Raw genomic sequence first — 72,089 nt, forward strand, 5'->3', positions numbered from 1 at the left:
ACCCACACACCCCTGAGCACTATGGACAACTTAGCACAGCCAATTCATCTAAGTTGCACATTTTTGAACTGTGGGAGGAAACCGGAGCACCTGAAAGAAACCCATGCAGACACAGGAAGGATGTGCAAACTTCACACAGACAGTAACCTGAGGCTGGAATTAACCGCATGTCCCTAGCACTGTGAGGTAGCAGAGCTAACCACTGAGCCACCATGCCGTCCTGTTCAATATATCACATCAGTTGTATGACACTTTTACTATAAATTCTGTGCCCTATGTTCCTGCCCCACTAGTTACCTGATGAAGGAGCAGGTCTCTGAAGGATTGTAGTTCCAAATAAACCTGTTGAACTATAACCTGATGTTATGGGATTTTTAATTCATTAAATGGTTACAGCACAGAAAGAGGCCATTCAGTCTATTATGTCCATGCTGACCAACTATCTCCTAATGTAAAGCGATCATTTGGAATCATCATATTGCCCTCACAGACATCCTTAATAAATGTATGCAGGTGTGCCACATTCAATGTGACATAGGATATACAACACAGAAAGAGTCCATGTGGCCAATCAAATCTATGTGGGCATTGACCTAGTTGTACCCAACGTCTTAGCAACGAAAATCTAACTGATGTGCTTTAGTCTAATAAGTATTTTGGATCTTTACTTCAAAATTGGAAGGGTCAGTAAGTATTCTGCTTACATAATATTCATAAGCAGATCTTCAGCTGGACCGCCAAGGGTGAAAAATCATGATAAGTGCATCATCATCTTGTGCAACAGTTCTGTATGAGTAATACTTACCAACCTTTTGAATTTTAAAGGACTGAAGCAAAGATCCAAAATACTCATTAGACTGAAGTGCATCATAACAAAGTTCGGACAGACCTGAAACACTCAGTTAGATTGCTCACGGAAAATAGCTCTGATAACAACTTTTAAAAAAAAGAGTACCCTCCCGAAAGATGGGAGGAACAGATCTTGTTGCATTCTTGTTTTGATGGTTCCCTCTTCAGCAGCTTTGCATGAATCTGCACGGATTTAAGAACACAGCCCCTGAATCTACAACACAACTTTAACAAGTCTCCTGCAGGCTCTGCATCAGTTGAAAATGCTCCTCAAATAACACAGCTAATCAAAACCTGAAGGCCTGCCAAGTCTCTGTACCTTCTACACTCTCTGTTTAGTGGTGATTTTTATCCCACTAGTCATTTACACTGTCCAGTGACGAAGCCACTAACCTTTCAATGAACCATGGTAAATTGAGGAGCTTTCCCATCAAACCAGTTCCATGTCCTCACTTTTGAGATCCTTTGCACTTTCTATCAGTCAGTGAATAAACAAAGTACAATTGACTGAACTCACATGCAATATGCACAGCTGTTTCTCAATCTTTGACCACATTTAATCATGTTTGGGGAGGTGGTGTAGTGGGGTGAGCACCATAGTGGTAATGTCACGGGGCTGATAACCGAGTAACTCAGGTAAATATCCTGGAGGGCCAGAGTTTGAATCCCATGTGGCAACCAGTCAGTCAACTAATTAATAAAACAAACAACTGCGGGTTCTGGAGATCTGAAATAAAACAGAAAGTGGTGGAGAATTCACTGGGTCAGGGTTCAGAAGGCATTTACCAGGATGTTGCCAGGTATGGAGAGCTTGAGTTATAAGAAAAGGCTGAGACTTTTTCATTGGAGTGTAGGAGGTTGAGAAGTGACCTGATGGGCATTTACAAAATAATGGGAGGTATAGATAGAGTTAATGGTCTTTTCCTTAGGATGGGAGATTTCAAGACTGGGACCCACATTTTTAAGATGAGAGGAGGGAAATTTTAAAAAGACGTGAGGGGCAATGTTTAACACGGAGGATGGTTAGTGTGTGGATGGTTAGTGTGTGGAATGAAATTCCTGAGGAAGTGGTGGATGTGGGTACAATTACAAATTTTAATACACATTTGGATGGATACAGGGATAGGAAAGGTTTGGAGGGATATGGGCCAGGAGCAGGAAGGTGGGACTGGTTTAGTTTGGGATTATGGTCGGCATAGACTAGTTGGACTGAAGGGTCTGTTTCCGTGCTATGACTCTGGAAAAACAGACGTAACACTTTGAGTCCAGTATCCATTTGTCAAAATTGAAAGTTGCTGAAAAATAGTATTTACGCTGATGATAGGAGTGGGGTTAAGATTGCTTGTGGATGCTTGTGGGTGTGGGGGAGGGACTGAGACGAATAGATGGAGGTAGTGCCCAGACTAATTATTGGTTTGAGTATGGAACTGTCAGCAATTGCTTAAAAATCCACTTGGTTTACTAATGTCCTCGAAACTTTAATTCAGAAAGTTCAGAAAAACAATCTGCCGTCATAGCCTGATCTGGCCTGTATGTGACTCCAAACCCACAACAATGTGTTTGGCTCATAACTGTCCACTCAAAAGGCCAGGGAAGCTGCTCTCTTCAAGAGTAATTATGGCAACAAATGCATAAGTACCCACCTTGTTAGCAACTACCACTTCCCCTGAAAGAATACCAAAATTCAACTCAAGAAGGCTTGACACCATCCAAGATTAAGCAGACCACTTGATTGGCACCACATCCACAAGCATTCACTCCCTCCACCACCAACACTCAGTAGCAGCGGTGCTTACTATCCACAAGATGCACTGCAGAAATTCACCAACGATCAATAGACCCACGACCACTTCCAACTAGAAGGACAAAGGTAGCAGATGCATACATCTACAAGTTCCGCTCCAAACCACCCTGACTGTAAATATATCGCTATTCCTTTACTGTCAATGGGTTAAAATCATGGATCTCCCTCCCTCATGGCCTATAGCATATGGATTGTAGCATTTCAAGAAAGCAGCTCACCCCATCTTCTCAAGGACAATTAGAGACAGGCAATAAATGCTGGGCCAGCCAAGGGCACCCACATCCATGAGAGAACAGCAAAAAAATGAGAACAATATGTGACAGAATCAGTCTCCTATCCTCTTTTCTTTCCCCTTATAATTCCTCATTTATTAATTTTTTTAATTTCAAAAATATATATCATTCATATATATATATATATATAAGCCAGTTCAGTTCTCTACAGTAGCATAAGAAGGAAAAGAAGGAATTTCTTATTTGTGCAAGATTATACTTGCATTTACATGTTCTAAGGCACCAGGAGAGTCTGATAACCGAACCGACTCCCATTTAACTTCAGCAGGAAGATCTCAGACTTTCCCCACTGCACCTTGGCGGCAGCTGCCCCAAGATTTACTGCATCCCTCAGCATGTAGTCCTGGACCTTAGAATACGCTAGCCTGCAACACTCAGTCAAGGTCAACTCCTTGCTATGGAAGACCCACAAGTTTCAGGCAAAGCAGAAAGTGTCCTTTATCGAGTTGCTGGTCCTCCAGGTAGAGTTGATGTTTGTCTTGGTATAAGTCCCAGGGAACGGACTGTAGGGCACAGATTCCTCATTTATGAAATGGTTAAGGGGTGGGGGCAGTGGAGGGGGGAGGGAACCCATGATGGATGTTTAGTGAGTTCATCAGCCATGCAGTTTGATCCTTATAACTTACAGATAAAATGATAGGCCATGCCCTGGGGATTTTCAGAGGCTTTTCAAGTGCTGGAGTTGTTGCCTGCTAAAAACTGCAGGTATAATTAAAGAAAAAAGTCAGCACTGACAATGTTGTTGGACAAAGGACATCTTAGCTTGCCCAAGAATCTCCCATGCATTCAATTAAGCCATATGTAAAGAGATGGTTAGAAGTGTGAGTGACTACTGAAAAACATAATATGGAGAGGATGGCCGTTTCCAATATTCTGTACCAGTATTGGCATCTGACCTACACAGATACGTTCTGGGCAAGATTGGATTTGAAATGCCAGCAAGTGGTTGTTGAATGTCTCCATTGAAACATATTAGCCAAACAACACCCTTGCTGTTATTCAACTCTATGATTTGGAATGAAAGTTTCAACTCCAGACAAACTTTACAAGGATGTTGCCTGAACTCAATGGTCTGAGTTATAAGGAGAGGTTGGACAAGCTAGGACTTTTTTTCTTTAGAGTGTAGGTCCACTGAGAGTGAGCCTTATAGAAGTGTATGAGATCATGAGAGGCACGGATAAGGTGAACACACTCAGTCTTTTTCCCAGGGTTGGGGAATCGAGGACTAGAGGACATCAGTTTAAGGCTAAACGGGAAACAATAAAAGGGAACTTGAGGGGCAACGTTTTTTACACAGAGGGTGGTACACATAAGGAATGAGCTGCCAGTGGAAGTGGTTGAGGCGTTTACATTGACAACATTTAAAAAGCATTTGGACAAATATTTGGATAAGAAAGGTTTAGAAGGATATGGGCAAGTGCAGGGAACTGGTGTTAGCACGAACAGGAGTTTTGGTCGGCATGGACCAGTTTGGGCCAAATGGGCTGTCTCCATGCTGTAGGACCCGATGACTCTGTGACTCCAGTGGAATGTCCATCTTGATTTTGCGCAGAATGTCAGAAATATTTCCTTGCTTCGTGTCTATTCCAGATGGTCAGGATTATGATGACGCTGTGGCATTATGAGGTCATTTGGTCCTGTTTTTTTTTGTTTGAATTGAGGTTTTAAAGCAGAGGTGCTGAGTTGGCTAGTGGAGATCCATAAAGCAAACAGCCTTGTGGGTTTTTGGTTTTAACTTTGAACAATAAATGCAGCCCAGATGGGTGTGGCCAGCTCTCAAGGACCAGGATTTCTAGTTTTTTTAAAAACGTTTTCAGCTTTATCTTTAAACAGTTGCTGTTGGAGTATCAACAGGGCAGAAGCTGCTGGATTTTTGAAGGAGTAAAAGCTATCTTCTCTCTCTCTTGGTTACAGCTAGAAGCTGGGATTTCTCTCTACTCAGTTACCTGGGAGACAAATCTATTTTTTCTGAATTTGCCTTTTTGCCAAGCGGAGTGTGTTTATGGGATGAACTAGAGGGCATAGGTTTAGGGTGAGAGGGGAAAGATATAAAAGAGACCTAAGGAGCAGCTTTTTCACGCAGAGGGTGGTACGTGTATGGAATGAGCTGCCAGAGGAAGTGGTGGAGGCTGGTACAATTGCAGCATTTAAGAGGCATTTGGATGAGTATATGAATAAGAAGGGTTTGGAGGCCGGGTGCTGGCAGGTGGGACTAGATTGGGTTGGGATATCTGGTCGGCATGGACAGGTTGGACCAAAGGGTCTGTTTCCATGCTGTACACCTCTATGACCCTATGACTCTATAACAGTTATTATTCAGTTAAGTTTTCCAATAGAGTTAACTTATTCTAAGTTCTTCATTCTTTAGTTATATTTTAAATATTTATTTTAAATAAATTGTGTTTTGCTGAAGGTCAAGTAATTTGATCATTCGATTGCATCTGGAACACAGCACCTGACATTTACTTTTAATATTAGATGTTAGGGTCTAAGCTGCTTCTTAAAATGTTTTAAGGGGGTCTGGTCTGGTCTGGAAAGCAGGAATATATAGATGGGAGGAAATCATTCAACCTTTTCAGTTCGTTGCACAATTCAGCTCGGCAATGCTGATCTGCGTCTTGCTTGCACGCTCTTGTTAAAGGGTTAATGATGTGAACTGGTGAAATTAAAGACTGGGAATGCTGGTAGAGAGGGAACAATTAAGATGAGCGTGTATTGCTTATGAAGTATTGACTTTTTTTTGCTGGATCTAAGCGCATTGTGCTAACTATGAGTTCTGTTACCAATTTGTATTTAGATTCCTCCGTGTCTAGATGCTTTATTGCCCATGTTCTGCTTTTCTGAACATGCCAAAAAAATTGAAGCTAATATGTTTTTGTTTAGTTTTCATGCTCTCAGAAATGTTTTCTTGGACAAGTTGAAGCTGTTCCATTTCTTTATGAAAAGCAAGGCTCAAATTTGTGAAGGTCAATGCTAATATGAGATCACAAAAACAGTAAATTGGAATCTGGGGATCCATGAGGTTGAGAGTCAACCAAGTCTAGCAAAAGGACATGACTTCAATCATGTCAATTAGCAATAACTTCAAGCATTATGCTACAGTTTATGCAACACATACATTATACATTAGGATTGTGCAAAGTGAGCGTCAGTACTTTCTAAACTTTTTCCCACTGTGACCCTATTTTGAGGCATGAAAATTGTCAAGATCCCTCAGCAGGAACTGTGAGTGGAGGTGGGGAGGGGAGCTATCAGGTCGAGAGAGTGGTAAGTGTGGAAGTGGAAACCTCTGTTGCAGTGGGAGTGCATCAGACAGAGCTCCATGGTGTCATTATTGCTAGGGCTCGCAACCCTAAAATTTCAGCTCGTGACCCCCCACTTAGGGTGCGGACCCCCATTTTTGGGAAGCCTAATATAAATGCCCACATAAAATCGCCTGGAATGTACTGGAAAGTATTTCTGAAAAGCCATTAAGAGTGACCTAGAAATACTGTTCCGCAATTGTTAATCTGTATCAAATGAGATAAATAGCACAACAAAGGCCCTTTGGCCCATTGAGTCTATGCTGAATAATCTGTACTAATCCCACTTTGATAATGATGGTAATGGTAATCACTCCTATAATCAAACAGTACGTCTCAGTCTGTCTCAGAGACATCACAGGGATCAATTTTCACAGGTCTTTCTTTATTCATCATAAACAGCTTCCGAGATATATGTAGTGCAAAGGGTTAATATAAAATTTGTAAATAGATAGTCTGCATTATCAACGATGTAACATTGTATGACAAAATACTCCACTGAGAGATAGTTCCATGAGAAGCCTCGTGCGATATCTTATGTGGAACATAGAACACAATACAGGCTGGCACGGTGGCTCAGTGGTTAGCACTGCTGCCTCACAGTACCAGGGACCTGGGTTCAATCCCACCCTCGGGCAACTGTCTGTGTGGAGTTTGCACATTCTCTGTGTCTCTATGGGGCTTGCTCTGGTATCCTCTTAAGGTCCAACAATGTGCAGGTTAGATGTATTCATCAGGGGAAATGTAAAGTGTTAGCAGAATGGGTCTGGGTGGGTTACTCTTCAGAGGGTTGGTGTGGACTTGCTGGGCCCAATGGCCTGATTCCACACTGTGGGGATTCTAGTATGGCACAGGAATGGCTCTTTGGCCCACAATGTTTGCCAAGCATGATGCCAAATTAAATAATCCCTTCTGCTTGCCCTTAGTCTGTATCCCTCCATTCTTGGAATATTCATGTGCTTATTTAAATATCCCGATCGTATCTGCCTTTGGCAGCATGTTCCAGACTCTAACCACTCTCTGTGTATAAAAATGGATCCCTCACATTTTCTTTGAACTTCCCCCCTCACCTTAAACGCATGCCCCCTAGTAGTAGATGTTTCAATATCTTGTACTCTACATCATGAGAAGAACATTTCATGAAAGCTAAGGTTTGCCCGCAGCCTAGTCTTCTACAGTCTCTATCAATTCGTAACCAAAGACGTAATCTAAAATAAGGGTGTCAGTAATGCTGACAGAAAAGAGCTGCATAATCCTTACTACTTAACTGAGTTTACAGCAGCCAGTTCAAGGATGTTCACATTACTTCCTGTGCAAATTCTGAACAACAATTTGGCTTCACGTTATACACATACACATGCACATACACACACAGACACAGATACAGACACTTGCACACAGGCAGACACAGACACTTGCACACACCACACAGACAGAGAGACAGACACAGATACAGACACTCACACACAACATACACACAAAAATACAAACACTCGCACACAACACACACACATACAGACAGATGCAGATATAGACACACACACAGGCAGACACAGACACTCACACGTAACACACACACACACACAGGCAGACACAGATACAAACATTTGCACACAACACACACAGATAGACAGACACAAATATAGACGCTTGTACGCAGGCAGACAGACACTCGAACGCAACACACACGCACACACCCCACCCTCCCCCCCCCCCACCCACACCCCGCCCTCCCCCCCACACAAACACACACACACACACCCCGCCCTCCCCCCCACCCACACACACACACACACACACACACACACAACTGTACGCATTAACTGAGGCTCTTAATAGCCTCTTACTCTCAGGCTCTGTGGAAGTTTAATCTTTATCTATAAACACAAGTTTGACAAGATTTAAGATTGTCCTTAATTTTCTGTGTGTAATCAATAAAAGTAAAATAAACAAGCAACCTCAGGAATGCAGGCTATTGACTGATTCAAATGCAAATGAAATGCATGGAAAGCTAAAGGAGAAGTGAATGGGGGTAGGGTAGACTTATAATTAAAGAAGTTTCGTTCAGGAAAGCATCGATAGGCTTTGTCGGGGATTTGCAAATGCAAAGTCAAGGTGTCGGAAGAAGCACAGTACCTTCTAAACAGCCCACCTCATCACATACAGCACGAGGGAGGAGATGGCCTAGTGGTGTTACAGTTGGACAGTTAACCCAAAGACCCACATAATGTTCTGGGGACCTGGGTTCAAATCCTACTATAGCCGGTGGTAGAATTTGAATCTAATCAAAATCTGAGTAATGATGACCACGAACCATAGCCAGGTAAAAACCCATCTGGTTCACTAATGTCCTTTAGGGAGAGAGTCTGCCACGCTGTTTGGCTTTGCTGTGCATCATAAACTGGCCATCCAGCCAACTGAGCTAACCAGCCCTATGAGAAGTAGCACACACTTTGACTGTTAATGAGCAGGATCTTTCAAATTGTACCCATGGGATATACTTTGTGATATCACATTAAGAGAGAACATGCTAATGAGCATATAACCAGGATATAGAGCATGTGTCCAGCAGCCATTAATTAGTTTCACAACACAATATGTAACATGAGGGAGTTATGACGGTGCTTTTTTCAACTAATCATAGTTGCTGAGCCTTTATACTGAATTTGTCCACTGAGGAAACCTGTAATATATCTGCAAAATAACATAACCTACATTTAATTTTACCAGTCCTGGTGTGAGATTGCTAAGGTTGTTTCAAACAAGCATAGAAACACAGCAGTGTACGATTTCTAAAATAATTAAATCCATTTAATTAAGCACAATCATTCTAATTTTTTTATGTGAAGTAGAACAAGGGAGTAACATAGACAACCTAAATGCCACAGCATCGAGATATTAATTGCAATAAGTCTGACAAGCTGAGTGTGAACTTTCGTCAGAAATTTTCCTTAAAATACCCTTGAGATTAATCATGCCAAAACAATGGGAGTTTTGAATTCCCTAACCATTATTTAGTAATTTCTGAGCCTGAAGCAGAAAAAGAGAGAGGAAAATAGTCTGTGGAAAAATGTAAGCTACTGGGGCTTTAAGTTGTAGCTATACTATTTAGATAACCTACTAATGGCCTGGCATTTCGATATTAAAATGTTAAGATTATAAACTGCAAGTGCTGGCTTTATTTAATTTTCTGTTATTACACATAATCCAAGAAACTCATTTACAAAATTGGCTGCTCTTTCTTAAAATAAAGCAAAGTTTCTGTGAACTGGTGAATTTTCTCCAGCCTTTAATTAATTTAAATTGACTGTGTTCGTAAAAGGTTAGCAAAACACCCAGGACACATCCTATACATTTCTTCAGTCTTCTCTTCATCACCAGCTTACCAGATTCTCCAGAAGACTTTATTAAACAGCCTTGACATAAGCTTTCATTCCCATTTGCTTGTGTGCTTATAGTGGGAAAGGAAGTTGACTGACAGTCCAAAGTCTTTGAATCTTGTTCTTCTGCACTATGCTGCCAAGTACACTTTAAAATGGAATTTACTTCTACAAAGGGATTCTGTACAAGAACTCTTTAGGATTCCCATGTGTTTTGAGAACTCACGAGTTTCATAGAAAATACTCAAATGCCAAAAGATTGGCCTTGCTTGTTCAGATGGAAGAGGGTGACCTGGGTCATGGAAGGATAGTTCTCAGTGCTGTTTTAAGTTCAGAGAACTTTTGGAAGAGCAGTGCTGAAAGTACAAAGTCAATCAAACACTTGCAGTGACCAACACCGAGTTCAGGGAATACAACTGGAAACCAAATGTCACAATAATGAGTCCTGAAAAGGACCACTGAACCCGAAATGTTAACTGTAATTTCTCTCCACAGATCCTGCTAGACCTGCTGAGTTTTTCCAGCAATTCTTGTGTTTGTTTCTGTTCTTGACTTCCAGCATCTGCAGTTATTGTGGTTTTTCCTATTGCAATATTCAGTGTGTCAGAGAATATACACCCTTTAAAACATTCTTTGAAACCCAAATTGTTGACTAAGCTTTCGGTCATCTGAGCTGATCTAACCTTATGAAGGGCTTTCCTGATGAAGGACTTTTGCCCGAATCGTCGATTTTCCTGCTCCTTGGATGCTGCCTGACCTGCTGTGCTTTTCCAGCACCACTCTGATCTAATCTTAACCTCATATCACTCAATAGTTGTTCAGGACATTGGTGAGAGCACATCTGGTCTCATAGGATCCCGATAGTGTGGAAGCAGGCCATTCAGCCCATCAAGTCCACACCAACCCTCCAAACAGCATCCCAACCAGACCCATCCCATTACTGTAATCCTTGCATTTCCCATGGATAATCCAACTAACCTACACACCCCTAGACAGTGGGTAATTTAGCATGGCCAATTCACTTAATCTGCACAATATTGAATCGTGGGAGGAAACCGGAGCACCCGAAGGAATCCCATGCTGACGTGGAGAGAATGTGCAAGTTCCATTAAGAAACGGATAGAATCAAACCTGGGTCCCCTGGCACTGTGAGGTAACAGTGCTAACCACTGAGGTATTATGCCGAGAACTTCAGTGCTTATTTAAGAAAGGATATAACTGCATTTGCAGCAAATAGGGTTGAGTCAACTGCTTCAAGTCACGTAGGAGTTACAGGGAAAGGTTGGACAGATAGCTCCTGTATCTGTTGGAGTTGAGAAGAATGAGAAACAGATAAGATCCTAGTGGGACCTGACAAGGTGGATGTTCAAAGGATGTTTCTCCTTATGAAAGAGACTAGAACTAGGATATTTTTCTCCGTGTTACTCTTCCCTAGAGAGTCAGGGAAGCAAGATAATTGAATTTTTTTAAGGGTGAGTTTGAGCGATGTTTGACTAATAAGAGAACTTATGGGTATTAAAGGTAGATAAGAAAATAGAGTTGAGACCACCATCAAATCAACATGAGCTTACCAAATAACAGAACAGATTTGAAGGACCAGATAGCTTATTCCTATGTCTAGTGGCATATTCATAGATTTGTTTCCCAGGGTCAAATTCAGATTGATAACACTCTTGTGAAGTATTTTGGAATATTTTATCATGTTAACGATGCTATGTAAATGCAAATTGTTGTTGCTATCTCCACAGACACATGAAAAGTGATTACTGAGGTATATCTCATTATTGAAAACGCCTTGATACTTAAAGCCTCTTGAATCTATGGACGAAATGCAAAACTGAATCAGATTATTGGCTAAGACAGTCAGAGTTAATACTGTGTCTGTGTTATATGACTCTACTAAGTTTACTGGTCCCTCAATTAACCTTTGCACTGACACGAAGAAGGCACAATATGGAAAATATCTACTTAGACCAGCCTTGTCATGTCTGAAGAAGAGCCATAATGGACTAGAAATGTTAGCTCTATTTCCCTGTCCACAGATATGCCCAGACCTACTGAATCTCTCCAACACTTTTTTTTTAACCCTGCCCTATCCACCTCTCCCAACTACTCCGAGTCACATGGTACAAAGATTTTACCCAAAATAAACCTTTGTTGAATTCTATGATAGGGCAGCATGGTGGCTCAGTGGTTAGCACTGCTGCCTCACGGGACCAGGGTTCGATTCCAACCTTGGGCGACTGTCTGTGTGGAGTTTGGACATTCTCCCTGTGTCTGCGTGGGTTTCTCTGGGTGCTCTGGTTTGCTCTCACAGTCCACAAAGATGTGCAAGTTAGGTGAATTGGCCATGTTAAATTGTCCATAGCGTTAGGTGCATTAGTCAGGGGTAAATGTAGGGTCGGGGAATGGGTCTGGGTGGGTTACTCTTCGGAGGGTCGGTGAGGACTTGTTGGCTGAAGGGCCTGTTTCCATACTGTAGGGAATATATTCTAATCTAATCTTAAAATAGCTGATAGCCTATTATGGCATGTAAGGAATCCATACAATTTATTTATATAAACATAATATTTTTAAATGTCTTCCTTTGGCAATTTTTCACAAAACTAACGTGGAAGGTAAGTTAAACGAAATATCAAGAGTTTTTATTTGATAAGACATTAAAATGTTAACACCATATACCTGTATAATGTAAGTATTTTAAGTGCTTGTAATAATTTTAAGATTTGAGGATTGCTTTGCCTCATAAATCATTCTTTGAAAGAACAGCTCCCAGAGAGATAGAGAGGAAAACTTCAAGTGCTTGCTTTTATTGCTCTGTTCTTTGCGTTTAGGAGTTTGGACTCATGTTGAGATTGTACAGGACATTAATGAGACCTCTTCTAGAATCCAGTTCTGGTCACTCTGTTATAGGAAGGATACTATTAAGCTGGAGAGGGTTCAGACGAGATTTACCAGAATGTTGCCGGGTATGGAAGGTTTCAGTTGTAAATAGAGGCTGTTTAGACTGGGACTTTTTCATTGAAGCTCAGGAGGTTGGGAGGTGAGCTTATTGTAGTTTATGAAACAATGAGGAGCATAGAAAGAGTTAATGGTCGTTGTATTTTTCCTAGGATAGGGGAGCATTTTTAAGGTGAGAGGAGGGAGATTTAAAAAGGACGTGAGAGACAAATGTTTTACACAGAGGGTGGTTTGTGTTTGGAATTAACTGCCTGAAGGAGTTGTGGATGTAGATACAATTGCGACGTTTAAAAGACATTTAGATAAGGACATGAAAAAGGAAGATTTGGAGGGATATGGCAGGTGGGACTAGTTTAGTTTGGGATTATGTTTGATATTGGCTGGTTGGACTCCCCCTAGTCTTGAAATCCCCCATCCTAGGAAAAATACAACCACCATTAACTCTATCTACATCCCTCATTGTTTCCATGCTGTATGACTCTATGAGAAAGGTCAATGCAATGATGGCATTTATTTTGAAAGGACTTGAATATTAAAGTAGGGATGTACTTCTGAGGCTCTATAAAGAGCCTCAGAAATGTCAGACCACATTTGAGATATTGCTCAAAGTGTTGTGCACCATATCTCAGGAAGGACGTACTGGCCCTCGAGCATGTCCAGAAGAGATTCACAAGATTAGTCCCAGGAATGAAAAGGAACGTTTGAGGACTCTGGGTTTGTGTTTGATGGAGTTTAGAAGGATGATGGGGGATCTAATTGAAATATACAGAATACAGAATGGCCTGGACAGAGTGGATGTTGGGAAGATGTTTCCATTAGTAGGAGAGACTAGGACCCGAGCGCACAGCCTGACAGAAAAGGGAAGACCTTATAGAAGGGAGAGAAGGAGAAATTTCTTCAGCCAGAAAGTGGCGAATTCTATGGAATTCGCTGCCACAGAAGGCTGTGGAGGTCAGGTTATTGCGTATATTTAAGGTGGAGAGGGATAGGTTCTTGAGTATCAAGGGGATCAAGGGTTGCTGGGGGAAAGTGGGAGGATGGGGTTGAGAAGCCTATCAGCTAGGATTGAATGGTGGAGCAGACCGAATGGGCTAAATGGCCTAATTTCTGCTCCTGTCTCTTATGGTCTTTATGACTCTACACAGTGCAGAATGTGGGGCTATATGTGAGTGCCAGGCGTCTCTGGTAATTGGCTCACTGGTAATTGGATCAGGGTTTCAAGGTCAGGATGTGACTCAGCTTGCAAAACCCAAGTTGGTGAACTTGTGCATATGTTCCACAACCAAATAATGGGTTTCCAAATCATTCACTTCTAATGGAAGGCAAACAAAATGTGACTTTTAAATCTGATAAATCCACACATAAACCACATGGAAAACAATGCAGAAAAACAGGTCAATCTGAGAGTAAGAACCAATAACTACAGCATGAAAAACGATGGCAACTTCCCCATTATAAAATGTGGGGAACATATTCAAACATTGCATCTTTTTTGAGCAACTCAGGAACTTGAGGAATCTACTTTCTTTCTCCATGGCAATGTCTTGATCAATCAGAGTCAACTTGCCAGTTGATCAGGACCTGACCTTCCTGTCATAGAAATTATTGTGACCATTTGAAGAGTTGGCATTCTTGCATGTGTCCTGATGTATGCCGGATGACAGACTTCAGCAACATTTCCCTCTTACTCTGTAAGATTCCTAAATCTATTAGTGACACCTAGTGATGGAGAAAGAAGACTGCATTCAGCTTCGGCAGGAAAATGGGAGGAGAGTCTGCCAACTAATCCATAGATGCCCACACAAAATTAAGTGTGAACATTTTAAACTTGACTTAGATAAAGTTTTGTTAAGCAAATATATTAAGAGATTGCCAAAGGCAAGTATATGGAGTTAGGCACAAAATGATGGAACAGCCTTGAGGGGCTGAGTGCTCCTTTTAAGATTCCGATTTTAAATTTCCTTTTATTCAGTCATGTGATGTGGGTATTGTGGGCCAACGTTTATTGCCGGCCCCCAACTGCCCCAGAGGATAGGTAAATGTTAAACACATCGCTGTGGGTCTGGAGTCATCACACCAGGTAAGGATAGCTGTTCCCTTCCTTTCACGACATTAATGAACCAGATGGGCTATCTCTCACCACACTGAGAGAATCAAGAGTGGTCATCATTAAACTCTTAATTGCAGATACTTATTGAATTCTGTTTCTACTCTCTGCCATGGCAGGATTCAAATACGGGAGCCCAGTACATTACCTGGATCACTGGATTAATAGTCCAGCAATAATACCACTAGGCCGTTGTCTTTCTAACACCTATGTGTGTGTGTGATATGACATATATGATATATGGATATATATATATATATATATATATACACACACACATCTGCTTTGAGATGCGTAGACATTGGCAAATAAACCATATCATAATAGAGGTATTATAAGATATATATATTGTATATATCTTATAATGCCTTTATTATGATATGCTTTAATGGCCAATGTCTACACATCACAAAGCAGACGCCATGCTTTGTTACAGATTAAAATGTTAGTCCTTTTTTGGTGGGTGCTTCCAAAGGCTGAAGTTTATAAAAACATTCTCTACTATATGCTTTTAAGACTCAACTTACTTAAATGTGACAATAGCCAAGATTTTGCAGGCAATCGCACAATGGCATGGGCTACCACTGACTTTAAAGGCAGCTGCTTCGCAACGGTCGAGCATGCTCTGTGAGTTCTGGTTCCCATCCCCAAGGTAACGCAAGGAACAGTGATGTCATCGAGCAGGCTAAGCCACCAATTAAAATGATGCATTTTCACAGGCAGCAAAACCAGGAAGTATCAAATAGCTTTCATCATTCCAATTTTAAAACACTTTTGACAGACAGCAAATAAAATACTGTGAAATACCACGGTGTTAAGTTACAAGTTAACTATCATAAACATGCTTTTATTTCATTAAAATTTCTATTTTTCTTTAATCACAGAATGGATTAATCCACCTGGTTCATGACTGTCCTTCAGGGAAGGAAACTGCCATCCTTACCTGATCTGGGCCTACATGTGACTCCAGACCCACAGCAATGCGGTTCACTCTTAACTGCCCTCTGGGCAATTAGGAATGGGCAATAAATGCTCGCCTAGCGATCCTGTGATTGAATATAAATAAAACTTGATATTACACAAACATAAAATTAATTTTTTACAGGTTTCTTAAAACATACTTAAAAATCAAGTCACACCTCATTCAACAAAATGTAACACTTTCAAACATAGCACTAGGGTGGTGAGTTTAACCTGAGAGTCACCGCACTTCAGACAAAGGGGGGGGTTGGGTTTATGACTGATAGCACCAACGGTTCTGAGAAAAAATGGCACAGATAATCACGCTGTACTTCCAATGGATTTCTTTTTTGTCACTTCGGCTGTTTCCCTTCAAATGGGTGTCCCTACCATAAGCACAGAGATCACAGTCAATTTTCCACTTAATTGCATTGAGGGATAATGGCGAGCAAATGCAGAACAACACAAAACTAAAGAAAGAAAGAAAAAAACCCAGTCGCAGCCAAAGATCTGGGGAGCACAGCTCCAATCCTGACTCATAAAGCGAGGTCTGCTTTCTGCTAACTATTAACTGACTTATTGATTTTAGATGTGTATCACACAGTTATAATTTTGTCAGAGGGCAGACCACATAAGTTGTTCTTTTTCTGGTTATTTCATTTAGTCTTATTCCAAAAGTCTGTAAATTGACGACCAGGACAAAAATTATAATTGACATCATCTGTGGGAAATATTTTATAAAACAACAGGTCCAAATGAGGATTAAAGCCATGTGGTAATAAAATACAACAGTGAAGAATACAGGTCTCAGGATTTCTTGCACAAACAGCTGGGCTATATACTCTGCTGGGTCATTTTTTAAAACACATTTTGCTTGAAATAATTAGTCCCTTTCTCTACACATTGCCACTCAGTGCCAAAAGCCAGTATTCGTAAGACCAAACTGAACCCAACTCCATCCACACAGGAGCTAGTTACAGTGATCCACAGATTTCCCTAGGGGGGCGATTGCATCGCATCTGACTTCGACTCCACAAGATCAAGTAGGTGCTAATGGATTACAGTGTGGTCCGTAATGTGAGGTTGCAATCAAATTTGAGGCATCAATGTAAAGGTTTTTGTTTTGCAAGTTGCCATGAATGTTGAGCCATTTCAGGGGAAACAAGAAGGTGCAAAATAACTTTTTTTTTTCTTTGCCAGTGTTGCTGATCAGGGTGAAAGTAATGGGAATGGCCACCTTTTCCACACAGAGTAGATTTGTGTCAAAGATTAGGTCTGTGCCCTGCAACTTTAAATAAAAAAAGTGCATTAAGCTGAATAGGCTGTGGTTGTTTTCCCTGAATCATCAGGGGCTGAGGGGTGCCCTTATCTAAGTTTATAAAACCATAAGGGGCATGGATAAGGTAAATAGACAAGGTCTTTTCCCTGGGAGTTCAGAACTAGAGGGCATAGGTTTAGGGTGAGAGGGAAAAGGGACCTAAGGGGCAACTTTTTCACGCAGATGGTGGTGCGTGTATAGAATGAGCTGCCAGACGAAGTGGTGGAGGCTGGTATAATTACAGCATTTAAAAAGGCATCTGGATGGGTGTATGAATAGGAAAAGTTTAGAGGGATATGGAGCAAATGCTGGCAAATTGGACTAGATTCGTTTAGGATATCTGGTGGGCATGGACGATTTGGACAAAGGGTCTGTTTCCACGCTGTACAGCTCTACAACTCTATGAGGCCATGTGCCACTGATTCACCAGAGGTTCCTCAACACGGCAGATTCCATTTAATTAACAGGCTATTTCTTTTGAAACATGGATTTTAAGCACCTTTCCACTGAGGAGGTGTCTAGAGTAGTGTCCATTCTTGGGACCCAGCTCAAGAGCCCTCTTGCTGTGCATTCTACAATCCCAGATCCTGTGGATTTTTCATTATCTATTAATTGCGCGATGATGGCATGGACCAAAGCAAAACAGCAGTATGTATTGCAAAGATCAGGCAGAGCAGCAAGTCACTTGAAGAGATACCAACTTTGTTTGCGCATTCTGCAGGCAAAATTATTTGGTGTAAGTATAGTTTTCAGCCCAGGAACTCCTCAAAAAAGTTCTTAACACTGAGTTAATGCGTCCATGATTGGATGGCGCAGTGGCTCAGTAGTTAGCACTGCTGCCTCACAGCACCAGGGACCTGAGCTCAATTCCATCCTCGGGTGACTGTCTGTTTGGAGTTTGCACATTCTCTCCGTGTCTGCGTGGGCACCTCTGGGTCCTCCAGTTTCCTCCCACAATCCAAAGATGTGCAGGTTAGGTGAATTGGCTGTGTTAAATTGCCCATAGAGTCCAGGGATGTGCAAGGTAGGTGGTTTAGCCATAGGAAATGCAGTGTTATGGAGTAGGTAGATATGGGAGGGTTGCTGTTCATTCACAAAGCAGGCATTCTATGATAGCAGCAACTGGCATTTATAAATGTCAATACAGCACCCCAGAGCATTGAATGGAAGCTTTATCTGATGACAAATTGATGTTGAACTACAGGAAGTGTCTAAGAATTCAGTCAAAGTGGCAGATTTAATGTAGGGGCTTCAGGGAGGAGAAGGGAGTGGAGTTGTTTTAGGGAAGTGACTCCAGAAGATGGGGTCAAGATGGCCAAAGGTCACAAAGACAGACAGGTCTTCAGCAGCCACAGAAGAGTCATATCGGACTCAAAATATTAACTCTGCTTTCTCTCTCCAGAGGTGCTACCAGACCTGCTGAGTGTTTCGAGCACTTACTGTTTACTCTCCGCTGTCTGAGGGCCAGAGGTGTGTACAGTAAACTAAACCACTGAAATGGGTTTTAATTGGATTCATTAGCCTCCCCCTTTCTCATCTCTGGTTTGCTTTTTTCATTTGTTGCGGCTTCATCTCCACTGGGCAACAAGGGGGTTAACTAACCAGGTTCTTGACCTCTGCTGTGTTTCATCGAAGAGTGTAGAGCTTCTTAACACCAAAACAGATGTAAATCTGGCACGTCAGCTTGGTTTCCATGGCAACGCATACATTGAAATCATAGATATTCCAGCACAGAAGTCTGCCATTTGGGCCCACCACAATTTCTGTTGGTGTTCTTCCATTCCCAATCCCAGGGCCCTGCTGTTTCTCTCTACCCTTCGATATTTTTCTCCTCCAAGTGTTTATTTAATTCCCTCTTAAATGTCATGATTGATGAGCTTCAATTGCCACTTAAGTATTACCAGGAGTGCTAATGTATTCCATATTCCAATAATCCTTCGCAAAATTAAATCTTCCAACTCCTCCTTTATCCTTCCGGTAATAAACTCAGAGTTCTGCTCCTGTGTTACTGATTAATCTTAGGATGGTTTACCATCTAAAGCCACTCAACATATTTGGGAACGTTTTAAGGAATGTTCCTTAACCTTATGTTTGATAGTGAAATAATAAATTCATTTCCAATCTGCAGTCAAAAGTATATTTGTCAGTCTGAGTGGATATTGTCTACCTTCAATGGTTCCAATAGGTCTTTTGGAACAGGGAGAGAGAGGAGTCAATATTCACTGGCATCTCTTCCATTCACAGGGCAATTAAACTCCACCGAAAGTGACCTGTTTGAAAAGACATTGACACAAACCATCAAAAGTGGCAACAGGATGCCCTGAAGCAATTTTTTAAAAAACCCAGGATTTGAATAGATGTTACAATCAGATTAAATTATATTAAACTTATGTGGTACCCTGGTTGGACCACACTCAACCACAATTCAGTGGGTGGCAATGGGAATGTCACTGGACTACCAAATCCAAGATTCCAGCTCAATGTCCTGAGGACATGGTGGATAGTGAAGATTGAGTTTGATAAAATCAGGGCTAGAGAGCTGGTGACCATGGTGACTATTGTTATTAAAACCCCTTCTTGATCACTCATGTCCTTTAGGGAAGGAAACCTGCCATTCCTACCTGGTCTGCTCTGCACTTGACTCCAGACCCACAATAATGTGGTTAATGTGGTCAATTAGGAATGGACAATATATGCTGGTCTAGCCAGCGATACCCTGTGAACAAATAAATAAAAACAGTTCTGTTTGGTGGTCATAGAGAATATGAGCCATCTGGGGTATGAACAAAAAAAAGGATTCACAAGGATGACAAAGAATTGAGGAACATTGTTTGACCTTCTTAAGAACATTGGCACCTTCATGAAACCAATAGTGCGTCCTAACAAAGTGCATAACTCTGTTAGGACTTATGCACAATTTTGTACCTGGAGATCAGAAGTTGAACAAACCTCTCCAAAATGCAGCTTCATGCTCAGAAACAGTCATAAATCTAAGCAAAAATCATAGAATCCTTACAGTGCAGGAAGAGGTCATTTGGCCCATTGAATCCACACTGATTCTTTGAAGAGCATCTCACCCAGACCCAGCCCTATCCCCGTAATCCTGCATTTCCTGTGGCTATTCCACCCAGCCTACATGTCTCTGGACACTATAGGGCAATTTTTAGCATGGCCAGTCCAGCTAACTGCAAATCTTTGGACTGTGGGAGGAAACTGGAGCACCCGAAGGAAACCCACGCAGACACGGGGAGAATGTGCAAACTCCACACAGACAATCACCCGGTGGAATCAGACCCGGGCCCCTGGTGTTGTGAGGCAGCAGTGCTAACCACTGAGCCACCGTACCGCTCGTGTGGAACAGAGTCAAAATGCTGAACTGAGTCAGAAATCGACTTTTCTGTGCGAAAATGAACGATCTGATCAAAACGTCTCGAGAGTGGACAGTAATACTTAAAAACGATAGTACACCGCAAGCAAATGCGTAACGGAGTCAGGAAACCAACCTTGCATCAGAAAATCAAAAAGCAACAACATCCTCAGCAACGTCCAAAATTACAAAAATAATAGTACACCTCAAACCATGCATAACTGAGTGAGAAAATCACCTTTGCACTATTAAATCAAAGGTTTGCGCAAAAATGTGAGACTTTGACAAAAATAATAGTGGAACTCAGCAAAATGCATACCTCAGCCGAAAAGTCAACTTTCAGGAAAGCTTGAGCAGGTTAGGTTATGTTTTTCTGGAAAAGAGAAGATTGAGAAATGACCTGGTTGAGAGTTTTATAAGAACATTGGTGGCAAAGTCACTGGACTAGTGCACCCACAGCCCAGGTTAATGCAGCGTGCACACACGTTCAAAGCCCACCACAGCAGCTTGTGGAATTCGATTCATAATAACATCTAGAGTTTTAAAGCTTGTCTCAATCAATGATGACCAGAAAGCTATTCTTGATTTTTATAAAAACTCCATCCTCTGGAAATCTGCGAGCATTACCCGGGCTGGACTATATGTGACTCCCGACACACAACAATGTTCTTTATTGCTGTGGAGGGCATTTAGAGTAATTGGAGATCTTGAAAAAAAAGAATGAATTTGTTCAGATAGGTGCGATGAAATTGTTTCCAGTTAAGCGCATGTCTAAAATGTCAAACCGCACATATGACAGTCACCAAACAATCCAGGTGAAAGCAGGCCATTTGATTCATCAAGACCTTCCAAAGACCATCCCGCCAGACCCACCCTATCCCTGTAACCCCACATTTTGCTTGGCTAATCTACCCATATCTGGACACTCTGGGCAATTTAGCATGGCCAACCCACCTGACCTGCACATCTTTGGACTGAGGGACGAAACCGGAGCACCCGGAGGAAATCCACGCAGACACGGGGAGAATGTGCAAACTCCACACAGACAGTCACCCGAGGCTGGAATCGAACTTAGGACTGTGAGGCAGCAGTGCTAACCACAGAGCCAAGATATAGGAACTCAGACAAAATGTCTTTACCCAGAGAATGGTGAGAATGTGGGAGTTGCTACCACAGGGAGTGGTTGAGGTGAATAGTATAGATGCATTTACAGGACATTTAATGACCAGAGGGAGAAAGAAGCCAAAGGCTATAAGTTCTGTATAATCTGACAGACGTGTATCACTGCTCTCTTGAAAGCTCATTGCAACCAGAACAAATTAATTAGTTATAGAATGGAAGAACTGGTGTAAGGCATAATCGAGAAAATGCATCACTGAACACAAATTGGATTTGCTGTATTTTAGATGTCTGTAATTGTGGGTACTTGATGTGTCATTCAGCAGGAATCTTGAGAGGGTGGATGAACATACCAAAGACTCCGAGTAAGTAACTCTTTAGAGCTCAGCTTTTGGTGGCAATGTCATAACCTACATATTAAAGGAAAGACGCAAATTAATCTCACAAGCACGTTTAGATTCTTTATGACAACAAATTACTTGGAGCCAGCAATGACTGCTTTAGCTCCATGTGGCCCCATTCAGCCAGTTGTAGAGTCACAGAGACATACAGCATGGAAACAGGCCCTTCAGTCCAACCAGTCCGTGCTGAACACAATCCCAAACTAAACCAGTCCCACCTGCCTGCTCCTGGCACATATCCCTCCAAACCTTTCCTATTCATGTACTTATCCAAATATTTTTTAAATGCTGTAATTGTACCCACATCCACCACTTCCTCTGGAATTTCATTCCATCTGTGAACCACACTCTGTTTAAAAAACTTTGCCCCTCATGTCTTTTATAAATCTTTTTCCTCTCACCTTAAAAATGTGCCCCCTAGTCTTGAAAATACCCCTCCTAGGAAAGAGGCAACCACTGTTAACTCTATCTGCGCCCCTCATTATCTTATAAATTTCTCTGAGGTCGCCTCTCAACCTGCTATGCTCCCAGCCTATCCCGCCTTTCATTATAACTCAAGCCTTCCATTCCCGGCAACATCTCTGTAAATCTCCTCTGAACCCTCTCCAGCTTACTAATATCATTCGCATAACTGGCCGACCTGAACTGGGTGCAATATTCCAGAAGAAGCCTCGCCAATGTCCAGTATAACCCCAACATGACATCTCAACTCCAAACTGAGCCCAGCGCTAAGAACTGGATGGTCGCGGTTGCATTCAAAAGAGGTGGAAAGCTGTGGGTGAGAAAACTATTGGTGCAACTATCCTGCAAACTGTCCAAACATGCAAAGCCGACTTGTGACGCATGATGGTTGCTCTCTTGGGCACATTTTGATTTTATAAGAATATTGGGACGTATGAAGTGTTTGGGGGTGGGGTGAATGTTGGTGGTGATGGGTGAAAGTTGGACTTGGCACAGGCGTGTGAGAAAAAGCTGTTCTACCAATATTTCTATTTCAATCACCATTAAACGATCTCACTGGCTACTGTTGTATTTGATTAATGGCCAACAAGTAGCTTTAAAATATTGATTGCCTTCACAGCTGGATTAAGTACTTGGCAAAATAAGTCCACTGCCCAGTATATTTTGGATCAACCTGCATTGAAATTCTGCAGTTTGGCATTGAATAATTCCTTGCACTGACACGTTGCATTACCAAATATTAATATACATATTAATCATAATTCTTTGTTGTTTTTCCCCCGACATCAGCACTCACACTTAAATAGAGAACCTGCTGGCACAGGAAATGATGCAAACATTGCAGGAACTGTAACAAAACCACGATCTCAATGGACTTAGTCTCAGCAAACTCAGAACAGGTGTTAAAACCAAAGAAAATATATTTCAAGTGAGAACCAAAACCATTCAAAAATATTTTTAAATATGTTTTTCCTTAAGGAAACTTGCTGGCAAAGCCAGCTTGTGTTGGTTTTTTTTGAATGCTCTGCTGTAGATTAATTTAAAGCGGTAACGGGATTCAAGGTTAAATAGCGATCCGTTATTCTTGCTGAAGTCAGATACAAGGACGTGGGGAGCCATTCTGTCTGATGAGCTTAACCCATTATGGAAGGCAACATTGCTGTGCATTTTACATATCCCAGAGCAATGCGCAGATAACAAGAGATGTTAAATGTGCAACAGGTTTGCAGATTTGCCTACAAGTGTCTGATAAATACAAAATGCCCACACTCACCTTTACAGTTTGGCTTCTAACGGCTTCTATGGTATCTGCTTACTTTGCTCTGAGTCAACATCCAGGCTTAACTCAACAAACACAGTGAGCATAGATAAGTTACCAAGCACAGTTACCAAAAACACATAGTCAAACACAAAATAAATGAGCACTTGCCAGTGGCTCAGTGGTTAGCAATGCTGCCTCACAGCACCAGGGTTTGATTCCATCCTCTGACTGCTGTCTATGTAGAGTTGCACATTCTCCCCGTATCTGCATGGATTTCCTCCCACAGTCCAAAAATGTGCAGGTTAGGTGGATTGACAATGTTAAGTTCCTAATTAGTCCAGTGAAGAGCATTATTCCCACAGTGGATTAGCCGTGGGAAATGCAGGGTTATGGGGAGGGGGTGGGGTGTGGTGGGATGCTTTTTGAAAGGTTGATGTGGAATCGATGGGCCAAATGACCTGCTTCCATACTGTATGGATTCTATGATTCTAATCTGTTGCAAACTCAAATAAGAATAAGCCCCAGCACAACCACAGTTTTAAAGATAAATAAAATAAAACTGAGGGAAGGTACTGAAGAAAGATCACTGGACTCAAAACATTAACTCTATTTTCTATCCCCAGAAGCTGCCAGACCGGTTGAGTTTCTCCAGGTTTTTTTTGTGCGTTCCACTATTGAAGTGAATCCTGTTTTAAACACCATCCATTAGGAGATGATCCACCTTTCCAACTGATAAAGATTTTCTGTGTTATATCTTATCGGCAATCAATAATTGAGTTACTTTTCTCCTGACATAGTGACGGAAATCTTGTTGCAGGTTTTATTCTCATAAGATTGGGAGGAGGGCACATATGGAATGCATCAGGTTTCCCAACTGCATCACTGTGATATGATGGTGCATGAAAATTGCACGTGTGAGTTTTTAAACATTCGACACTGCAAATCCTGCAATTTCCAGTTGCAAATCTATATGACGTCATCATAATGGATGATGCTTAAGGCAAACTATTAAAGACATGTCTCTTTTCCATTATGAAGATACGTTGGTACTTTTAATTTCATTTACCACTGAACTGTAAGGTGCATGGTTGCATGCACATCTGTAGAGTGGCTTGAGAATTGAGAGGGAATTTAAATCTGACCTCCTTCATGTCTCTCACTTCACAAATCAGACAATCCAGTTGTTTCCTGTAGTCAGCGCTGAAAATGTATTGCTGGAAAAGCGCAGCAGGTCAGGCAGCATCCAGGGAACAGGAGAATCGACGTTTCGGGCATAAGCCCTTCTTCAGGAAGGGTTTCCTGTAGTCAGCCATCTTCGGATTTAGAATAACCAATCCTAGACTTACAGTTGAACAATCCTCACCATCATTTTAAAAAAAAATCTGAAAGAATTGCTGCTGCTGTAAAACAGAAACAAAGATAAAAATTGCTGGCAAAGATCAGCAGGTCTGGCAGCATCTGTGGAGAGAAATCAGTGTTAACGTTTTGGGTCGAGTGACTGTTCCTCAGAACTTGTTTCTCATCACTGGACTGTAGCTTAAACAAAAGACTTAGCAGCGTATTAACAGTAGAATAACTTATTAGATCAAAATTAAACAACAAAGTAAAACTAATTGGTCTATGCTATCAACCCAAAAATCTTTGTTTTCAGCCCCATTCATACAAAAGACAGACAAACAAACACAGTTCAGGGATAATTAAATAAAAATAAGAACATTGGCAGATTAATTCAATGGTTTTCATGATGGCTTGCTTCACAGATACCAGTTTATTGACTGATTTTTTTTTTGAAGATGTTTATCAGTTCACTCAGATAGAGGCAGTCATACTTAAAACTTCAGTTTCTATTGCCTAAACCTCCAAGAGCTGATAAAGGAGGTTCGGCTGAGAGCTTTCAAATCTTTATGGTGCAGTATCAACAACGAGATTCCTTCTCCAAGGAACCAAAGTCCAAAACCCAATTCAAACACGGACCACTCTCTGACAGATTGACCATCTCCTCCATGAAGTTGCAGTTATCATTCAATATCTTCCTTCTACTGGGCATAATGTTTCTTCCAGACTTGCTGGAACCAATTTCCAAGTACTGACCATATTAACTACCAATTTTTGCTATTGTTTAAATGTAATGCTCTTGCCCAGTGACAAAGCGTCTGAACCTTTTGATCAGGGACCAACTTGCAAATAAATTTAACTTTCATATCTCCAATATTGGAGGGTTACTTGATGTATATCTTTAATCTTAAGTGCAATGCCCCTCATACTATGTAGATATACTATTGTTGACCATAGTTCATCCTTTGATAATGTAGTGTCACTTGGACCAATGTTTGTGATGACGTAGATGTCAAAGTGCCATGATAATATGGTCTGGATTACCCAGTTCCAATTTGAAAACTTTAGGGTTTTCCTCTATTGTAACCCAGTTAATAGATGAATCAATTACAACAAGGGCTCTGTTCCCTCCTGTTCTTCAAATAATAAGATGGGAACTTTTATTTCCATCAGAGCTGGCCAGTAGAACATTATTGGCTTAGCATTTTATAGAGAGTAGGCCTCCAATATTCTGGAAGGATTTTCTCAGTACTACATTGAAGCCAGTCTAGATTATAGTGCTAATGTTTGCCAAGGCTTTAAGTGTCATTAAGGCATTATAAATAATCAAGTTCACTATAAAGTAATACACCTTTATCTGTTTTTTTGCAAACTGAAAGCTTCCTTTAATTGCTTGCAATTGGTTAATAAGAAAGGAATAAATTGACTTTCAGTTCAAAAACCCCACTCATTTCCTGCAGCTCTCAGGACTGTGGCTAAACCATGTTTTTCTGTTTGCAAAATTTACAACCTCTTTATCTCAACCTGTGTTTGAAAAGTACAACGATGGAACATTAAAGACTGGGCTGAAATATTATAGCTCTAAGCATGTCTGACAATTGTATAAATCAGCCAAGAACACAACTCTTATATCTTTCAATAGCTGAACTTTTCGAACACTGTTATTTAATCAGAGTCAATAAAATGTTGAAAGATTTAAGCTGGCTAGATTATTTTAAAAGGCATTGCATCCTGCTTGACCTGTTTTATCAGAACATTGTCGCAGTTTCTTTTCAGGACAGAATTCTTTCTCTACCAATTGTTTGCTCCACACCCCCCTTCTAACTCCTGACCTTTGATAAGTACCTACTCCATGCAGGGATATGGTTCAGTCCATTCCAGTTGCTTGTGATCACTTGCCCAAAGTTAAAATTTCTACAGTTGCCCACAAATTACTCTCTTGTTGGTGGGTTTGTGTTGGAGATTCCCGCACCGTCAAAGTTAATTCAGTGCTGTTTCCTGCCGGAACTGACACTGTTGTCTTCTTCAGCTTCTCTGCATTGAGGCAGGTCCAACCCACCCTCCAGCCACAAGATAGGGTAAGGAGATGGGCCCAACTCCTTCTGCCCTTGGGAACAATCTGATCCAACTGCCCAGCCAACTGAGTCATGACGCCCCAGACAGGTTACAGTGCACACACATTTGCATCCATATTATAGAGTCATGCAGCATGGAAACAGACCCTTCTGCCCAACTCGTCCACGTCGACCAGGTTTCTTAAACTCAACTAGTCCCACTTGGCTCATATCCCTCAAGGGAAAGTGAGGACTGCAGATGCTGGAGATCAGCGTTTGAGAGTGTGTTGCTGGAAAAGCACAGCAGGTCAGGGAGAATCCGAGGAGCAGGAGGATCGACATTTTGGGAATAAGCTCTTCATCAGGAATGACGGGCTTAAGCCTGATATGTTGACTCTCCTGTTCCTCTAATACAGCCTGACCTGCTATGCTGTTCCAGCACCACACTCTCAACTCATATCTCTCCAGACCTTTCCTATCAATATGCTTGTTCAAATGTCTTTATAATCGCACCAGCTTCCACCACTTCCTCCGTCAGGTCATACACGTACCATCTTCTGTGTGAAAATGCTGCTCCTAGGGTCCCTTTTAAATCTTTCCCCTCTCATCTTAAATCTATGCTCATTAGTTTTCGACTCCCCTACCCTGGGAAAAAGAGCTTGATTATTCTTCTTATCCGTACCCCTCCTGCTTTTCTAAACCTCTATAAGGTCACTCCACAGCCTCCCACAGGCTGTAGCCTGTCCTGATAACTCAAACACCCCAGCCTCAGTAATATTTTCTGCACCCTCTCCAGTTTCATAACATTCTTCCTATAGCAGGGTTACTCGAATTATATGCAATACTCCAAAAGTGACCTTATCAATATCTTGTAACATGACATCCCAACTCCTGCACTCAATCCTCTGACCAATGAAGGCAGCTGGACCTCATGGAATCTGAGTTCCCTGACTGGGGCTGTTAATCTGACAAACACCTTCTTCACTACCCCATCATCCTGTGTTAGTAGAGGTTTTAATTTCCTTTTCGTTGCATGCTTGACCAAGAATCTCTGTTCTTACCATGTCACATTGGTGCCATATTAGAAAGATTTGCAGACTGCTACTCAACTGAGTTAACCATTCACCAAGTCACCCTTTATTTACACATGAACAGTCCTTGACATTGGTACTGGCTCAATCAGAGTCAGGTACCAGAGTGTCAGTATCTCCAACACTCGTCCTTTTAATCTGTCAGCCAGGGCTCCCTGATTGCACCAGATTAATGGCCCCAAATTAGGGAACTCAGATTTTATGGGGTCCAACTAGCTGACGTCATTACAATCACTGCATCAATCTGCTGGGCCGCGGTATAAATACACCAAGAGCTCTGAAGGAGAGTCATCGCACTTAAAACATTAACTGTTTCTCTCTCCACAGGTGCCATCAGACCTGCTGAGTTTTTCCAGCTTTCTCTGTGTCTGTTGTAAATATGCCTTCCTTGGTCATCCAGTCCTGGTTCAAAGGTGATGATTAGCATCCACTGAACCATAAGATTCCAATTCACTTGCCAGGCAAATTGGGTTTGGAGAAATACTTTTAGGGAGGAGAGGATCAACTGATAATCAAAAGTGAGGAGATGTAAAGAGGCAGATTTGAAGTAATAACACAGAGAACCAATTTTACTGTGTTTACCTCCTCAAAAATGAAAGTTAATTTTTCTATCCCCCTTTGAACCCATTCAAAACCCACCTCCTTGTACACAGGCCTTTAGTGCTGGCAGTTAGATGACCATAGGGCGACAAGAGAGCCGAGTCTGATCTTGTGCTCGCCCTCACAGACTGACAGAATGGCTGCAACACTGATGGGGGCCATTCAGCCTGTCATATCTGTACTAGCTCTCCAAATGAGCAAACCACCTACCATTCCCCCACCTTCTGCCTGAAAACACTATACCTTGCCTATGTTACTTTTGTTCCTGAGATGACACCATGTGGGGCGATATTTCTCTGTACTCCTGTGCTTGAGTATGTGACAATAAACCTAATTCTAAAAACTCTACATTTTTCCTATTTCTTTAATAATCCAATTCCCTCTGAGGTGCCTTTACTAAGCCATGCAGTTCATTCAAAAGTTTAACCACTCATTGCCTGAAACGTTTCTCCTCAAATCACCACTACATATTTTTGCCAATTACCTTCAATCTATGCCCTCTTATTCTCAATCCTTCATCAATTTGTCCCAATCCACTCACCTCATGATTGTCAGAGCTCCTTTCAACCTGCTCTTTTCCAAGGAACTCTTTTCCAACTTCTCCAACCCATCGGTGTAACTGAAGCCCAACACCACTGTAATTATTCACGTGGATCTTTGCTGCACTCTTTCTAATGCTTTCATATCTTTCCTAAAGTGTGAATCCCAATGCTCCAGCTGAATCCAAACCAGTGTCTCATAAAATTTGATCATCACAGAATTGTTACAATGCATCCTTCGTGCCATTATGGTGATATTTGCTTTCCTAATGGTTTAGTGCCATTCTTCAACATTAGCTCCCAGTCTCCTGCACTCAATGCTTCTTTCAATGAAGCCTAGGGTACTATCTCCTTCATTTAGGACACAGAACATAGAACAAGAGAGCATGGGAATGGGCCCTTCAGCCCATGATGTTGTGCCAAACATGACACCAATTGAACTAATCCCTTCTGCCTGCCCTTGGTCAATATCCCTCCATTCCTTGCATATTCCTGTGCATATCTGAAAAGCCCCTTAAATGCCCTTAGCATCCCTTATTGCCCTCTCAACCAGTCATGCCTCCTTCAATGAATTGTGGCTTAAAGCCACTTAGGCTTGCCTTCCGAGAGATGATCAGGGCCTGCTTCCAATTCTGAAGAAGGTTTATCAAATTGTGAGTTAAACTCTGTCCATGCACAAGGTGAGTGTGTCTGCCATTTTGACATTTTCACTTCAGGTTTCCAGCACTCTGCCTTCACTCTTTCTAAACTAAAGGCACCAGGGCTGACTCTCACATCCTAACATTGCCCTGGAATCCAATCAGCTTACTGAGGCTGGATTAAGAATGGATTCAGTCATCTTCCCAGTCAGTGTAGCTCAGCCAGTCAGTGAGTGGGCACTCTGAAGCACCGCAGGCAGTTTAACAGATAGCCATCGAGTCTAAATCACTTGGCATTGCTGCCTGACGTATCTTGTGAAAATGACAGGCTGCCTGGAACTGAACTGGGCTACCATCTCATGCAGCTATTTCAACAATCGCTTTTTGTGGTGCAACTTGAAAAGATTTAAAAGGTGCAAATAAATTAATGTCGCCTCGAGCACCATATGTCACAACTTTGCAATTTGAAAAGAAAGCTGAATTGAAAATACCTCAGCTCCTGATAAGTCTGACATGTGTTCACCGAGAGGACAAATGTGGATGCTTTGGACAAACATTAAGCACCGAGGGAAAAGGCATTGATTGTAATGACATGCTTCGTGAGCGCAGTTCTGAAGCCAATGCAATGACTGATGTGGCCCAAGCTCTTAACTCCTTGCTCTGGAAAGAAAATGAAGTGAAAATGCTTAACCAATGTCTCAGTAAGTACCCGTTGGTCCAGTGAGGACATTGGATATTAGGGCACGCTGAGGTATTGTTTGTATATGGTAGATCATTAACAGTCAAGCCAAAAGTGCAGGAGCTACACAATGTAACATTTAGCCAGTGGTAATTATGCCTCAATTGCCATAGAGGAATAGAAGTAGGCCATTTGGCCCTTTAAACCTGGTGCACCATTTATACAAACCATGACCTTCCCTCCAAACATGCATCTCAAATCCCTAACCCTTAACTCCTTTACCTTGGCAAAAAAAAAATAATCTCAGTTTTGAAATTTTAAATTGATCGTTCCTCAACAGCTTTCTCAGGGAAGAGTTTTAAGATTTTCACTAACCTGTTTGTTAAGAAGTGCTTTCAGAGATCACTCTCTCCTGGTCCAGGTGTGAGTTTAAAGATCCGTCCTTTTATTCTAGAAAAGAGCAAGTAGTTTCTCTCTATCCAAAGGTCATGTTGCGGCTGTACAGGACATTGGTTAGGCCACTGTTGGAATATTGCGTGCAATTCTGGTCTCCTTCCTATCGGAAAGATGTTGTGAAACTTGAAAGGGTTCAGAAAAGATTTACAAGGATGTTGCCAGGGTTGGAGGATCTGAGCTACAGGGAGAGGCTGAACAGGTGGGGCTGTTTTCCCTGGAGCATCGGAGGCTAAGGAGTGACCTTATAGAGGTTTACAAAATTATGAGGGGCATGGATAGGATAAATAGACAAAGTCTTTTCCCTGGGGTCGGGGAGTCCAGAACTAGAGGGCATAGGTTTAGGGTGAGAGGGGAAAGATATAAAAGAAACCTACGGGGCAACTTTTTCACGCAGAGGGTGGTACGTGTATGGAATGAGCTGCCAGGGGATGTGGTGGAGGCTGGTACAATTACAACATTTAAGAGGCATTTGGATGGGTATATGAATAGGAAGGGTTTGGAGGGATATGGGCCGGGTGCTGGCAGGTGGGACTAGATTGGATTGGGATATCTGGTCGGCGTATACGGGTTGGACCGAAGGGTCTGTTTCCATGCTGTACATCTCTATGACTCTATGACTCTATGCTATCAAATCTTTTGTTGATCATAGAATTATCATCAAAGATCACTTCAAATATTTAACACAAGCAGAAATTGGGCCTTTTGATTGCACGTCTACAGAAATATTTCATGGTAGTCCCATTATAATGACCTCAAGGAAAGGTTCACTTTAAATGCGTCATGGTGTCTATCATTTCCAATGGCTAGTGAACAGAAAACCCCGACGTTCACCCAGACAGACTTTAACGTACATTATAAGGGACAAGGAGGAAAAATTAGGAAATTGGAGGCAGCCATTTGGCCCCTTGTGCCTTCCCTGACATTCAACTAGATCATGGCTGATTTTCTATCTCTATGCTTCTTTTCCAGATTATCCCTGAATGGGTGCCAGCACGGAGCAAGTAGGGAACCTCATAAGAAGGGCATTAACACGCAGGCAGCTGACAGGTATCTAATTCATTGGCGAGTTCGACCAAAGGGTCTATTTCCGTTCTGTACAACCACATGACTCTAATTTCCCAACTCAGATAGCTACCTCTAAGGCAAATTGACATTCACAGTCTTGGCTGAAACTATTTCCGAGAATGATATAGGAATGACGGTGGTCAGTTTTACTCCACAGCGGTTGACTCTTCACTGTCTTCGGTAATGCAAGGGCAAATTGAGACAGGCAGCAAATGTTACCCTCACCAGTGACACCCATACCCCATTCACGAGTCAAAGGAAGAAAACAATCTTGAAGGATACCATTCCCATTCTGCGAGGCAATACTGATATCCAAACAACACAAATAAACCAAGAACACAAGAAACCGGAGTAGCTGTAGGACATTTGCTTCCTCAAGTTGACTCCACTATCATGGTTGGTCAGCTTGCTGCCTCAACTCCCATTTCCTGTCTGCTATCAGATCCCTCAAGCTAATATCTGACAAACCTCGCCTTGAGTGTTACAGTGGGTGATCCCGAATCCTCTGGGAAAGGGAATTCCACTGTCCCGTGACCTTCTGAGAGCACATGATTCCTCTTCAGCTCCTTCTTAAAGGAGAAACCCCCTAATTTTAAAAACTACTTCATCCCCACGAGGTGAAAGACCTTGTTGGCTTTCAACCTGACAATTCTCCTCAGGATCTTTCACCTTTCAATAAGATAGCCTCTCATTCTTCCAAATTCCAATGGGTACAGACCCAACCTGTCCTCTTAGGATGAGGTAAGGAAAGGCAACAATGTCTATTGAAAAAAAATTAAAAAACAAAAACCATGATTAATGAACTATTGTAGCTGAAAACAAAAAAAAAAATGCTGAAGATCACAGCGGGTCAAGCAGCATCCTTGGAGAGGGAGCAAGCTAATGGTTTGAGTCTTTGATGACCTTTCATAGAGCTGACATGAAGTGTGGAGGGGGCAGCATTTATGCAATGGTGGCAGAGAGAGGTGGAGTGCTGGGGGTGAAAGGGTGTTGATAATTCAGATTAAATAATCGGAATGTGAAAATGACAGAACAATGGTGCGTCTAACTGGCAGACTGGAAAGAACAGACAATGTCACTGAAGTGAGAGAGGAGATAGGACGTGGTGACAGAGAATATAACAAGTAAAGCTAAACGAAAGGGAAGGAATGGGAGTGGGTTCCCAGTTTGAAGGCGTTGAACTCAATATTAAGTCCAGAAGGCTGTAAAATGCCCAGTCTGAAGCTGAGATGCTGGTCTTCCAACCTTCACTGTGATTCACTGGAGCATTGCAGCATGCTGAGGACAGACACATGCGCAAGCGAGCAGGATGCTGTGTTAAAATGATCGGCTACCGGAAGATTTATGCAATAGTGTTGGGGTGGAGTGCTGGGGAGAAAGGGTGCTGATTGTGCGGATATTTTGCTCCGAGCATGTACCTGGTTTTTATCATGCATTAACTTGTTCCGTAGACTCATTCAAGCAGAGAGGATTGGTGTCAGCATCCTTTTATCACAACCCTGCATCGTATGGAGCTGTCAAGTGAAGTGAAACTTCTCTGATTTGCCTCCCCTGCAGTAATATTCTTTCTAGAGTAAGGAGATCAAACTGTACCCAATAATTCAGATGCCATCTCACAGCTGTAGCGACATTTCCATTCTTGTATACTTGATTCCCACTTGTAATAAATGCCAACAGTCCATTCACCTTCCTCATCCCTTACTGAGTCTGCATACCAACCTTGTCTAATTCATAAAAATGGAAAGATCACATGGTCATTATCACAGTGATCATTTGGAGCCTGGTTGTTTGCACTTCTGCCATTTAATTATCTTTGGAAATGCAAATAGACAGTTAGATGTCTTTGAACATTTTACATAGAATCCCTACAGGAAACAGGCCCTTCAACCCAGCAGGTCCACATCAACCCTTCAAAGTATATCTCACCTGGACCCCATTCCCCTATTACTCTACATTTATCCCTGACTAATGCGCCTAACCTACACATCCCTGAGTACTATGGGCAATTCACCTAACCTGCACATCTTTGGATTGTAGGAGGAAACCCACGCAGACACAAGGAGAATGTGCAAACTCAGACAGCCGCCCAAGGCTGGAATCAAACCCACAATCCTGGCACTGTGAGGCAGCAGTGCTAACCACTGGGCCACCATGCCACCCTCTTAAAAGGCACTATTAAAACAAAAAGCCTGTCCTTCTGTTTCATAGGAGATATTGAAACAGTCCTGATGGAGTAATTAAGGTGAAACAGTTTCCACTGGCAGCTTCATTGACAGTGACAGGACACAGACAGACAATAAGTTGCAAACAATGAAGAGGCAAACTGTTCTTTCTTTCTAAATATAAACACACTGAATTACATCCAGGAATGCACTGCCCGAGAATAAAATTGGAAATTTGCATAGAATTTTCCCCTGCCTTAAGCAACATGGGTAATGGTAAGGGATTTGGGACAACACATTGAAAATTTTAAAAACTGATTCTCAATATCGAGATCTTTCTTTCACTTCTCTCCTTATGGTTTCAAAGGTGAGGTCAGAATCTCAACAATAAATGGTGATCACCTTGTTTTCGTGCATTTGCATCTTACTTATAGTCCAGCTCGCTCTTGAGAAACCAGACATCGATATTTCCCAAAGTCAGAACAGTTACTTGTCAGCTGCAGTTTCTTCAGGCCTCCACATTAATGTCCTTTCAACATCATGGCCTTAAATGGTGTACAGGCAGTGTCCTTCTCCCTCCCCCAGCTACCAAAGTAGGCATTAGCAAATCAACAATTATCCTGGCTCATCCCAGCCCAACTCAGAATCCATGTTCTCCCTTTCAGGAGTTCAGTTTTGGACCTCAGGGAAACCTTTGACATCATCTTCTTTCCTTTCTGCATAGGAAGACACAACCCGCTCACACATCTACACAGGATGCAACTGGCATTCATATTTTCGCTTTCTGAGAGACTGTACGTGGAAGCTCCTAACTTGCAGCATCTGAAAAGGAGTTAAATGATGTATTAAAGGGTGTTAAATACAGCACCAGCTGCTTCTACTCTGAAAGGTCTCAGCAGCGAGAGAATTTCTCTACTCCTGCCTCATGATTATATGAGTCAAGATTAGAATGGTGCTGGAAAAGCACAGCAGGTCAGGCAGCATCCTCATTCCTGATGAAGGGTTCCTGCCCGAAATGTCACTTTTCCTGCTCCTCGGATGCAGCCCGACTTGCTGTGCTTTTCCAGCACCACTCTAATCTTGAGTCTAATCTCCAGCATCACTTTTGCCTCATGGTTATATGAGATGGACGCACCAAACAGCCCATCAGCACCTTTAATGAGCTGAAGAACAAAACTATGACAGAGAGACTGACATTCAGGTGGTAGGTCATTCAGACAATGAACACAAAGCCGAGTGTACCAATTTAGCGCAGTTAAGAGTCAACCACATTGCTGCAGGTCTGGAGTCACATAGAGTTTAGGCCAGGTAAGGATGGCAATTTCTTTCCTTAAAGAGCATTAGTGAAGTGAAACAGATGGGTTTTATCCCTAACAATGGATGGTTGGTCATCATTAGATACAATTTTAGCGAATTCAAGTTGTAACACCTGCCGTGGTGGGATTTGAACTCAAGTAACCTGGAATATTCCCGGATTAACAGTTAAACGATTGTACCGGTACACCATCACCTTCCCCCGCCTCTGTCTGCAGTCACCTCGTTACCCACTCTACAATTCCCTCCTTAAAACCACTCACTTCTCTGTGTTCCCTCTTTCTTTCAAGCCCACATCTGAGAACAAGCATCTGTCACTCTCACGAGATGAACTTATACTTTGGCTTGGAATCCTTTTGTATCCGACTGTGATTCTGTGAAGCGTCTTGGGATGTTTTCCAACTGCAAAGACGCAATGTAAATAAAAGTTATTGTTTATGGATCTTTTACAGGCTATCGACATGCATAATGCCAGAATTGTCTACAGTGGGAACCATCTCATTCCTTCATTCATATTCAGGCATAAGTGTGAACCAGTGCTTTCTCTTGTCCTTTTGGATACTGTAATCAGCAGATAGTTCAAACTAGGATCAAAGAAATTCTTAATAAGCAAGCTTCCCTTTATCCATTCCCATGGGTTTGTCACTATGAAGTTGGACTGGAAAAAGAATGATGCACTGAAAAAATATAGCTATTCACTTTTCATTAATACTTACTCAATGCTGGTCAGTGAAAATATACCTTGTCTGGTGTTTATTTACTCCCGGTCATAGGCATCACTGGCTGGGTCATCATTGATTGCCCACCTCTAATACCAAGTCATTTGCAAGGGCCATTTCAGATCACAATTAAGAGTTAACCATATTACTGAGAGCCTGGACTCACACGTAGATCAGACCAGGGAAGGATGACAGATTTCAGTGAGGCACTGCTGCCTCATCAGCAACACGGACCCACATTTGATTCCACTCTCAGGTGACTGTGTAGAGTTTGCATATTCTCCCTGTGTCTGCATGGGTTTCTTGTGGGTGCTCTGATTTCCACTCACAGTCCAAAGATGTGTAGGCTAGCTGGATAATGTTGTCAAATTATTCTTACCTTCCTAATAGCACACTACCAACACACCATTGTATGGACCACATGAGTGAAAATGTGTCAGACATCATTTCTTTGGTACACATTAAAAAATATTCCTTCATTTCACACGAAAGGTCATGACGAAAGTGTTCACTAGCATCCTTCTAAGGGCTGTATAGTGTCTGTTTGACTTATTGTGGTAAAGGATCACCATTTCCTGGGCTAGCAAGAAGAGTCTCTTGCAGTTAATAAGGTAAAGTAACGTATTGCTGCATGTCAGTGCACAGTTCAAGGTTGCGTCGATAATGGTAGATATTGTGATCGTGACTTTGAGAAGGATCTGGATGTTAGCTCGCACTCTCTCCTTTGAGATCCTTAACTATTCTGCACTCAAGTCCATATGACACCAGCAGAGCTTATGGCACTCCTCACCATTAACCCTTTCAGACCTACGGACAACAATTAGCAATTTAACAAATGGTTCAGTAACAGAGTGCACCTATGCATTTGTTGAGTCACCTTATTGTGCAAGTTGTCACAAAACCCTTGCCACAACAATCGCCCTCCAAAAATAGATTAATTCACGGAAATAGTTGGAGGCATTTGGCCATGACAGTGGTCTACAAGATTGCATCTGTTATTGGTAGCAGTATGAGGCATCCAATAAGCAGAATGATGAAAAATGTTCATTAATGCTCACCTTCTCTGTTGGATAATTCCTCCTGCTTCTTATCAGTTCCTCATTGTCTAATCAGAGAACGATGGCTACAATTTTACCTCCAAGTACCATGTAGAAAGTTACATTACTGTTGGCAATAGGTTTGCTTCCACCAAGAGAAATCACATCCCATGTGCTTTAAACTTCTGACAAATGACACCTAATCGAGAAAGCCACTCTGACCATACCTGGACCGAGAAGCCACTGGTTACATTGTTATCCAAAAGGAAAATTTGTGACATTCCCCATTTTTATGGGATTGACAAAATCAAATGTGAGACAGCGCAAACACGATTGGAATGAAAGTTCCTCGTTAAACAAAGTGATAAGGGGCGCAGATGTTTCATTTCATGGCTTTTGCCTCTAAATCTTACTCTTACCCTGTGAAGGAAATTTGAATCAGCAACAAATATCAAAACAAAAAAAAAACACTTCAGCCTTTGGAAATGCTGTCTCCAGCGCATAAATCCTTGAGCTAAAAATGCACAGTTCTGCTGAAACAGCCACTTTTGCGTGACTGGAGGCAGATGAACAAATTCCAGGACACAAACACAACGGTGGAAAAAAACTGCCGATTTTGGCAACTGACCCATTACAAATGACTCAACACCAAACAGGCAGCGAGTGCTACATGATCTTGTATCAAGAAGCAACGAGGCATTTGCTCAAGTTCATAGTTGGAGATTAAACACGCTCAGGTCAAATGCCTAACAGATTTGCATGATTTTGAATGTGCACTAATGCAAGGAAAGAGCAAAAGGTTGGATTCAGAAATGGCCGAACGAGTGGACAGCTTAGCTCATCCATTTAATCGACAAAGCAGGGAGTCCCAAATTTGTCCCCATTTCAACACTTGGATGCTGTATGGGTGAGCAGTGTGGAGGAAATGAGGACACAACTAATTAGAACAGGAGGGAGGGAGTGAGGTGGTAGGCATTGCTAACTCGGAGCTCACTACACCGTCAATCCCCCATCTCCACTTTGGGAATTCCTGTCATAAGATCTCCCCAGTTCCACCTGAAGTCCATGCTGCATTCACTACTGGAGGTTGACTGGCCACAATTTGTCTCATGGGTTCTCAAGGCAAGGACTGCTTAATCCTTCCCTGGCAATGGCTATCCTACTGGAAAAGTGTACTTGTAGACATTCATAGAGTCATACAGCAGGGAAACAGACCCTTCTGTCCAACTCATGCTGACCAAATTTGCCCAACTAAACTAGTCCCACTTGCCTGTGTTTGACCCATATCTTTCTAAGTCTTTCCTATTCATGTATCTGTCCAGATGACTTGTAAATGTTGTAACTGTGCCTGCATCAATCACTTTCTCTGGCAGTTAATTCACCCTCTGTGTGAAAAAGTTGCCCCTCATGACCTTTTTAAATCTTTCTCCTCTCACCTTAAAAATATGCCCCTAAGTTTTAAACCCGCCCACCCTAGGGAAAAGACCTTCGCTACTCACCTTATCTGTGACCGTCAGGTTTGTCTGCACATCTATGCAGTCAACCCTCAACCTTCTGTGCCCCAGTCTATCCTGCCTCTCCTTATAACTCAAACCCTCCAGTCCTGGCAACATTCTGGTAAACCTTTTCTGAATCCTCTCTCGTTTAATAATATCCTTCATATAACTGGGCGACCAGAACTGGACACAATATTCCTGAAGAGGTGTCACCTATATTCTGTACAGCCTCAGCATGACGTCCCAACTCCTATACTCAGTAGTCTAACCAATAAAGGTAAGTCTAAATGCCTTCTTAAACACCCTGTCTACCAGTGATGCTAGTTTCAAAGAACTATGTACTTGAACCCCTAGGTTTCTCTGTTCAACAACACTACCCAGGGGCCGACCGTTAACTACATAAGTCTTGCCATTGCTTGTTTTACCAAAATACAACACCTTGCATTTATCCAAATTAAACTCCATCTGCCACTCCTCAGCCCAATGGCCCAATTAATCAAGAACCCTTTATAATCTTAGATCACCTTCTTCACTGTCCACGATGCCACCACTTTTGGTGTCATTAGTTAACTTACTAACCATGCCTCCTGAATTCTCATTCAAATCGTTTATATGAATGAAAATCAAAAGTGGACCCAGCATTGATTCCTGTTGAACACTATTGGTCACAGGCCTCCAGTCTGAAAAAAAGCCCTCTGTCTCCTACCATCAGGCCAATTTTGTACTCAATTAGCAAGCTCTCCCTGAATCCGATGTGATCTAATTTTACTAATTAGTCCACCATGCAGAATTTTGTCAAAGATTTTACTAAAGTCTATGTAGACAACATCCACCACTCTGCCCTCATCAATGTCTTTGATTACATTCTCAAAAAACTTATTCAAGTTTGTGAGACATGATTCCCATGCACATAACCATGCTGACTATCCCTAATCAGTCTTTCCCTTTCCAAATGTATGTAAATCCTATCTCTCAGCATCCCCTCCAACAACTTACCCACCACTGATGTCAGATTCATCGGTCTATAGTTCCCTGGCTTCTCCTTACAGCCTTTCTTAAATAAAGGCACGACATCAGCCACCCTCCAACTTTCATGGCTGTAGATGATATAAATGTCTCTTCTAGGATTGAGGCAAGACTGTGGTCCAATGAGCAGCCAGGAATCCCATACACACTTGCTAATCCATTTGGTTCCCATGCACATCAAGTCCCCTCTCCGCTCAATGTCCCCAATTCTTTTCTCTCCCATCACAGGCTCACTTGAGACATGGACTAAGTCTCGGTGTGCTAGTTACCTCTTGCTTCCCTTCTGTTCACCTCTGAATTATCGAACATCTCCACCTCTCATTCTCCTCCATCCTGTCAAAACCCTTGCCCGTGTCGTCATTTCCTTGACTTCTGATGTTTCTCTTCTCCCTCTACCTTCCAGCTGCATTCAACGAAGACCGAAATGAAAAATCAGACTCCACAGCACATTCTGTGTCATGCTCATCACCATTTTCATCAAACTCTGGTGACCTTTTATGGCACATATTCAAATCCTCTCATGACTTTATCTCATCCCGATCTTCCCCAACCATGCGTCCCCCCTGAGTATCATGACCTTTTGTTTTCATTTCCACTGTTCCTGAAGAAGAAAGCACCAGGGTAACCAACGAATGAGACACATTGGTCCAACTCATCTTGTATACTTTAAAACTGGATGTCCAATATGGCCAGCATATATACATCCAAATAAAGTTGTTTTTAGTGTCGCATCGCTGCTCTAATGATCAGTTAGCTCAGTTGGCTGACTGACTGATTTGCAATATGAATGGATGCCCAACAGTATGGGCTCAAATCCCAGCCTGGCTGCAGTTACTGTGAAGGCTTTTCATCCTCAACCTCCTCCCCGAACCTCAGGCATGATGATCCTTGTGTTATAACCACCACCCATTGCCTTTCTGTAATGAGAGAGTGGGGCTGTGGTGATTTACATCGTTAGTTCCCTCCAGGAAGCTCTTCTAGTGGTGGCCATGCTTTCAACCACGATCACGCACTCACTGGAAATTCCTGCCCTAACCTGATCATCTCCTTCCTGAAGATTCCTAAATCTGTCTCCTTGATCATGCTGAGGCTACCTCTCAATTTATTTGACCCTGTCCTTTCCCCAGTATTCTAACAGTACAAACATTGCCACTATCATTGGAGGCACTAATATATGTTAACACAATGGTCCTCTTGTGATCCAATGAGGACTCAACACCACTAGAATGTTGTACAAATAATAAGAGTATGCCTTCTAATGAAGCTGAAAGGGAAAATCAGGGTCAATAAGTATGGTTCAAATTAGAGGTGGATTGGAGATGATGCAGCAAGATTCACTCTTGTCTTCCCAATTTAATGATGTTTTAAGGAAGGTTAGCACAGCAGTAAGATTTTTTCCTCTTCAGCGGAGGATGTTTCATGGTGTTTTCAAAACTTTGACGGAGTTTGATCAAGAGATTCAGAAAGAATATTATCCTGACCTGAGAAGTCAGTGACAAAGGGGTATCAGCCACTGACAGTGAGTGGAGAATGGAAGAGAAATGACTTTAGGTAGAGGGTGAGTGAGTATTGCATCCTTTAAAGGAAGCTTATGCCAGTAAGTGAAACAAGGATAGGTACAGAACACTGGATAGAAAGAGGATTCATCAGGTTACTCTGGGATTGCTTTCGCGAAGAGATCATTGATGGACAATGGGAACTGGCCTCCCCCTGCACTATAGCCTTGCAGATCTTAGTACACCTGTTAAATTAGGCTTCCCAAATTCTGGTTTTTGAGACCCAGTCGAATGATAAGCTCGGAGGCAGCAATGGCTCAGTCTGAATGTGAAATGCTACAAAGTCCCTTTAAATCCTCACTTATCTTCTCTATTGGTAACCTGACCTAAGGGACAGATCTTTGGAGGTCTGATTGCTGCTCCCATAAAAAGCTGTGGAAATATTAAATGCTCTTTTTATATGCACAGAAAATGCTGTCATTTCATCCTTACACAGCACCAATCCCCCATCTCCCTCCCCTCAGGAGCCAACAGTCACCCCACCCAAGCTAAGCAGATGAAGGCCATTCCCCTACCCCAGCCCCATCCTGCTATACCATAACACAATAAGTCTTGGATCCCTACCCAAACCTTTCACACAAAGCCAAGGGGTGTTAAAATGGAATGGCACCAGGAAAATATTTGGGAATCAGTGCTGCAAATGGAACGCGGACGCAAACGGATAGCTGTATAGTCAACCTGGAGGGGGAAGACCCAAAGGTCAATGGTCATGATGAAAGCAATGTTCTCCTCCTGGCCCCACTTCCTTGTAAAAGAAAAGCACAAATAGAGCCAGCTTTCAAGCTGAGCTGCAATGATCCTCTGAAGGGCTGCTGGCACAGGGCTTATTGACTTCTGTCTATGTGGAGCATATCTGGGCAGCTCAGAACAGTCTCTACATACGGCACCGAAGGCCTATAATGTTCTTACATGGAACAAACAAGCACCTTATCCATCCTTGCTACAACCTCTGCAAAAAATGAGGGAACGAAATTGGAATGTGGCAATTTTTTGGCCACTACAGCCTCGGATGAAGGAACATCTCATTCACATTGTGCACATTCCAAAATCGTCACGGGGGTGGGAGGGAGAATCGACGTCTTCAGTCATCTCCTCTCACATGCAATCACACCACCAGCACAGAAAATAAGATGGAGTCCTGATAAAGGGGTCACCTATGGATTCCTCTGATGGATTCATCATCCATCAGACTCCTGGTTAAAATGGAGCCCACCACACAGAATTTGAAAGATCTGAAGGCACCTTTTCAAGACTTCTTTCGTGGAACACGGACATCGTTGTCAACGCCGCCTTTGTTGTCCGTCCTTGATTGCCCTATTGGTACGTTGTTAAACTATTTCCACCGGAAATTAAGAGTCACATGTCGGCCAGAACACGGAGGGATGGCAGATTTCCTTCCCTCAAAGTGTTTTTAGCAAATTAGATGGGTTTTTGCAACAATTTTTTGTTAAAAACTTCATTCATGAGATATAGATGTCTCAGGTCAGGCTGGCATCTATTGTTCATTCCTAATTACATAGAGAACAATTGAGAGACAACCATATTACTATGGGTCTGAAATCATGTGTAGACTAGACCAGATAAGGATGGCAGATTTCCTACCCTAAAGGGTTTTACCAAACTAAATGGATTTTTGCAACAATAAAACAATCCATCCAGGACCTACAGAGCCAAACGTCCAATTACAAAGACTTTATTATGTATCAGTTGAACTCCAGGGGGTGCTGTGGAGTGATTCAAATCCATTTCCTGAGAGCATTAACCTGGCACTACTTGATTACTAATCCATTACTACCACATCACATCATCAGTATGAGTCCAGCTGGGGAAACCACTACAATGGGATACCCTGCAATGCTGAACTGTCAGAAGCTCTGACTCTTGCCTACCAATGAAACAAGGATTGGCCCAAGACATACTATCCCCAAATCTACCCCAAGTTCACCTGGCCCCTGAGCACTGAGGTGCTCTGTTAAGATATGAAGCAAATGAGATAGTCTCCCAATGGGCCTGCAGTACCCACAGATGTCTTATAGAGGCTGATACATTACCGCACACATTCTAGCCTTTCAGTGCAATGGGGATCCCATGTAATAGATCCACCACAACCAATCTCTAACACCATTTTCCTGGGGTGACCATCAGTCTCTTTCCTAGAGATGTGCTTTCTTTTCCTTCCCAATTTGTTCAGTTTCCACAACGCATCGTGCATCGGAAAGGCTTGTCCCAATCACTGTGATATCTGTCTTACTGAGATCTCTGAGGTAAAGGTGCTCACACCATTGCCTGATACTGCAAGGAATATCAATTTTTATGGATAAAGAGTTGGGTGATGTGATTAAGTTTTGCTATTTGTAGTAAGGTGCCAGTACCAAAGCGATGGGCTGAAAGGCTATATTCCAATCAGATGCATGTGTTTTATTATAAGTGATATAAATACTTTCCTTTTAAAAAGGATAGTTTAAAGGAAGTCCATAAAAAGTATATTCTTTAGTTAATAGGGTCAAACTCATTGTAAAATTCTTTATGACAAGTTACATTAATTACACCAGAGTGACCTCCACTTAAACCTTCATAAAGCTGGAAATTGGAGCATGCAACATAATTCATCCTATTTGCTTGCAGCTAAGTTTCACTTCTAAGTAGCCCATCTGATATACAGGGGTGGATTCTTCATTCCTTTGTGCCTGTTATGTAGAATGGGGAAGGCTTAAATATGTTTTGGTTTAACTCCTAATGCCAGCTATGTCTACGCAGGACCATTTGAGCATATGTTGTCCTGTTGTCTCCCAACAGGCTCTGGAATACAGGCAGAAATATTTGATATGCAAACCTGCCATGACTTCCTGGATTTTGTCCAATTCACTGATCAAAGTTCTGGACAAAAGTGATCCCAATCTGAACAATACGAGGTATGGGAATGCAGGGATACTTGAGAGATGGTGAAATATTTCTTAGGGGTGTCTCTTTTATGTTTTTTTAACACTCTTGTCCTGAGGCTGGAAACAATAGCCTGAAAAAAGTGAAACGAAGATGTTGAAATTCCGAAACAAAAACAGAAATTGCTGGAGTAACTCGTCAGGTCTGGCAGCGTCTGTGGAGAGAAAACAGAGTTAGTGTTTCCAGTTTGGTCTAACCCTTCTTCAGAACGCTTCTGAAGAAGGGTCACTAGACTTGAAACATTAACTCTGTGTTTTTCTCTACTGATGCTGCAAGACCTGCTGAGTTTCGACAATAATGTTGGTGTTTGAAAGGAGCACCTTGCATTTATATATCACCACTTCACAGCTAATGAAGGACTTTTGTGTGAATTGTTGCAGGGAAAGGTGAAAGCTTATTTACTCACAGCCAGCACCCACAAGCAAGAATGAAGTAGAAAACCACATAACAGTCTTGGTCAAGGAATAAAACATTGACCAGAAAAGTGCTGCCGCCTCAAATAGACTCATGCAGAATGGTCTTTCACTTGAATAAATCACCAAAGATTCCCTCTTTTCTGTGACCTATTAGGTTGGCTTTCAATTCAAAATGGGGCATCACTAATGTCAGATCAATGAGATTTGGACCCTTGGATCTTAATTGTATGGGCCCCAAACTCCCATTCAAAAGCAATGGGAGATGGGAGCTGTGCAGCAGACAGAACTGACATGAATAACTGCAGATGCAGGAAATAGGAAAACAAAGGAGAAATTGCTGGGGAAACTCAGTAGGTCTGACATTTGAGTCCAAAAGAACAGTCACATTGAAACTCTGTTTCTCCCTCCTCAGGGGCTGCCAGACCTGCTGAGTTTCTTCAGCATTCTCTGCTTTTGGAGCAGACACAACATATTGGACTGATATATGTCACTCAAAGAAATCGCCCCTGACATTCAGCTATGTGCTTGGAAAATCCCTCGATTATGAAGTGGGGAGGTGATGAGGCGATAGTAATGAACAGTGATCCCAGGGTATGGGAAATCTGATCACCCCAGAGCATAAGCTCCCACACGGAAAGGTCATAGAACAGAAAAACATGTCCTTTTTGTCCTCAGCTCCACTTCCTGCTGAGGTAGAAAGGGCACAATGGCGGTTCCAGGTCTCTAGGTAAAGTCACAACCAAACTCCAAAGATGTCATTGGAGCTTCACCTGCATTTATAGATAAAGACTTCATTGGTCCCTCTTGCTTATGCAAGAGGTGAATCAGAACTTTAGAAGCAGCAGCAAAGTCCCACAGTATTAAATCAGCCATTATACATCATTTTTCCACTTTTGTTTTCATTTGTCGTTTGTAATTTCAGAAAAGGTGTACCAACACATCAGAATTACATATAGAATGTAGAATTAGATAGGGACAGATTCCAATCGCAGATCCGTTATCTGAGCACATAGGTCAAGTCTTTCTCTGGCACTTCTAAGAAAAAGAAATCAATTTCTGAGTGATATTACTACACACTGCTCGGAGCTGGTGGGACTTAAATGCAGTCCTCCTGGCTTAGAGGTAGGACATTACCATTGCACCACAGCACCTTTGCAAACAGCTTGCAGATATTTTCCTAATTCAATTAACTGTCTCTGGAGCAGGTCAGAATTCAACCTACCACTGCACCACAACAGCCCCCTAGCATCTTGTATAGTTTGCTCTTCAATTCAGGGGACTGGGAGAAAAGTTAATAGTTCCTCATGATGTTGGTTGGCACCTTTTTATTTGCTACAACATGATTCATCATTGAGTGTTACCTTCTTCTTTTAGATGTAAATTTACCAATCACACACAAGGATTGGTGTAACAACAGTGTGGGTTACTTTTTATTTGCATATGTGACAAGATCAAGCTAATCTCCGCTGGGAGGATAGTCACATTACATTGAGCTCCTATCACTGCTACACAGATTGCCCCCCACAGGTCACGGGACAAAGACATCACAACCCATTGTGGTGAATAATAATTGACAGTGGTTTAAGATGTGCACTCTTAAAGGTACGTGCACATCATATCACAACTGTGAGTGCATATCTCCCCAAACCATTCACCACCTGAAGCTTCTCAATGAGGTCTCAAAGACAATTCATTCTCCAGATATGTAAGATGTACTAAACAAAGGTTGAACTGTGTGACTACTTGTGTTCATTGCTCTCTTATATGATTCATATCAGATTCACATTTACATTCACACGTACATGAATTTGAAAGTAGGTCCTGCAGTGTTTTCCCAGGTGGTCACTCCTAGTACCTTGTGATATCTGCCCCTTCTAAAAGGACGGAATACTGTGTAAGGGCTATTTGAGGTGGTTTGCTCATAGAAAACATCCTTTATTTTTGCTTTGACTTTGGGTCTATCTACTAATTAGTGCTGGGGAATGGATCATCATAAAGCATCTACAGATAGAGACAGTATTCTAAGATAAGAAGAATATTTAGTGTATGAAAGCAAAAGTTAGAACTACATTCGGTCAGACCTAATGGCTAGGATAAAACAAAGAACTGAGGAGATCTGAAACAAACAAAGACCTGAAATTAAAACAGAAATCACTGGAAAAACTCAACGGGTCTGGCAGTGTTTGTAGGGAGAGATCAGAGTTAATGTTTCACATTAAGTGGTCCTTCCTCAGAACTGGAACTTGAACAGTTCTGAGGAAGAACCACTCGACCTGAAATGTTAACTCTGATTTCCCTGCACAGACGCTGCCAGAGCTGCTGAGTTTCTCCAGGAATTTCAGATCTTTGAAAACCGAAAGGACTGCAGATGCTGTAAATCAGAAGCAAAAGCAGAAATTGCTGATTTACAGCATCCGCAGTTCTTTAGCTTTTTACAAAGCTGAAATTGCTGGAGAAACTCAGCAGGTCTGGCAGCATCCACTAACGCTACTGATTCTGTTTCAGAACTTCTAACGACTAGGACCTTAGGGAGCTGGTACAGATGCATCTATCCCCTCCAAAAACAAGAGGGGAGCTCCTTGTCTCTCACCAGAGATTGTGTGGAATAGGAGTAAAATGGGTGTAGACAAAGTAACATGAGCATTAACCTCTTCAAAACCATGAGTCATGCAACAGATCTCATATAAAATAAACTGCTGCTCTAAAGTTTAATGCAAATGAGCTACACTTCTTTTCTCTGCCAGTTAGGTTACCTGTCTATCACCGACTGAAGTAGATCTTACATTTCCTTTTTCTTTAGTTAGTCCATTATCTGTGGGCTTCAGTGCGAAGTAATGTACATTAAAAGACATCATTCCAGCCAAGCGAATTTAAACCGGGAACAATAAATTGCAGTTTCCTTCTGCATCTACAGTTAGATCCAACCCATGCTTTGATCTAATTTATTGAAGAGATATACTTGAAAAGGAATTTATCAGTTGAAGTAAGTTGCTCTTGATATGGTTTCTGAGGCAACAAAATCTATTACTAAGTAATAACTAACAGCAATTCTTTGTAGAAATTTTATTCCTGTAAAAAAACCTACCAACTGAATTATTAACTGGTTTGGCATTGAACAAAGCATATGAGAGCCCCACACTGCCAGGAAGGTATGAGAGTTATTTATCGATTCATTTGGCACTGTCAGATTCAAGGGATAAATTAAGAGATTTTGAAAGGGACTGGACAATACAATAGGTTAGAACTATATCCTTTAACTGCTGGGACCTGGATAAGAATTAAACCAAAGTCTCCTCTTTTTACTGGCTTGGACGGAACCTCAGAAAGATGCATTTTATTTTTACCATCCTAGTGAGTGTCATGCATGGTACTGTTGGTCATCTACTTGCTTTGGGTCATCGGTTCAAGTTCCTCTCTGTGCTTGAACACATCAGTACAGTACTGAGGGAGTACTGCATTGTTGCTGGTGCCAACTTTTAGATGAGAGTTTACACTAAGGCCCTGTCTATCTGCACAGGTAGATGTAAAATAGCATTAACAGCCAAGGACATCCCCCTAGCATCCTGGCTGACATTTATCCCTCAATCAACATCACAAAGAAACAGATTATTTGGCCACTATCAGATTGCTGTTTGTCGGAGTCTGCTGTGTTTAAATTAGTTGTTCCTTACACTTGAAAGGGTTCAGAAAAGATTTACAAGGATGTTGCCAGGGTTGGAGGATTTGAGCTATAGGGAGAGGCTGCACAGGTTGGGGCTGTTTTCCCTGGAGCGTCGGAGGCTGAGGGGTAACCTTACAGAGGTTGATAAAATCATGAGGGGCATGGATAGGGTAAATAGACAAAGTCTTTTCCCTGGGGTCAGGGAGTCCAGAACTAGAGAGTCATAGGTTTAGGGTGAGAGGGGAAAGATATAAAAGAGGCCTAAGGGGCAACCTTTACACACAGAGAGTGGTATGTGTCTGGAATGAGCTGCCAGAGGAATTGGTGGAGGCTGGTACAATTACAACATTTAAGAGGCATCTGGATGGATATATGAATAGCAATGGTTTGGAGGGATATGGACCAGGTGCTGGCAGGTTGGGACTAGATTGGGTTGGGATATCTGGTCGGCATGGACGGGTTGGACCGAAGGGTCTGTTTCCATGCTTTACATCTCAATGACTCTATGACTCCAACAGTGGCTACACTTGCAAAAGTAATTCAAAGGTCACAAAGTGCTTTGAGATGCCTGGTGGTCATGAAGAAATAAATGCAAGTCTTTTGTGTATGGCATGGAAATTTAACAATAATTCTATCAAGTGCATGTGGGGGATTGGAAATGTCACTGTATTGGGGAAAATGTTCTTTCTTTTCAGGATGCATTCAAGCACATCAACAGGGCAGTGTGGAAGATGTTTGTCTCTTTGTTATAAAGCTGGAAATGTGTTGCTGGAAAAGCGCAGCAGGTCAGGCAGCATCTAGGGAACAGGAGAATCGACGTTTCGGGCATAAACCCTTCTTCAGGAAGGGCTTATGCCCGAAACGTCGATTCTCCTGTTCCCTGGATGCTGCCTGACCTGCTGCGCTTTTCCAGCAACACATTTCCAGCTCTGATCTCCAGCATCTGCAGACCTCACTTTCTCCTCTTTGTTATAAAGCCAATGCAAAATACTTGAAGCCAAATAGTGGAGAGGTATTGCATTTCCCAAAGCTAACATCTATCACCTTAATAGTAGAAGGATGAAATAAAATAACACTTGCATTAATATGAATAGAATTTGAGTGATTTACAGAAATCAATTTAGTTAAATTGCAATGTTTTTCTCTCTTAGCCAGTGGAATAGATTTTAGAATTTTGTTCAACTTTGCATAGTGTTAGTTGTATATGCTTTGCAGCATCTCTTTACACTGGGAACAAATGCTGCATTCATTAGCTTGTCAAGGAAGAAGTTTAAGTGAAAAAAAAAGCAATGGATGTTTGCCATGTTTGACAAAAGTAGCACAGAAAGCCATTTTTAAAAAAAAGCCATTGAGACGATTATTTCCAAAGTCTCAGTTCTATTAGTACCTGTAAATCTATGTATAGTCAAGGCTAAAGTTTGGAAATTCCTGTTGGAGTATTACGGAGGGGTTAATTATAGGTCACTAAAAGCTTTTACGAGTTATAAGGTCTGCTGGTTTCTTCACCATGTTGCTGCTTTCTGTCTACAGGATAAATTGCGAGCTGTTTCTCCCACATAGCAGGCTGAGCCCATGAAAAGCAAGAGGCAGTAATCCTCTTAATTACCTATAAAATTCACTTAGGAGGCAATTTAGCATCTAAATTAGGATCAGGGAAAGCAAGGGCAGACATTTACTCAGTACAATTGCTGGAGGAGTTGGACATCAGGGAGTGAGAAATGCCAGTTTGCCAAGCAAAATGTTTGAAGCAACAATGAATCAGGAACGGGATTCATACATCGAATGGGACTCTCTACCTCTTAGAACTAGCAGGTGCTTAGGTGTGGGAGGACATAGCTCCAATAGGACAGCAATCAAGCGCAGGGATGCTGGACATGGCTGATGGAAAATTATTTCACAATGTACAGATAACATCATCCAGGGATACAACAATGCCAGGAAACAGTTCGCAAAAGCTTTCATCCCGGTGACCTAAACTTGTACCTTCCCACACAGGGATCACCAAGGGGCCCCAGAGAAACGCAAAAGGCAGAGTGAGCAGATCACCATTGCCAGGAATTAAGCCTCAAGGGTGTGAAGAAACGCCACAAGCAACCCAACGATCTCCCATGAGTGGGCAAGATCAGTGAATGCATCTTCAAACAATACATCCTATCATCCGTTACCTCAGTGAGCTCAGATGCTGCTCAATTCACCCCCTTCCCATCATCCACCTACTAACAGTCTTCATCAGGAAGAATCCCAGAAGCAAAAACTAGTAAACATCAGAAATGATCCTACAGGTCCAAACTGGAGTTCCATGTTAAGGTATTCAGGATGAGTCTATTTTGTTACTCAATCACAGCATGGGGACATCGCTGACTGGGCCAGCATTTATTGCCCATCCCTAATTGTTAAGAGTCAACCACATCACTGGGGGTCTGGAGTCACATGTTGACCACACCAGGTAAGGATGGCAGCTTTCTTCCCTAAAGGGCATTAGTGACCCAGATGGGTTTTTCCTCACAATTCATAATGCAGAGGGGGAATGATGAGCATGTGTGGACTCTAACAACAAGAAAGAGATGGCTCTGGTCATGATCAAAGCTCTTTTGCCAAAGGCATGGCCGGTGGCAAGGCTGAAATCATGGAAGATCTTTATACCCATTCTGACTCCCCACATGACACTTTCTCCTCAACTGCAAAAGGTGTAAATGTCAGGCTCTTCCAGCTCATCCCTCCCCCCCTCCCCCTCCCACTCCTATCACCCTCCACAGCACACACCACCACCCCCCAAATTAATGGGATATGCCACCAGAAATTCAATGAGTGGCCAAAGTCACCATTTTCAAGGGCTATCACTTGGCAACTTAGACAATGCTCAATTCACTACACCCCCATCATTCACCCAGCTATCCCACCAGTCAGGATCCCAGAAGAAAAACTCAGTAATCACTGGAAATTATGGTACTGGCTCAATTTGGAGTTCCACGTGAAGGATTTCGAGGTGAGTTGAGACCATTTCCAGGTTTTACTGGTTTCTCCCCATTCCCTATGATCTGCAGTGTCATACAAGTCACACAACCTGGCCAAGTGGTGGAGGAAGTCCGTGGAGGAAGTGACAGTGAAGCCATCTCTTGCTTTCCCAACTGCAGCTGCCAACTCAAGCTCTGATGCTGTGAATGTCTTAGAAGCTAGATGGAAAGTGCTGGGGATCAGTGGGTGGTGAGACATTGGACAGTGCACTGCAGGCAACACAGGGTTTAACTCATTGGAGAGCTTCTCTGAAAATCAATTTACAAAATATTGGCACCGCTGGCAAAAGCAGTATTTATTACCCATCTCTAATTGCCTAGAGGGCAGTTAAGACTCAACCAAATTGGTGTGAGTCTGAATTCACATACAGGCCTGACTCAGTAAGGACAACAGTTCAGTTCCCTAATGGACATTAGTGAACCAGTTAGATTTTCCGGCAATGGGGTCATGGTCAGACTCTTAATTTTTTTCTAACATGCTGAATTCAAACTCACACTATCTGCTAGGGTGGGAATTGTATTCAGGTTTCTAGAGCATTACCAAGGTCTCTGTGTTAATAGTCTAAGCAGTAATACCACTAGGCCATCCCCTGCCCTCAAGAGAAAGCAACTGAGGACTCAGATTTACAGGAGAAGGTCGATCGTTGGTAATGTGTATTCGCCTGCCAGAAAGCTTAGGTTTGACATCAAAGAGCATGGAAGATTCTGGCATTAAACTGATGCAGGGCTTTGTGCAAAGCTTGGAACTTATTATTTCTAGTTTGGATGTGATTGCTGGGGTTGGAAGATTTGCACTACGGGAAGAGGCTGAATAGACTGGGGCTGTTTTGCATGGAGTGTCGGAGGCTGAGGGGTGACCTTATAGAGGTTTATAAAATCATGGGGGGCATGGATAGGGTAAATAAGCAAGGTCTATTCCCCAAGGTGGTGGAGTCCAAAACTAGAGGGCATAGGTTTCAGGCGAGAGGGGAAAGACTTAAAAGGGACCTTCGGGGCAGGGCGTGGTACGTTAATGGAATGAGCTGCTACAGGAAGTGGTAGAGGCTGGTACAATCACAATATTTAAAAGGCATCAAGATGGGTATATGAATAGGAAGGGTTTGGAGGAATATGGGCCACAAACTGGAAAATGAGATAAGATTAATTTAGGATATCTGGTCAGCATGGATGAGTTGGACCGAAGGGTCTGTTTCAGTGCTGTATGACTCTCTGATGGCCAATTCCAATCACACCCTTGTGAATCCAACTATGATGTAGTGTTTGATTGTCGATGTCTCAGATTCCATTGTAGCAAAAGTAACCTCGTTGGAACCTCAGAGTGAAGTCTTATAAAGGAAACCCGCTGCTGCAACTGCTAACACAGCCTCAGCATGCCACACTCAGTATCTCTGGTGTGCACCTCATTCTAGCTAAATTACCATCGTCCCAGAGAGCTCCTCTCTCTCATTACAGAGAAATAACCTGCTGCTGAGCTTAGCTGGAGGGTCACCACACCTCAGACAAGGGGAGAGTTCAGAACAGCAGGACCTTCTCGGTAACCTCAGCTCGTGCAGGAACCCGAACTCATGCTGCCTAGTGTTACTTTGCATTACAAACTAACTGCCCGGCCAATTGAGTGCACTAACCCTCCCCACAATAGGCATTTGAAGAAGCAGCACAAAACAGGTACCACTGACATTTTCAGATATAAAGCTCCCTCCTGTGACTTTGTAGTGCTCTAAATTATGCACAGTTGTGACTTGAGCTGCAGTTCAACACAAAATGCAAACAACTACTTGAGTAAGGCAGATATTCTGTAGTTAAAGCAAAGAATGCTTGAGAAAGTCAGAGGACCTTGCAGCTTCTGTGGAGAGAGCAACAGAGACCTATGACACTTTGGCAGAATAAATCCCATCAAATTCTTGCTGCAATTAGACAGGGTTCGGTGAGGCTGCACCTGTGTGCGGTTTTGGTTTCCTTATAGAGTCAGAGAGATATATAATACAGAAACAGAATCTTGGATCCAACCCATCCATTCCAACCTGATATCCCAACTCAATCTAGTCCCACCTGCCAGCACCCAGCCCATATCCCTCCAAACTCTTCCTATTCATATACCCATCCAGATGCTTCTTAAATGTTGTAATTGTACCAGCCTCCACCACATCCTCTGGCAGCTCATTCCACACACGCACCACTGTCTGCGTGAAAAAGTTGCCCCTTAGGTCTCTTTTATGTCTTTCCCCTCTCACCCTAAACCTATGCCCTCTGGTTCTCAACTCCCTCACCACAGGAAAAATACTTTGTCTATTTATCCTATTCATGCCCCTCATGATTTCCTAAACCTCTATAAGGTCACCCCTCAGCTTCCGACACTCCAGAGAAAACAGCCCCAGCCTGTTCAGCCTCTCCCTATAGCTCAAACCCTCCAACCCTGGCACCATCCTTGTAAATCTTTTCTGAACCCTTTCAAGTTTCACAACATTTTTCCGATAGGAAGGAGACCAGAATTGCACACGATATTCCAAAAGTGGCCTAACCAATGTCCTGTACATCTGCAACATGACCTCCCAACTCCTGTACTCGATATTCTGACCAATAAAGGAAAGCATACCAATGCCTTCTTCACTATCCTATTTACCTGCGACTCCACTTTCAAGGAGCTATGAACCTGCACTCTAAGGTCTCTTTGTTCAGCAACACTCCCTAGGACCTTACTGTTAAGCGTATAAGTCCTGCTAAGATTTTCTTTCCCAAAATACAGCACCTCACATTTATCTAAACTAAACTCCATCTGCCACGTCTCAGCCCATTGGCCCATCTAATCAAGATCATGTTGTAATCTGAGGTAACCATCTTCGCTGTCTACTACACCTCCAATTTTGATGTCATCTGCAAACTTACTAACTATACCTCTTATGCTCACATCCAAATCATTTATATAAATGATGAAATGTAATGGACCCAGTCTGTGGAAAGATATTCTGGCAATATATGGAATACAAGGAATTTTTACCAAATTGATTTCCAGGATCGATGAATGAAGAGAGCACAAGTTGATGAAGATTACATTCATTGGAGTTTAGAGGAATGAGTGGGGATCTCATCGACACCTACAAACTCTAACAGGATTAGAGAGTTAGATGCTGACAGGATGTCCTCGATGGTGAGAATAAAAGACTGAAATAGGAATCATAGTTTAAAGGTAAGGTTTAAGACAGAGATGAAATTTCTTCACCCAGAGAATGGAGTGAGCTTGTGAAACTCACTCCTACACAAAGTGGCTAAAACACTGTATTTTTCAAGAAGACGTATTCCAGCTCTTGTGGCTGAAGGTATCAAAGGGATATGGGGGGAGAGGGGGGATTAGGATACTAAGCTCGATGATCAGACATGATTGTGTAGAATGGTGGAGCAAGCTAGAGGGGTTGAATGGCCTATTCCAGTTCCTATGTTCCAGCCTCCCTGAAATTGCTGTAAGTTCGACATCCTTCAGTGAATTTCACAGAGCTGATGACTGAAGGTGGCTGGATTCTACAAGAATTGGAAGCAACACATCACAAACACAGGGGGCACAGCAATAGATACCATCCATATGGAAGCTATCCTCAAGGACACAGTGTGTCAATTAGAGCATAGAACATAGAAAGGTAAAGCACAGAACAGGCCCTTTGGCCCACGATGTTGTACTGAGGATTAATCCTAATGTAAAATAAAATAACTTAACCTATGCACCCCTCAATTCACTGCTATCCATGTGCATGTCCAGCAGTCACTAAACTGTCCCTAATGACTCTGCTTCCACCACCACTGCTGGTAACACATTGCTTCCTGCTGTATCTCAGTTTCCACTGTGATTACAAAACAGTGAAACCCCAGCTCAATAACAACGAGTTATCCAACAAGTAACACACTTGACCCTTTCCTGCTCTCGTTCATTGTCACCTGCTGATGGAAAATGATTATAATAATTTGCCTGTGCAGGAAGCCCTACAACATGGAAATAAAATTACAATGGACTACTGCTCCAAGAGCAATTAGAAACATTGTACCACATGAGAGAGAAGTGAAGATGCAACAATGTGGTCTCTGAAAGTTGCACGCTGTTGGGTTAAGTAGAGCTCTAAATGTTAGACAGAGATGGGATAGCAAGGACACTTGGGTTTTCACCATGTCCTTCATAATACTCCAACATGCTTTATCACCAGGTAGTCACTGCTGTAATGTGGGAAAAATAGTGATGTGGTGGTGCCGGTGTTGGACTGGGGTGGACAAAGTTAAAAATCACGCTACACCAGGTTACAGTCCAACAGGTTTATTTGGAAGCACTAGCTTTCGAAATGCTGCTCCTTCATCAGGTGGCTGCTGGCATCCATTTGCACACAGCGAGCTCCCACAAGTAGCATTGTGATAACTGTTGTGGTTCGTCTCTCAAATGTATGTCAGAATACCGTGAAGACATATACTCATGCTATCATCAGTGTAGGGAACCTTGTCTTTGTGCAGCAAGTCATTGAAAGTGACCATATTGATACAGCAAGCAGCAAAGAAGGCAACTGGTTTGTTGGTATGTGAGAGAATTTGAGAACAGGAGCAGGGATGTCTTGCTGAAATTGTACAGGGCCTTGGTGAGGCCACGCTTGGAATATTGTGTGTAATTTTGGTCTCCGTATCTGAGGAAGGATGTTCTAGCTATAGAAGGACATTGATGCATTGAGCATTTACCACAGTGATTCCTGGGAAGGCAGGTCGGACGTATAAAGAGAGACTGGATCAGTTAGGACAATATTCGCTGAAAGTCAGAAGAATGAAGGGTGTTCTCCTGTAAGATTCCAACAGAACCAGACAGGGTAAATGCAGAAAGCATGTGCCTGATGATCAGAATGTCCGAACCGGGAGTCACAGTCTAAGGATATGGGGTAGGCCATTTAGGGCTGAAATGAGGAGACATTTCTTCACAGGTGAGCCTGTGGAATCATCTGCTACAGAAAAAGCAGTCGAGGCCTCAAGGAGTTTGATATGTTTCTTTGAGCTAAAAGGATCAAAGGGTATGGGGGAGAATGCAGGAACAGGGTGCTGAATTGGATGGTCAGCCATGATCATATTGATTTGCAGAGCAGGCTCAAAGGGTGGAATGGCCCATTCCTGCTCCTATTTCCTATGTTTATATGATTCTGTAAAGTTTACAGGCTCCATCTTAACTCAGGCCACTTGAAACATGACATGTTGACAGAAACAGGTTATTTTCTGTCCCCAAATAGACTAATACTCACGCAGATACATCTGCGAATGTAAGAAACATAGGCATTGCTGGAGAAACTCAGCAGGCTTGTCAGTATCTGGAGGAAGAAAGCAGAGTTTCGAGTCCAGTAACTCTTCAACTGTTCTGATAAAGAATCACCAAATTCGAAACATGAGAGTGGAGTTAAAGTTTCAAGTTGAGTGACTCTTTATCAGAACAGATGAAGAGTTACTGGACTCAAAACTCTGCTTTCTTCCTACAGATGATGACAGGTCTGCTGAGTTTCTCTAACAATTTCTCTTTTGGCTTCAGATCTCCAGCATCTGCAGTCCTTTGTTTTATTTTATGTGAAAGCAATGCTTGATTGGAACAGTTAGCTGTCATAAGGTCTCCATTGGATTCTTCAATTCTATAATACCCAAAGCTCTTTCTTATGCTATGGGAGATAATATAAACATTGCTGTCTCTTGCAATGATACCCTGTTGGAGCCAAATCACAAATAAATAATGGCCAGATAATCTGCCTCAATAAAGTTTGTTTAGGAATAAATATTGGTTCTTCTTTGCAGTCGTGCAGTGGGATCTGGTACAGCCAATGGAGAAAGCAGTAGAGTCTGCCGTTTAAGATCTCCTTTGTAAAGGTTGTGCCTGCACTAATGCAGCTCGCACTCTGTACCTGTTCTGGAATGTCACCATTTTGACTCAAGGTTGAGAGTATTATCTACAGAACCACATTCAAAGGAAGAATGAGTGAATTTGTTAGTGCCTGACCTGTACCATATTTCTCACTTGCAACACACACGCTGCTATGACTAACTAAGTATTTTATAACAACTTGTACCACTTTCAAAACATGCAAAGAGTGCACCCTCCTTAACAATATTAGCTCCTTTATCTTCCATAACCACAGATTAAACAACAGGAGGTGTTTAAGAACAGAGGAATCCATTAGAGTAGAAACATCTTAACAATAAAAGCATTGCTTTGGAACACAGAGAAAGAGTGCAGTAACCACAAAGGAAACTTTTGATAACAGGAGCCTTCTTAGGATGTGGTCATCAACTAAATCGCACAGACAACCAGGTTTTGAGGTAAAAGCAATCTTAATAATGAGGCAGCATTCCAGACAATCTCATTAGTTTGTGGATTCATGTATTTTAATTTTCAGGAGGTTGATAAAGGGATATCTTAAGCCTCTCAAAAAATAGCCCCTAACTAATGAGAACAATCATGGTAAGTAAAGGTAATATCACCAGAATCCCAATGGTTTAAAGCTGAGGATCGCCACATCTCAGATAAAGGGAGAGATTAAGATGGAGAATCCTTTATGGTAAGCTCAGTCAGTGAGGGCAAGTGAACCCACGCTGTGAACGCCACTGTGATGAGCAAACCAGCCTTCCGGCCAACTGAACTATCCAAACCCTTCATAGCAATGCCTTTCCACAGGTTCAGTCAATGCCTGCAGTCGTCCTCTGGTTGAGTCAGCCTGACAGATGGGCTCTCCCGAAGTGTTTAGCAAATCTGCACACCCAAATCCCTCCTCTTTTCTCAGAAACAAAAACGAAACAGCCTGCTACCGAGATACTTTCTCTTCTCCGTTCCAGCATGCAACACAACATGTTAACGGGTGGATGTTTTTTAAAAACAGGCTTTCAGAAGCACCCAGAGAAAAGTGACAACATGTTCCATCGAACTTCAAAGCACAGCAGAAGCCAGCAAAGGCATGTTCAAAATCCTACACCTTCTTGTTTGTTTACCCTTAATTTTAACAGTTTATCTTGGGTGTCTGCAGGCCAGCATTACAGTATAATGAAGTTATTGTTTCAATGCCACAGTGTGGTTTAAGGCTAATTATTTCCTTCCAAGCCTGCACTTATGGGGCTCAGGGCTTTTATGTTAGAGAGGAATGTGGTAATCTAACCTTACACACTTGCAGCTCTTACAGAGTTCCACTGAAGTACAACTTCATTTTGCTAAGAGGGCTTTGTTCCTCAGAAGACAGCCAGTGCTATCCTGTCTACTCACCTTAAGTATGTAATGCTTTATGTTATCCTTGGCCAGCTTAATCCCCTACTTCTTTCGAATAAATCTACACCGAAGTCCAACCTGCGTTTGTCATTTGTTGTTTGTTCAGTCCATTTAGTATGAGACCTTTCCCAAACTAAATGTGTGACAATCAAAATTGCGATGCTGGCAAATTAAATACTTTTCCACTTCTTTTGCATCAATCACTGCCAGGTCAACCACTTTTTACACTCCCTCAATAATGTGCATTCACCCAAGTCTCAAACACTTCAGAACGAACATATATCTCAAGTTACAAATTTGGAGAAATGTTCCATGACAGCGTAAGAGCACCCCCTGTTGCATCAGTGTTGTACATCAGCTACTCAACCGGCTGAGCAATGGAGATTTCAATTAGATCTGTTACATATTGAGGAGGATACAGGCCAAGTCTATATAATCAGCTCACATAAATTAACCTTTTACTTCCAGTAAATCTGGGCCCCACCTTATCCAGTTCCTGAATCTGAGTGCAGTACTCCAGGAGCAATCTAAGCAGAGCTTTCGAAGCGACGCTCCTTCATCAGGACAATCACCTGATGAAGGAGTGTCGCTCCGAAAGCTAGTGCTTCCAATTAAACCTGTTGGACTATAACCTGGTGTTGTGTGATTTTTAACTTTGTACAGCCCAGTCCAACACCGGCATCTCCAAATCATAAGCAGAGCTATTACAGCTAGATTACCCAAATCTGAAGGGTGAATCATTTCTTTTCTGCACATTTTGTTATCACAGAGTCTAAACTTGGCTACAAATGCCTTTACTCTAAAATGGAGTTCTTTATACGTACCGAAGTAACCGCACACGGGCCAGTTTCCCATCACCAAGTCACCCTTCAGCAAATTTAAAACAGAGTTGAGGGGAAACTACTTCTCCCCCAAGGGTTGAGAATCTGTGGGACTCGCTACTCCAGAATGTGGTGGGTGCTGGGACAGTGAGTAAATGTAAGAAGGAGTTAAGCATATTTTTTAATTGGTAATGGGTTGAAGGGATATGGAGAGAAGGCAGGAAAATGGGGGTGAGGAGCATATCAGCCATGATCGACAGGCAGAGCAGACTCGATTGGCCGAATGGCCTAAATCTGCTCCTATACCTTATGAGCTATACATGTACAGTACATGGGCTCTGACCAGCCAGCTCAGAGCCAGTCCCGAGACTGAGGGCACTCTCCGAATCTTCTGTTTATTTTATTTTCTCTTCTTTTCATTTTTTTCTTCTCTTTTTTCCCCACATTGCCGCCTAACTGCGGTAGCGCCTATTTTATACCCCGCACCCATGTTGTGTATGTGCAGGTGTGAGACACAGTGAAATCTTCTGGTTTTATTTACTCCTGTTTTTTTCTCTTTTTTTCCTGTTCTTTTTTAAATCTTTTTTTCTTTCTTTTTTTAAATTGCCCCCACACTACCACCTAACTGAAGTAGAGCTTATTTTTCTCCCCAGCACCCATGTTGTGTGTATGTGCAGGTGTGAGACAAGCCGTACCCTTCACATGAAAGGGCAATGCTGTGTGATCAAACAGTGAAGGGGAGGGCAAATCTTCTGTTTATCTTTTTTTTCTCGTTGTTGATCAGAGTTGAAAAGCACAGCAGGCCAGGCAGCATCCCAGAAGCAGAAGAACCAATAACCTCTTCAACTCTTCATTCCTGATGAAGGGCTTATGTTCCAAATGTTGACTCTCCTGCTCCTCAGATGCTACCCGACCATCCGTGCCCCTCAAGCACCATCCTTTTATGATATAGGCATTTAGTCCAGAGTCAGTCCCCTTCCCCTCTGACACAATCAGGAGGAGAGTCCTTGTATACACATACCCTGGTCCAGCTCCCTCAGAGCCAGCTCCTCAGAGTAAACAGAACCTCTGACACTCCTTTTTTTTAGCACCCATGTTTTTTCTTTTTTCTTTTTCTTTTTTCTTTCTCCTTATTTTTTTGAAAATTTTTTTATTTAACCCCCACATTACCGCCTAACTGCGGTAGTGCTTATTTTTTCCCCAGCACCCACGTTGTGTGTGTGCAGGTGTGAGACACAGTGAGAGACACAAGGTGCACGAATCTTTATTCAAATTTCCACCACCAGGAAGAAAGGAAAATACCCAGGTGGCCAGTGACAAGCCATGCCCTTCACATCAAAGGGCAGTGCTGTGTGATCAAAACAGTAAAGGGGAGGGCAAATCTTCTGTTTATTTTTTTTTCCTGTTTATTATTTTATTAAACAAATTACAAAAACAGTTTACAACAAACTGTTACATTTACAGCTGCATACAAGAGACAGCAATTTTACAAGGGAGAGAAGCAGCAAAGCCAGGCCCCAAACCCTACCGTTCAAACAATTTACAGGGACATGAAGACAAACCTCAAATCCCACCTTCTGTTTATTTTTTTTATTTTTTTTTGCCTTTTTAACAGAATAACTTTATTTGTAAAACATTTCAGAGTTGCAGCCCAGTTTATTTCTCACTGATTTGTTCTGGCATGCTCCTGATGATGGCAGAATCATCAGGATCAATGATAGCCAGTGTACACACTCTGTAGTATTTACCACAAGCTGTACCTAGTTCGATATTGTTGCCACTGTAATGATGCACTCCAGTCTTGGCTAACATAGCATAATACTCAATCTCCGACTACCTTCTGTCAGCCAGGGCTCCCTGATTGGTTCAGGTTAACAACCCCTATCAGGCATCTCACAATCAATGAGATACACCTGGCCCTCATTCCAATCACTGCAGATAGCAATTAATTTTGTGCTGAATCGTTATAATGAAGATAAAATCATCAGAGAGATACTGAGGGTGGAATTAGTCAAATAGCTGAGCTTAGGCTTGCACGTAGCAAATCTCCTGATGGATTCAGAACCTTCCAAGATGTGTAAGGAGTCAGAAGCAATGTGGACTCATTAACATCAAGGCAGCCAGTACCAATTACATTTTAGACTCCAGCGTGCTGGTCAGCGAAAATGCAATACTCTCTCCACCAGACCAGAATACATTCAGGAACATCTACCTTGGCTCAGTAGTTGTTGTCCCCTCAGATGAGAAGGATTTGCATTTCCAATCAAACCTAGGTTGGCATGTCAGTATGTTAAAACGCTTCAAAAAATAGCAGGGGAGAAAGGAGAAGAAAGCTAAACGTGTCGGATTAGGTCGAAGGTACATTTTTCTTTAACATTCATTCTCAGGACATGAACATCACTTACCAGTATTTATTGCCCAGACGGCAGTTGAGAATCAACCACATTGCTCTGGGTCTGGAGTCACATGTCAGCCATCCAGGTAAGGATGTCAGACTTGCTTCCCTAAAGGACATTACTGAACCAAATGGGTTTTTCCACAAAAATCATCAACAGTTTTGTGGTCATCATTAGACCTTTAACCCCAGATTTTTATTGAATGTAAATGCCACCATCAGGATTTGAACCCAGGTCCACAGAATGTCATCCTGGCGCCTCTAGGTTAAGTAATAGCACCATTAGGGCGTGACCTCAGTATGGTACAGCAATACTAGTTGAGTCAAATGGTCTGTTTTATGCTAAATATATTTCCAATGTGATACTGAATTCTGTGCTATTTTCTGATTTGGAGGAAATATGAAATGAAGGCTTTCTGCACTCCCTTAGACAGAGTCCAAACAAAGTCCATAGCTCTGGTCAAAGAGGAGCAAAGGACTCCCTCCATTATCCCCCCAATGTGTGTGCACCACTTGCTATATTCTCCAACATAACAACAAGGGCTACACTTCAAAAGTAGCGGCACTGCCTTGGGATCAACCTGAAGTCAAGAAAACCATTCAATAACTGCAAGCTTTAATGATTTGGAGATGCCGGTATCGGACTGGGGTGTACAAAGTTACAAATCACACAACACCAGGTTATAGTCCAACAGGTTTATTTGGAAGCACTAGCTTTTGGAGCACTGCTCCTTCATCAGATGGTAGTGGTCCATAAACACCTGATGAAGGAAAAGCGCTCCAAAAGCTAGCACTTCCAAATAAAACCTGTTGGACAATAACCTGGAGTTGTGTGATTTTTAAGGAGAAAGTGAGGACTGCAGATGCTGGAGATCAGAGTGAAAATGTGTTGCTGGAAAAGCGCAGCAGGTCAGGCAGCATCCAGGGAACAGGAGAATCGACGTTTCGGGCATAAGCCCTTCTTCAGGATTTTTAACCCAGTTAATGATGATTAACAGTTAACTACCTGGCTTTGTTTACATTTTGGACAAAAACAGATTGCCTCTGACTGGCTACGTCGTTACCCTGAAAAGTGAATCAGCGATGGCTGTCCCATATTTTCTGGAGTGGACACTTTCTAAAGTGGAACTAGAAACTTGTGTAACATTGTTTAAAAGGCATTGCTCAAGCTGAACCCTGGCAGCTATCTTCACTTTCCTCCCAAGTGGCAAACCTGCACCAATATAATTTTTTTCAATAATCTGGAGTAGTAGCCAATGAAGAGTCCAGAGAGTGTTGCTGGAAAAACACATCAAGTCAGGCAGCATCTAAGGAGCAGGGAAGTTGATGTTTTGGGCATAAATCCTTCATCGGGAATGAGTCCAGTGAAGTTAGTGAAACACAATCTGGCTGTATTCTCTTTATAGGTGATATCAGAATCAGAGGTGGGTTGCTTCCCTCTGAATCTATTAGTTAACTCCAAATAAATTTATTGAAGGCTAAGATTAAAGCAGAGTGTAGTCCCTCCTGACTTTAATTCCAGTTGCAACTTCATGGAAGATCTGGTATTTTTTAATAGAAAGGTTATAGTTTTACAGCAAAACAATTACATTGGTATCTCAAAGAAAATCTCAGAAAGTGGTAGTAGAGGGTTGTTTTTCAGACTGGAGGCCTGTGACCAGTGGACTGCCACAAGGATCGCTACTGGGTCCATTGCTTTTTCTCACTTATATAAATGATTTGGATGTGAACATAGGAGGTATAGTTAGCACGTGTGCAGATGACACCAAAATCGGAGGTGTAGTGGACAGCGAAGAAGGTTACCTCAGAGTACAACAGGATCTGGATCAGATGGGCCAATGGGCACAGGAGTGGCAGAGGGAGTTTAATTTAGATAAATGTGAGGTGCTGCATTTTGGTAAAGCTAATCAGGGCAAAACTTATAAACTTAATAAGTTGCCAAACAAAGAGACCTTGGAGTGCAGGTTCATACTTCCTCCAACCAACGTTTTCATGTTTGAGAACAGAGTGCCAAACAGTCCACCCTTTGATAAGATTGTTGATGGGCAACCTAGCTAGACCTGCTTCCTCGTCCATCTTCTTGACAGGCCGGTGCTAATGTGATACCTGGACTGGCATGTCCGTCAAACAGTCCCACGTGGAGGATGTGCCCGCACATAATCTCTGATGGAACCAATGCAAGACTGTACAATGGGTGCGGTTCCAATGGATTGTGAGCCATGAAATAGCAAGTGACAGAAAGTGAGGACTGCAGATGCTGGAGAGTCAGAGTCGAGAGTATGGAGCTGGAAGAGCACAGCAGGTCAGGCAGCGTCCGAGGAGCAGGAGAGTCGATATTTCCGGCATAAATCCGTCATCAGGAATCATCAGCTTCAGCCCGAAACATTGACTGTCCTGCTCCTCGGATGCTGCCTGACCAGCTGTGCTTTTCCAGTGCCACACTTTGACTTTGAAATAGCAGGAGACAGTGAGGTCTGCAGATGCTGGAGATCACAGTTGAGAGTGTGTTGCCGGAAAAGCACAGCAGGTCAGGCAGCATCCAAGGAGCAGGAAAATCAACGTTGCGGGCTGGAGACCTTCATCAGGAATCTATTTGGAATAGCAGGTCCCAGGCTTGTACTACTGTCAGTGGGAAATGTAGAGATTTTCCTTTAATATGTTCACAGGTAGTGGGTGTCCCTGACCAAGCCAACGCCCGTCACTAACTAACTTTGAGAGAGTAGTGGTGAACCACTTTCCTAAACCAATCAGGGGGTAGATATAATCAACTGTTAGTAAAGGAGTTCCCATATCGTGATGCAGTTCTCTATCCACAACTCAGGAACAAAGGTTAAACTGGGGGAAACTATGGCCTAAATCCCTAGATTTGATGCATACATCTGCTGTGGTTTCAGAACCTGCTCAGAGATTACCTGCTTCGGGGCATATAACTTGTTACTTTTATGGCCTGTCCACACTGACTTGTGGTTTAATGTGTTTCATTAACGCAGTATGCTTTATATAACATCATTCGTTGGCCTCTATTTAGACCCAGCTTCCCTGCAGGGTGTCTTTTAGTTTCAATCATCGCACGCCCCACAGCGCGTTTCAACAGTAAAAACCATTTCCAAGTATGCCACAAACCATCGCTGAGATTTTCCCAGCTGCATTTCGTTTCCTCAGAAATGTGTAGGAGACAAATCACTCTCAGCTGAAATGTTCTCCAAAATGACTGTGTAACTAATGGCTGAACTGTAAACTGGTTAATGCAATCAATGTGCCATCTGCACTGTCAGAGGAACACACCACTAATAGTAGTTTGATGAGACTTCAGAGAGCAGCGATAATGTACCAATGATGAACACTTCAGACAAAGCAGCTGTGCTTTCAACAGACATATTTTTTCTGCCGTATAACAGAAATGCTAGAAGAACTCAGCAGTGTTCAATTGTTCTGTGTTTGATTGTGCAAGACTGGTGATTGATCCATGTATGTCTGCACGATTGATTAGGTCTGGGTGCTCACTCAGAGTTGAAGTCAACAGAGAAATAGTTGGAAGCCAGGGCTGAGCTGAAAAGGGTGACATTTTGTGGTTGCAGAGATATTTAAACCTCTGCAAATTAAATTGTTGCCCACTAAGAAGCGAGTGACATAACTCCATTGCTGTGATGTCAAGAAGATATATGAAACCATCTATTGATATACAATACTCAGCAGTCAAGGCAACATGTGTGGAGGGGCACCAGAATTAATCGCCCCAAGATTTGTGGGGAATGAGACACACCAGATTATGCATTTGGGTATTCCCTAAGAACACCTTTCTCTCATAGTCTCTCAACATTTAATGCCAGGATGAGATTAAAGTGCATTGTTCCTACATTCCAATGTTTGGAGAAAGTGAGGACTGCAGATGCTGGAGATCAGAGTCAAGAGAGTGGTGCTGGAAAAGCACAGCATCCGAGGAGCAGGAGAATCGATATTTCGGGCATAAGCCCTTCATCAAGATTGAGGCTTGTGGGCCGAGGGGCTGAGAGATAAATGGGAGGGGGGTGGGGTTGGGTGGCGGTAGCTGAGAATGTGATAGATGGATGAAGGTGAGGGAGATGGTGATAGGTCAGAGAGGAGGGTGAATTAGATAGATAGGAAAGGTGATGGACAGTTCAGGAGGGCAGTGCTAAATTGGAGGCTTGGGACTGGGTTAATATGTGGGGAGAAAAAATGGAGAAACTGGTGAAATCCACATTAATCCCATATGGTTGTGAGGCGTTCTTCCTCCAGGCGTCGGGTGGTAAGGGTTTGGCAATGGTGGAGGCCCAGGACCTGCATTTCCTTGGTGGAGTGGGAGGGGGGAGTTGAAGTATTCAGCCACAGGCCAGTGGGGTTGGTTGGTGTGGGTATCCCAGGGATGTTCTCTGAAACGATCTGCAAGTTCGCGTCCTATCTTGCTGATGTAGAGGAGACTACATTGGGTGCAGTAGATGACATTGGCAGAGGTACGGGTTAATTTATGTACAATGTGGGAGGACCCTTTGGTGCTTGGACGGTGGTGAGAGGAGAGGTGTGGCCGCAAGATTTGCAATTTCCTGCAGTGGCAAGGGAAGGTGCCGGGAGTGGGGTGTGGGCTGGTAGGTGGGGCATGGATCTGTGCTGTTAGTGTGTAGGGGGGTCATGAGTAACATCCTGCCGAAAGTCAATAATAGGTTCCTTGGTTTTGCCAGCATTGAGAGCTAGGTTGTTCTCAATGCACCATTTTTCCTGGTCTTCCACCTCCTGTCTGTAGTCTGTTTCATCACCATCTGAGATTTGACCAACTATTGTGGTGTCATCAGAAAACTTGTAAATGGCATTAGTCTGGTATTTGGTGACACAGTCACGGGTATACAGTGGGTACAGTAGGAGCTGAGTACACACCCCTGGGGTGGCTCCAGTGTTGAGTGATAGTGAGGATGAAATATTGTCCCCAATCTTCACTGATTGTGGCCTGTGGGTCAGGAAACTGAGGATCCAGTTGCAGAGAGTGGGCTTAGTCCGAGATCACTAAGTTTTGTAATCAGTCTCGAGGGGATAATGTTTCTGAAGTTTCCGATTTATACGGAAATGTTCAGGGGGTCCCAGGTTGGAATGAGGTCAGCCAGGTGGACCTCAAAAATATGAGTTCTCTGATTGGGGCTGTTAACCTGATCCAATCAGGGAGTCCTGGCTGACAGATATAAACAGGAGTGTCAGGTGTTCTGCTCACTCTAGGAGCTGGCTGTGAGGGAGCTGGGTGGGTGTCACGTACTATGTAAGTATAACTAAATGGTGACGAGGTATCAGCCTTTGTGGAGCTATTTCACAAGGAGTAGGGGAAATGCCCAGTGGAAGATTCAAATACCCTGCTGATCCTTTCGAGGGCGCTACAATTGGGATTTTGTAGATTCTACGCCTGTCTAGGGTAATGAATGTCTGGACATCAGAAGATCTGACCACTTGTAATTAATAAACAGCCACTCTGGCTAATACAGAACAAGACGTTTTCCTTACAAATCATATGAAGAACAGTCGTTCCTGCTAACTACATACTCTACTGTAGTGAAGATATTCATAGAGATCGATACTTGTAGCAGTGATTGTAGAGCCTGGGATGAGTTGATATGTTTGATAAATTACACTTCACTGCTGTATTTGGGTTTCAAAGCAACAATTTAAATTTTCACACGAGTGCATGGTGCTCCACCTAGTGGCGGGCATTAGCAGGCTCGATATTTTCACATCAACCTGTCAATAATTCTATAGCTTACCCATGTTAACGCAGTGATGTTGCACGATATGTATATTCAATTGCGTGCAACCTGGACAGGAGTCAGTTCACAGGCGTGGTCTGAGACCTCACTCCTGATCGTTTGTAATCCATCTCTTCAGAGACGACGTGACCCAACTCTGGAACCAGGTGGGAATTCAGTTGAGACCTTTTGGCTCACACGTAAGGACACTGCCGTCCTACCCTTAAAGAATGCAGCTTAAAGTAAGTATCATTGTTGAGACTGTGAGTTGAGATAGGCCTTGGTCCGTTGAGATGTTTGCATTTGTTGATGCTATTGCTGCAGAAATATACAGTAGGAAAAAGTTGCCCCTTAAGTCCTTTTTAAATCTTTCCCCTCTCACCCTAAACCTATGCCCTCTAGGTTTGGACTTCCCTACCCTGGGAAAAAGACCTTGACTATTTACCCTATCCATGCCCTTCATGATTTTATAAACTCCTTATAAGGTCACCCCTCAGCCTCTATCAATCCAGGGAAAACAGCCACAGCCTGTCCAGCCTTTTCCTATAGCTCAAACCCTCTAAACTTGGCAACATCCTTGTAAATCTTTTCAGAACCTTTTCAAGCTTAACAGCATCTTTCGTATGGCAGGGAGAGCAGAACTGAACAGAATATTCCAAAAGTGGCCTCACCAGTGTCACAACATGACCTCCCAACCCCTATACTCAAGGAACTGACCTACAAACGCAAGCATACAAAAGGCCTTCCTCACTACCCTGTCTACCTGTAACTCTGTTTTCAAGAAACAAGACATGATTCAGAGATGTTTCTCATCAAGGACAGAGGCAGGGAAGGAGGGGCAAGGAAGGGGAGAAGAAAGAATAAAAAGAAAGGGATGTGATAGCCAGGTGAGTCGGACTGCAAGTGATGATAGTGTGAGGCTCCAGAAGATGACAACAGAACAAATAAAAGAACCCAAGACAGATCTAGAGGAGCTGTGAAGGTCAGCAGCAGCAGCAGATCCATTATCAGTTTTAAAAAGAAGAGATTGCTGGAGAAACTCAGCAGGGGTCTGACAGCATCTGTCGAGAGAGAAGCAAGAGTTAATCTTTCTGAAGAAGGGTCACTAGACTCGAAAAGTTATCTCTAGTTTCTCTCTCCACAGACATTGTCACACCTGCTGAGTTTGTCCAGAAATTTCTGTTTTAAGTAATTCTTTGTTCTATTTATTTATAACTACAAATATGTCCATAAAATGAACCTGTGACAGAGACAGCAGTGAATGCACTAGTTCTCAGTGTTCATATAAAGGTTGCTTATTTGTAGTACACAAACTGCTAGGTACTAGGGTAGGTTTTACCTTCTACAGTTAACAGCCACCTTTCTGTAAGACCGAACCCACAACGTTACCTCTGCTTCTCTCTACACAGATGCTGCCACACCTGCAGAGTTTCTCCAGCCATTTCTTCTCTTTATTTCGGATTACCAGCATTCACAGTTCCTTTAACGTGAACTAGATTCCACTGTCTGAGAAAACGGCGGTGGAGATTATGATCTGAAATCATTGAGTCTGGAGGGCTGTACCAAAAGTTGGATGGCTGTGCCTGAAGCTTCTATTGAACTTCATTGGAACAGCACTCAGTGACTGAGAGGAAGGTTAGAGTGCTCTCGGGTTGGAGAATTAAATTGACAAGCAAATGAATGCTCAGTATCAGGCCTGTTTGCTTTAAGTCTTAATAGAAATCAAAGCCCATTTCCTTAATGCAATAAAAGTAAAAGATTGCCCCCTTGTGAATGTTCCACATCTCAGCTCATTCCCAGTCTGTTCCCTCGGTATATTTTATATTACAGGCAGCTGTCATGAAGCAGGGAGTGAATATAGTTTCCAGAGAGACAGCAGCAGTATATACACAGATGGAAGAACAATGAGACTGGTTGCTTTTGGGCAGTTCAGAAACCTGACCACCTTGGGCAAGACAAACAATGGTGTACATGATAAGTGACAGGACCTCAGGAAGCTCTGAGGATCAGAGAGACCTTGTTGTGCATGCTCTCCAGTCCCTTAGGTTGGCGGGACAGATAAATAAAGTGCTGAAGAAGGCATTTGGGATACTTGCCTTATTTGTCAAGGCATAGAGTTCAAGAGCTGGGAGTTTATGGTTGAATTGTACAAAACTTCAGAACAGAAACAGGAATTGCTGAAAAGGCTCAGCAGGTCTGGCAGAATCTGTGAAGACAAATCAGAGTTAACATTTCAGGTCCAGGGTGACCCTTCCTCAGAACTGATGGTAGCGAGGAAAACATTGGTTTATCTGCAGAAGGTAGGATGGGGCGGGGGGGTAAGGAGTAAATGATAGGCGATTGGGGATAGGCCCCAAAGACAGAGAAGAACTGTTGGACTGACAAAGGAGTGGTTAACCATCTGACTAGGAGAGTGAATAGCTACTAATGGTGACTGTTGGTGGCTAACAATGTGTTGTGTGTAATGGCAGACTATGTGACCACAAGTCAATATGTGTGGCGCTGGAAAAGCACAGCAGATCAGGTAGCATCCAAAGAGCAGGTGAGTTGATATTTCGGGCATAAGCTCTTCATCATGAAGGGCTTATGCCCGAAACATCAACTCTGCTGCTCCTTGGATGCTGCCTGACCTGCTGTGCTTGACCAGCGCCACACGTATCGACCCTGACTCTCCAGCATCTGCAGTCCTCACTTTCTCCTAATGTGATCACAAGGCCTGGTGTGTGAGGGCCTGGGGCATAGGAGTGTTCAAGCCCTATAATTATTGAGCTTGATATTGAGTGCGGTGGGCTGTACGGTCCCCAAGCAGAAAATGGGGTAATGTTCTTCCCATTGTGCTGATCATTATCCATTCTTTAGTTCACTGACTAGGACATACAGCATAGTTGCATTATTGCTTGCTATTACATGTCACAGTGTCTATTAATTTTTGTGACCAAAATTAGCTAACCTGCTAGATTGGGTCCATCAATAGAAGACAGGGGAGATTTTCTAACAGTCACTTACACAGCAGCACAGGAAGTCCCCAGGTTACAACCGAATTCCGTTTTTTTCCACTGTTCGTAAGCCGAATTTGTGTGTAAGTTGGAACAGAAACGGGTTAATTAGTCCACCTGTTCGTTAGGACGAAACATTGTACGTAACTCAGATTTTTAAAAATGAGAAGCCAGAGGTCAGATGGTAAGTACTGATGTTCCTGTACATCAATACCATCTAAATGATAATAATTATATTTCTCCCAACTCAAAAGGTTTGATCGCTACTGTTCTGAAATGTGGCCTCAAGAGACACCTTCCTTCATTAGGATCAATTGTTGACATTAAGAGCAGAAGAACAAGTTTCGAATTGAATTGGAAGAACAATTAAGCAGTCAATTACAGTGATTTCCAGTTCTCTCCACGTTCTCAGTTGTCCAAAGAAGCCAGCCAAGCATTTCCAACCAAAGATCCGTGAGACCAGGAGTACCAGAACACTAATAGACAGGAGAGGTGAGACCTGTGAGTGCTCCATGCCCATGTTGTAACTCAAACCGCCAAAGGAAAAAGGTATTTTTCTTCAAAAATTAATTAAGCGCTTCTCCATGCACAGATAGTAATCCATCAATTGTAAGTGTGTGAACGCCTTGTGTGAACATTGCATCCAGTAGGTTAGATTAATACTAAATTATGGGAAACACAAGGTCAATAAGAAATGACACACTCTGGAAAATTCCGCGCTGACCGACACGGTGGCTCAGTGGTTAGCACTGCTGCCTCACAGTGCCAGGGACTCAGGCTTGATTCCAGCTTCAGGGGAATGTCTGTGTGGAGTTTGCACATTCTCCCCATGTCTAAGTGGGTTTCCTTGAGGTGCTCTGGTTTCCTCCAACAATCCAAAGATGTGCTGGTTAGGTGGATTGGTCAAAGTTAAATTGCCCCATAGTGTTCAGGGATGTGTAGGTTAGGTGCATTAGTCAGGGGTAAATGTAAAGTAATAGGGTAGGGGAGTGGGTCTGCATGGGATACTCTTTGGAGGGTTGGTGTGGACTTGTTGTGCCAAATGGCCTATTTCTACAATGTAGGGATTCTATGACCCCTCAGGCTATCAAAACCAGTCCAGGAAATTAGGCAGACCAAGTGTTAACCCATAACAAACTTCTATATGATCCCACCTCTGCCTCAGCCAAGAATTGGTTTAGGTTCTTTATGAAAAAATCAGAACCCACCACAACAGCAGAGGATATATATACCAGAGGCTCACTACTCCATGGGTAAAGAAAGAAAAATCCTATTGCTACTACCGTATAATTCAAACTTAAACCCGCAGGCCAAGCACAATGCATTAAGACCAAAAACAACAAATGCTGGTGATCACAGCTGCTCAGGCAGCATCTATGGAGAAAGAGCAAGCTAATGTTTCCAGTCCAGATGCTGTGATCTCCAGCACTTGTTGCTTTCAATACAGCTTCCAGTATCAGCAGTGATATGTGTCTACAATCCATTAAGGACTGGAATTCTCTCTC

The 72,089-nt window shown here is 42.5% G+C and overlaps 1 long non-coding RNA gene across 1 annotated transcript; it reads right to left on the reverse strand.

Moving 5' to 3' along the window:
* Window positions 1-20,658: 20,658 nt before the first annotated feature.
* Window positions 20,659-58,707, reverse strand: LOC148149059 (uncharacterized). The gene is made up of 3 exons (XR_015758320.1): window positions 58,629-58,707; window positions 35,781-35,919; window positions 20,659-20,714 (listed from the first exon to the last, which is right to left on the reverse strand). It is a non-coding gene; the product is annotated as an uncharacterized LOC148149059 (long non-coding RNA).
* Between the last annotated feature and the right edge of the window lie 13,382 nt (window positions 58,708-72,089).

This window comes from Chiloscyllium plagiosum, unplaced genomic scaffold, assembly GCF_037043375.1.
Source record: "Chiloscyllium plagiosum isolate Xiang-an unplaced genomic scaffold, Cpla_swu_hap1 HiC_scaffold_10, whole genome shotgun sequence".
NCBI classification, from domain to species: Eukaryota; Metazoa; Chordata; class Chondrichthyes; order Orectolobiformes; family Hemiscylliidae; genus Chiloscyllium; species Chiloscyllium plagiosum.